The 72,089-nt window shown below is 41.8% G+C and overlaps 2 protein-coding genes across 8 annotated transcripts; one reads left to right on the top strand and one right to left on the bottom strand.

The window, feature by feature from the left end:
• Positions 1–9,740: 9,740 nt before the first annotated feature.
• Positions 9,741–11,642, top strand: LOC142180769 (uncharacterized). The gene is made up of 2 exons (XM_075252838.1): positions 9,741–10,447; positions 11,510–11,642. The coding sequence occupies exons 1-2, from the start codon at positions 9,741–9,743 to the stop codon at positions 11,640–11,642; spliced, it is 840 nt and encodes a 279-aa protein (XP_075108939.1).
• A 7,549-nt stretch (positions 11,643–19,191) lies between these two features.
• On the bottom strand, positions 19,192–33,704 carry LOC107815296 (protein PLANT CADMIUM RESISTANCE 7-like). 7 transcript variants are annotated; one of them, XR_012709212.1, is made up of 8 exons: positions 33,266–33,704; positions 32,916–32,987; positions 32,606–32,815; positions 32,369–32,496; positions 28,550–28,618; positions 27,654–27,716; positions 20,355–20,423; positions 19,192–19,473 (listed from the first exon to the last, which is right to left on the bottom strand). XR_012709212.1 is itself a non-coding variant. In XM_016640853.2 (5 exons), the coding sequence occupies exons 1-4, from the start codon at positions 33,519–33,521 to the stop codon at positions 32,408–32,410; spliced, it is 627 nt and encodes a 208-aa protein (XP_016496339.2). In that variant the 5' UTR covers positions 33,522–33,704; the 3' UTR covers positions 27,430–27,716; positions 32,369–32,407. The 7 variants fall into 7 exon arrangements, 1 of the variants encoding a protein (XP_016496339.2); XR_001654721.2 differs by lacking the exon at positions 28,550–28,618; XR_012709213.1 differs by lacking the exons at positions 19,192–19,473; positions 20,355–20,423 and adding an exon at positions 25,750–27,105.
• Between the last annotated feature and the right edge of the window lie 38,385 nt (positions 33,705–72,089).

Consider the following 72,089-nt stretch of genomic DNA (forward strand, 5'->3'; position numbering starts at 1 on the left):
TAATAAAAATGTTCATGATATGTACCAAACATAAAATCTGAACCTTTTCAAGAGTGAGACCACATAGCCAAGGCATCTCAATATTTGGAACGAAATCAGATGCTGGTTAGAGGGAATGAACACTTTTCTATGAAATAGACATATTTCTACTTACAACAATTCTGAAGATGCAATACCAGACCACTTCACGGGCAACTACGATACTAGGAACAAAGTGAGCTACCTATTGCGAAACGATTTAAGTGAGCATGAAAGTCATACTACAATGGGCAAAGAAAATATCTTCTTGTGGCGAATTTGTGAAAACCTCAAATTTCTAAGAAGCTTATACGGACAACGATTTATTTCAACTGATATGCACACATATGATAGGAGCTGAGATAGGCTCTCACATTACTAGATAGTGAAAATACTTCATGATAATATTGACGAAGGAGCAAACTGATTATTTGAACCATAGAAGCCATCCACACTATGGAGAAAAGAGTGACTCAAGAAGGATCACAACATCGGGCTGCTTTACATTGATTTGGCACCACATAGGCAAATTTTATGACAGTTTATGCATAAGAACAAGTGAGCAGATGTTATCCGTTTGAACAAAAACGACCTGTAAGAAATTTATCTGGTATAGTTCCTTGGTGAGAGTCTAGGAAAGCAAGTGTAAATAATTACCCTCGGATTCTGACTCAATTCAGGAAATCATCATAGAACTCAATCCCTCAAGAGGTTGCAAGTAAGATAATTGTAATAAAGAGGCTTCATGAATAATACATATCGTTCAAAGACTACATACAGAGAATGGATCATAAGGTTGTCCTGACTCTATTCCAAATCCCATGGCACTATAAGGGTTAACATAGCGGAACCGGAGTCAATAAGAGCATACTCACCGCGAGATTGAAAAGTCAAAATACCTGTAACCACACCTGGAAAAACTTCATACCTTTAATGCCCTCTCATAGCATAGAACCTGTTGGGCCCTCCCGAGCTCTAAATACACCCCCTTCTTGGCTGCTCCACGTCCTAAAGGCGCTATAGTGACCCGAGCTGGGGGAGGCATTGTAGAGAAGTAGCTGTAAAACTAGCTGGCTGAACCATACCCCTGCCCATGACTTGGCATGACAAATAACAGTCTCTTTGAAGATGACCTACCATACCACACTTGTAGCATACCTTGGTACCACAATGACATACTCCCTGATGACATCTCCCACACTTTGCACAACGGGGATGAGGTCCACTAAACTGACTTGATCCACTGACCTGATATGCGGGCCTCTTACATATATTACAAATATCCCTTTTATCTTTCATCCAAGCTTCCCATGCGGGAGTAACCATTCCACTACCTCATTGTTGTGCAGGCCTTTGGAATTGCCCACACCTATCACCCCAAACATGTTGCTGAGCATACTCACAACATGACGTCGAATGTGCCTTCCCACGTACCGAATAGGCCGGGATAGGAGTATCCAACCTAGGACATTGATTCTTCTTGTGCCCCATTTTTCCACAACCATAACATATCTCAAGAGTCATCCAGTATCTCCCCAAGTGACGCTTCCCGCAGACTGAACAATCCACCAACAAGGACACTTCCCTTGGCAACCAGCTCTTCCAACCCCTCCACGGCTTGCCGCATTCTCCCTACGAACTCTTGTACAATTTCCCCCAGATTCAATGGCGGGGTTATTCCTTCCTTGCTGCTTTGAACTCATGGATTACTCATCTGGACAATTAGACATAACGAGGAAATTAGTTCCCTATCTTGAGCTCTACCGCGCGATATATAATATCAAAGAAGGGTATTATTCCTAAATGTCCAAGTAGCCTCCAACTTATAGATGTGGTCGACAACACACTGATAAGAAGGAATCTACTAGACACTGCTACGAGATATCCTAGGACACTTTAAAACCTTAGGCTCGGATACCAAGTTATTCATTCCCCAAAATCGGGAGCGCGATCGGCGCTCAACCGAGTAAACCCGACTGTGCAAGCCTGTTAGATTTCATTCTACCCAAATTCATCCCTGAATAAAGAGGAGATGTACTCCATTAATCAAACACTGAATTTTTTTTTGTAACACTCCTCAAACTTATAAAAGTTTCGAGACACGCTAACTATAGAACTAAATTATTACTATCTTTATTATTTTTATCTTGCCTATAGTGAAATATATATATACAATTATAAAAATATTAATAGTTTAAATATTTTTAATTGTTAAAAGTGGGTATCATTAATTATTAATTAAGTCAAAAAAAAATAACCTAAGCCCATAAAGGGCTGTTGAAATAAAAGGCTTAAGTCTTTAAATCCTTGCCTTGACGTCAAAACTCAAAAAGGTCCAAAGAAAAAGCAACAGAATATTATAGAACAAAAAAGCAGAACGTTGCTCTGTTTATGCAGCGAACACATGCAAGGGGAAAAAAGAAGAAGAAAAACCTAGGGTTCTTTACAAATGACTAATTCTTAAACTCAGGTATATGACATTCCCTATTGTCAATTACCCCACAGTAGTAATAGGTAAGAATTGGATAGTTAATTTCTTTCTTTCTTTGCATCAATATCAAATTCCATTTTTAGGTATGAAACTTTAAAATCAATTAAAACGCATTGGTTGTTGTAGAATCAATGTTTGACAGACATAAATTGGATTGGGGTCTATGTATTGGCTCAAGAAGTTTTGAGGTGAGTTGATATAACCCTTTACTAAAGTGGTTTAACTCACAAAAGCATGCCTATAAGGTGTTTGATGAATTGCTTAAAGAGTTTATATTTACTTAACTGGAGTGAGTGAGTACCTATTAACTTATAATTGTTCTAGCAAAGGTTTAGATGATTTATTATGATATATGTGCATAAATTTTCAAATTTTTGTGTTATTCTTATATGCTATTTTCATGTTGAAAATTTATGAAGAAGCAATAATCTTTAGAAATACTTTTAGATGTTTATTTCATTCTTATGTCATGCTTTACATTTAAGGATACCAGCATGAGCATGTACATGATTTTCCAAAAAGAAAAGATTTAGACTTGAAAAGTCACAAGAAGAAGTAGAAAGAAAAGATTTTTGGGAGTATCCTTTATTCTTAGAAGGGGTCATCGTCCAGGATGAGGAATCCTGACCAAGGCATTGACTTCCTGAAACTACTTGTGCTAAAGTAGGGAGCACACGAGCCGAGGGTCTCGTTGCTGAGAAATTACTTAGCCATGCTAAGGTATGATACATGAGCGCTGGGAACCATGAAGCGAGTAGCGCCTCGTGGATTGGGCCTATTCGATCAGGTTGGGATCGAACCCGTGCCGATCATACGACGACTGAGACAGAATTAAGTCAGGATAGTTGGAACTCTCAAAGTATAAAGTGAATTATTTTTTTTATAAGAAAGAAAAAGAAAATAATTTCTTTTAGAATATTCATAAACTGCTATTATGCAATTATTTTAGAATTGTTCTTATAAGCTTTATGTTTTACATGCATTTAGAACATTTGCTCGTAATGTATATGTTATTAAAGTTTCGCCGCCTGTTTTGAGACTCACTGAGTACAATGGAGGGTACTGACATTCTCTTTTGGGAACCTACATTGGTCTGCGGTACAACGTAGGAACCAATTTTGCAGGCCAGCAGGCTACGGGTTAGGACTTCCTTCCCTTCCAGTGCTATTGGTGAGATCCGCTTTTGTTTGTGGAGTATTCCTTAGAGTCATCTTTATTTAGTTATTTCTTTGTTTACATAGAGAATGGTCCAGGAAATCTCATGTCCTGAGCAGTGCATTAGTTTATCAGTAGAGGCTTCATAGACACAATCGGTGGGTTAAGATTCAGAAGTTTTTTTTTTATAATAACTTAGTAGTATTTCATTGGTTACTACAAATAAAGTTTTGAAGTTGATTTATTTAAATATTTAAATTAATCAAAAGTATTTGGTTAGAGTATTTCCTTGTTGCTTATAAAGTTTAAAGTTATAGTAGATTTCATAAGCAGAGTTAATTTGCTCGGTCATGTTTAGTGATCGAGTGCTGGTCCCGGGTTGTTCAGAAAATAGGTCGTGACAATTTTATTAACCACTTTCATTTCATTCCCATTAATAGCATCATTCAACATTTCCAAAATAGTTTTGAGTTTATAAATTTAATGAAAAACATGTTTGCCAAATACCAACATTTCTAGTTCAATTTCCAATATCAAACACTACTCATAACCTATCTACGGAGCCTCTAAATACAACAAAGAGTAATATGGAAATGCCGGAAACAACGCCCCATCTATACTTCAAAACGTGGTAAAAGTATGAACAAAAGATATAGTACATGACATGACCCCGGGATGGAATGGGGCTCACTGATTCTGCTGGGAAGAGGATGCGCCACTAGCTACGATCAACCATGTTTGCTATGGAACCACCTATATCTATTTAAATATGTAACACCCCTGGTAAAAGGGGACGTTAGTACTATCGAATAGTACTAGTATGTAAAGCTAAAGCACCATCTTAATGGAATAAACAATAATACAAAGAGGAAATAATCATCAGTTCAATAAGAGCTTCAAACAATAGTAAAACATCAAATAAGGGTCATGTATGTTTTCAAGTGAATTTCGATATTATTAGGTTGAAGAACGTTTAGTACATTGGAGACATCAACCATATCCACAATTTCGGTTATCATTTCCAGTACAATTGCCACCATGTGTTCGGCATGGCGTCCGGTCATGACCCGATCTGCTAGGCCATCTCACTTGAGACATCAACCACAATCACGATTTTAATTACAGTTTTCTAATAAAGTCACCATCATGTGTATGATATGGTGTCTGATCACGGCCTGATCAGCTAGGTCATCTCATAAGAGACATCAACCACAGTTACAATTTCAATTCCAATTTCCAATAGAGTCACCACCATGTGTACGGTATGGCGTCCGATCACGTCCCGATCGTCTAGGCCATCTCATACGAGACATTAACCACCATTATATTATTTCACTTGGCACGTTGGTCGTGTTTCATGTTCCACACTTTCACCTCTTTTGTTTTCAAGGATCATTATCAAATATCAACATATAAAATATTTCAAAAATCATAATCCTCAAATTCATTAGTAATGAAAAGTTTAAGCACAAAATGCTTCTTCCCAAAGAATGGGCATACCAACCAGCAACAGAAACACATATCAAGATCATAAACAATCAATACACATCTATCTTTACAATTTCTTTCCTAGAATTGACAACATACAATTTCAATACCTAAGTGTAAAATGACCCTAATCAAACTAGATATATTTATAAAGTGATGCATTATTTAAAACAGCCTTTTGTGGGCATAAATTGAGTACAAAAGCTTTTAGGAAATTCTATTTTTGAGTCATTCATGTCCAGTCATGTCGAGGTTCATTTCATAATCTATCCCACATCTACTCATTTCATTGGAAGCACTAGTCACAAATATAACTTAAGTTCTTGGCTCGTTGGCCACACTCCGTTTCCCAATTCACTTATTTAGTATTGAAGCATCCTAGCAGATTATCAACAACAAGACATTTTCAATCAAGGCTTTAGACACACACCTAAGCAATTAAGTGTCTAAAGCATATTGAGTTATTCTTGCACAATTGTAATTAGTTTTCATTTGAAGCACTACTTCACATCAAGGCATTTGGACATGAAACCCATACTTTGATCTCATTCATCCAATAAGAGCACAACATCACAAGAGCATTTAAATTACTTAATGAACATGGATATCTTTTGAAACAAGCTTATTCAGAATATTCAATTCACAATGAGCAACTTGGGACTTATATGGATATTGTGGGGTTCAATTCTAAGAGAAGAGTTTAGCCATAAATACCTTGTTCGAGCTCTCCTTAATAATACTACAATGTCTACTACACTAAAAAACTTCAATCTATAATAATGCAATACATTTGTACCAATATTAGTAAGATTTGTATACTTTAAGTCATTTAGACTTCTTATCAAACATCTAATGTGCATATCTTTCTACACCCACCTTCAATGGAATTTCTTCACTTAAGAAACACCTTCCATACTAATGATTCACCTTACCATCATCTCTAGGCCATCAACAACTTCCGTTAGCACATGTATGCCCAATAATTCACACCCAAACCATCAATCTCCTTAATTAACCCATTTAACAATCTTTACAACACAACCTAGGTTAGGAACTTATGACTTCCAATTACCATCCCATAAGTCCTAACATATGTTTTCATACATAAATAATCACCATAGAGTAGTTAGAGATGGTAGATATACCTCTTGCAGTAAGAATCTTGAGAATCCCCACTTGTAGTGTTGTTGACCAATTTGGGGATTTGAATGGAAATCTATGGATCTTTGATAGTAGGCTATATAGTTGATATTTACACCTTAATATGACCATACTTTGTTGTTATTTTATAGATATACTGCCAACAAAATACTCTAAATAGTGTTCTTTTGTTTAGCAGGGAATATTATATGAGAGGAAGCAACATGGATTGTTTTGGGGGCGATAATGTGAAGAAAAACGCCCACTCGAGAAGTATCCGAACATCAAGAAGCATAAATGGTCCGGGCAAGAAGGCCATCGCGGTGAACCACGGTAGATTAATTCAAGGATGCAGAAAGCTCAGCGTTCACCACGGTCTACCGCGACCGCGGTGAACTGTTCTATCGCTGGAAGTTATGGACCAAAGTGTAATTTCGGGGAAACTTTCGTAAAACCCTTATAAGCTGTAGACATTCGCCCAACTGAAAAAAGAGGCTAATTTTAGACTACTTTTGGAGGAAGAACAAGTGTGAGAAGATCAACCAAACATTAGAGTTCTTCTATCTCATTTTGATTCTTGCAATTTTACAATTATGAACAATTTAGTAGTTCTTCCTTATTTTGTTATGAGTAGCTAAACAATTATCTAGGGTTGATGGAACCAATTGTTGGTTGAAGTTTTGACTCAAGTTGTTATAATCGAGCCGGATTTATGATATGATTGTTCAACTATGTTTTGTATGGTGATTAATTGAATGGGCCCTTGATTAATCTTGTCTAATCACCTTATATTGCTTGAGAAAGAATATTGGGTTAGATAGTTGTTGAACAACACCACTTTTGGGTAATTGAAGAGATTCATTACTTGAATTTAAAAGTGGGTTTAGAGATAACAAAACTTTGGTGGGATAATCTAGAGTTGTATACCTATAGTCAGCTAGGGTAGTTCGAGAGAATGCTCTAGTAAATTATCGTAGTTGATCGAGAGATAATTACAATAGCCCATAACTCTTAATCCTCATAGAGTATTACGGTGAGATTATAGCGGAAGAGTCAAGACCTAAACTAGCAATTGGGGAAATCACTGCCCTAGATCTATTTACCATTGAATTATCCTTGTTTTAGCTTATTGTTGTTTTTTTATAAGTAGTTGAAGTCGTTGAACAAAAGCCCAATCTTTATTGATAAAAAATCTTGCATATAGAGATTGGTTGAGTTGATAATAACATTGCTGAAAAGTGTAATAGATAGGTTAGTTCCCTGAGGATTCGATTCCGGACTTAAAACCGAATTATATTTGCAGCGACCGCTTTGTCTTTTAAAAGGCATAGTTAGGCATTATCAAATTTTGGTGTCGTTGTCAGGGAACTAACGGTGTTATTTATTACAACTTAGAAGTAGTGTTAAATTTTTTAGTTCAAATCAAATTTCAAAGGTGCTAAACAAATCTTCATTGAAATTCTAACGTTTGAACTCTTGTGGAATTCAGGTGTACGCCTAGAAATTCTTTGAGGACTGGAGAACTGCTTGAAGGACTTTCAGACCCCGAGAAAACATTCAGGGCATTAAACCGTGCCAATAGGAGGATCCAACAATCACAACAACCACCTCAGCTTGACCTTGACATGGGTGACGTAGAGAACGTCAACGGAAACATCAGGGACGAGCAAGCTGACCCAAATGTCAGAGTGGTGGAACCTCTTATGCCCTAAGCTGCACTTTATGACTGGGCTCAACCCACAACTGACAACCTGGCAACTGCCATAGCTGTACCTGCAATACAAGCGGAGACATTCCAGATCACCAACAACATGCTACATCTACTGCAGAATAAGGGATTGTTCTCCGGGTCACACATTGAAGACTCTCAGCAACATTTGAAAAATTTTCTGTCAATTTGTGTGACTTAAAGGCAGCCAAATGTGACCCCAGAAGCTATCAAGCTATTACTGTTCCCATTCTCTGTGGCTGGGGAAGCTCAGACTTGGCTGAATTCGGTCCCAATCAATTTCATTGTCACTTGGGAGGAATTAGTAAAGCAGTTTTTGAATAAATTCTACCCACCCAACAAGACTGCAAGGCAGATTAATGAAATATTGTAGTGCAAGCAGCAGTCGACGGAGACACTGCAAGAAACTTGGGAAAGATTTAAAGGGATGCTGGTGAAGTGTCCTCAATATGGCATTCCAGACCAGATGCTTGGCCAGAGATTCTACATGGGATTAGTTGACAATCTAAAGGCCAATGTGGATGTTTCAGCTGGAGGTGCATTTTTGAGTAAGACATTCACTGAGTGCAAGGTCCTTCTGGACAAGATGTCCCAGAACTCAAGGTGGATGACTAGAGGTACAACACTGGCACCCATAGTGCATTCAGTGCCTCTTGACCCAATAATTTGCAGGCAGAGAACATGGCCACACTTCTAACGCAGATGAGTATTTTGACAAAGAAGATAGATGAGATGGGTACCAAACAGGTGCATATTGTTGATACGACAAATGAAGGACTGTGTGCACCCTGTGTTAATCAGTCCTACGTGTGTTCATGGAGCGGAGAAGGCGAAAATCAAGGGGCAAGGGAAGATATGAATTATGTTAACAACTTTGGGGGTCAGAGACAACGAGGACAACAGTGGAGACCTGCACCAAATCAGCAATACAGACCCAACAGTTGGTACCATACCACCAGAGACAACCAAGCTACCATAGCAGAACTAGCAACAGTTGACATATCAGCCACCTCCTCAACAGCAAGATAACAACATGGTAGAGATCAGGGGGATGCTCCAGCAACTCATTGGGACAAACGGTAAGATGCAAGAAAAGTTGGCAGTACATGATTCAGCTATAAAGAACATTGAAACTCAGTTGGGGCAGTTATCTATGGCTTTGAACAATCAGCCCTAGGGAACATTACCAGTGGATACAAACATTAACCCCAAGGAGCAAAACCCAAATTAGCTAATGGTAGTAAGTCTTCGGAATGGGAGAGATTTAGACAAGGAGCAGGAGGTTGCACAAGCCAGCAAGGAGACTACACCAGCCACTCCAACTCCACTAAAGGTAGATGAACCAACAAATCTGACTGAAGTGGTAGTTGAACAGGGTCAAGATGAAAAGGGTAAGGCTAAGGTAAACGAACAAGTTGCAGAACAGGTGGTGCCTCTTGTGCCACAGAACCCCAACAGAGAGAAGCCAGCAAGCAGTGCACAAAGGGTGATACCTGCACCATTCCCTGAAAGATTGGTTAAACAAAAGAAGGAAGATCAATACAAGAAATTCATGGAGATGTTGCGCCAAATTTAGTTGAATATTCCTTTGATGGATACCTTGAGGGAGATGCCAGGTTATGCAAAGATGATGAAAGACCTAATGTCACGGAAGTTTGATTTTCCAGATCTATCCACAGTGACTCTAACGCATACTTGCAGCGCAGTAGTACCAGACCAATGGCTCAAAATATGTCCGACCCAGGTAGCTTCATTATTCCTTGCACAATTGGGAGTTACGCCTTTGCAAAGGCATTATGTGATTTGGAAGCCATCATAAATTTGATGTCATTGGCTGTATACACCAAACTGGGCATTGGTAGAGCTAGACTGACTTCGATGCTACTGCAGTTGGCCGACCGCACGGTAAAAAGACCTACTGGGATTCTTGATGATGTATTGGTGCAAGTGGGGAAGTTTGTGTTCCCCGCAGACTTTGTTATTCTGGATTGTGAGGTAGATGAGGAGATACCTATCACTTTAGGTAGGCCATTTTTGGCCACTGGGAGAGCCCTGATTGATTGTGAGACTGGGGAATTAAAAATGAGACCGAACGATGAAGAAGTCATATTCAATGTTCAGCATTCCATGAGGAGACCGAGTGAGTATGTGAATTGCTCTATAGTGGAGGCAGTGGATGTGATACTGCAAGAAGATGATGTGACCCTGACTGCTAAGGATCCATTGGAGGCATGTCTAATAAATTTAGAAGAAATGGATGGTGAAGGGTTGGTTGAGTGGGTTATGGCACTGGAAGGACAAGGATTTTGGAAAAGAGAACCTCAGTTCGAGTCCCTTGAGTTAGAGAAAAGAGCTACACCCCCAGCAAAGCCATCGGTAGAGGAACCACCCAAGTTGGAGCTGAAGTTACTCCCAACTCACCTCAGGTATGTTTTCTTAGGTCCCGATTCTACATTGCCTGTGATTATATCACCCGGTTTGTTAGATGTGCAGGTAGAACAGCTCTTATAGGTACTACAGGAAAGCAAGACTGCCATTGGCTGGACTATGGCAGATATAAAGGGTATCAACCCAGCCTTCTGTATGCACAAGATTCTCTTGGAAGAAGGGCACAAACCTTCTAGAGAACATCAACGAAGGCTGAACCCCAACATGAAGGAGGTAGTAAAGAAGGAAGTGATCAAATGGTTAGATGCGGGAATCATCTTCCCCATCTCAGATAGTAATTAGGTCAGCCCTGTCCAATGTGTACCGAAAAAGGGGGGAATGAATCTTGTGCAAAACGAGAACAATGAGTTGATCTCAACTCGTACAGTCACGGGATGGTGAATTTGCATGGATTACCGAAAATTGAACACAGCCACCCGGAAGGACCACTTTCCCTTACCTTTCATTGACCAAATGTTGGACAGGCTAGCCGGGCGCTCACACTTCTGTTTCTTGGATGGTTATTCGGGGTACAATTAGATATCCATAGCCCCCGAAGATTGAGAGAAAACATCATTCACTTGTCCATATGGCATCTTCTCCTTTCGGAGAATGCCTTTTGGGCTTTGTAATGCACCGACGACATTTCAGTAGTGCATGTTAGCCATTTTCACAGACATGGTGGAGGATATTATGGAGGTCTTTATGGATGATTTCTTCGTGGTGGGAGATTCATTTGAGGACTGTCTTTACAACTTAAGAAGAGTGCTCAAAAGATGTGTGGAGACAAATTTAGTGTTGAATTGGGAAAAGTGCCATTTTATGGTACAAGAAGGGATAGTCCTGGGACACCGAGTGTCCAGTAAGGGAATTGAGGTCGACCATGCCAAGGTGGACGTGATTGAAAAACTACCACCGCCCACTTCGGTCAAGGCGGTGAGAAGTTTCCTTGGACACGCCGGGTTATACAGGCGATTCATCAAAGATTTCTCCAAAATTGCTAACCCATTGTGCAAACTCCTTGAAAAGGATCACCCTTTTGTGTTTTCTAATGAATGTAGGTTGGCATTTGAGGAGTTGAATAAGAGATTGGTGACTACACCCATCATTGTTGCACCCAACTCGGAGCAACCGTTCGAGCACATGTGCGACGCCAGTGGCTACGCCATAGGAGCAGTTTTGGGGCAGCGATAGGGTAAACTGATGCACCCGATTTATTATGCAAGTAGAACACTGAGCGGTGCACAACTCAATTACACTGTGACGGAAAAGGAGATGCTGGCTGTTGTTTTTGCATTCGACAAATTCTGGCCATACTTGATTGGCTCGAATGTTATTGTTTACACTGACCATGCAGCAATTAGTTACTTGATAGAAAAGAAGGAGTCAAAACCACGCTTGATTCGCTGGGTTCTTCTGTTACAAGAATTTGATCTGGAAATACGTTACCGAAAAGGGATAGAGAACCAAGTAGCTGACCACCTCTCAAGGTTGGAAGGAGATGAAAAGAAGGTAGAGGTTGAGGATATAACAGAGACATTCCCGGATGAACAATTAATGGCAATGACAATGGAGGAGGCACCTTGGTATGTTGATATTGCTAATTATTTAGCTAGTGGTATTGTACCTTATGAACTCTCCTCAATTCAAAGGAAAACGTTCTTCCGTGATTGTCGATATTATTATTGGGATGAACCTCTATTGTTCAAAATATGTGTAGATAACATGATCCGGCGGTGTATCCCCGAGAAATATCAACATTCTGTTTTGCAGGCTTGCCATGCTTCACCATATGGTGGGCACTTTGGAGGAATTCATACAGCAGCGAAGGTGTTGGAGTCAGGCTTATACTGGCCTACTCTATTCAAGGATGCTCATGCCTGGGTCAAAAGCTGCGATGAATGCCAAAGAACTGGCAACATATCTTGTAGACACGAGATGTCAATGACCACAATTCAAGAGGTGGAGATTTTTGACATGTGGGGGATTGACTTCATGGGGCCATTCGTCAGCTCGTATGGTAATAAGTACATATTTGTAGCAGTTGACTATGTCTCCAAGTGGGTCGAAGCGGTGGCTCTCCCGACCAGTGAGGCTAAGGGGGTACTAGGCTTTCTTAAGAAGAACATTTTCACGCATTTTGATACCCCAAGAGCTATACTCAGTGATGGCGGAACCCATTTTTGCAATAGAGCATTCCCACGGCTGCTGGAAAAATATGGAGTTCACCATAAGGTGACCACCCCGTACCACCCACAATCGAGCGGACAAGTTGAAGTATCCAACAGGGATATTAAAAGTGTCCTCACAAAAATAGTGAATGCAACAAGGACTGACTGGGCAAAGAAATTGGATAATGCATTGTAGGCATACCGCACAGCCTTCAAAACCCCTATTGGGATGTCACCGTACAAGTTGGTGTTTGGTAAGGTATGCCACCTCCCAGTTGAGCTAGAGCATAAAGCGCTATGGGCATTGCAACAGTTGAACTTAGACATGGAGAGAGCAGGCACTAACAGAGTCACGGGACTACATGAGCTCGAGGAATTCAGGTTCCAGGCCTTTGAGAGTGCTAGATTATACAAAGAAAGGATGAAGTTAATGCATGATAAGCACATTTTGGATCGAAACTTCAAACCCGGAGATCAAGTGTTGTGATACAACTCAAGATTGAGATTGTTCCCAGGTAAGTTAAAATCCTGATGGTCAGGACCCTTCAGAGTGGTGCAATTGTTCTTAAGTGGAGCTGTAGAGATTGGATCAGAAAATGGGACAAACAAGTTCACGGTAAATGGGCAAAGGTTGAAACATTACTTTGGCATGTCTGATGAAAAAGGGGATAGAGTGGTAATCACTTTGGGAGAGTCCCAGTACACGGATGAGGAGTGATGGACAAATGATGGCATCGTGCCGCGATGTTAAATCAGGCGCTACGTGGGAGGTAACCCACGGGTTTGTTAATTAGGCGATTAAAAAAAAAATTGCACCTAGCACCGCGACCGCGGCAAACCGCGGTGGGTGCAAACATTCTGCCTCGGATTTTCAATCCCACCGCGACCGCGGTGCACCACGGTAAACCACAGTGGGAGGCAAACATTCTGCCTCGGATTTTTAATCCCACCACGACTGCGGTGGATCGCGGTGAGGCGTAAACTTTCTACATCAGATTTTCCAACTCACCGCGGTCGGTCCAGGTAAGTCCTGGAGCACTCGGTTTGTCTTCAGCGCAGCGGAGAAAAGGTACAACCAGAAAGCAGCTAAGAAGTTACAACTAGAGGTACACATTGATCGGATGGATTTGGAGGTGGAATGCCCCAATATGTTGAATGAGCTGCAGAGGTGTCAGCTGGACATTTTCTTTGAAGTACCGGAAGAAGCTAATATTCAATTAGTAAGAGAGTTCTATGCAAACCTGCCAGAACATGAGAATGGGGTTGTGATGGTTCACAATACCCCGGTAAATGCATCCTTTGACGCCATACGCAGGGTATATAGGTTGCTTGTGTTTCGGGGTGACTTTGATCCTTATCGTACTTTTAGCGGAACAAGGGCCTTGTGGGACACTCTTCCGGATACTATCTGTGGGCCGGACGGAGAGCACCTATGGATCAAGCACAGGATTACTCTCAACTCCCACTATCTGAATTGGGAGGCCAAATGTTGGCTCACCATTGTCAACAATCATTTGTTGCCATCCAGCAACACGACATATGTTAATCTACAATGGGCGTGCAATCCACTGTTTCATGTCCCATAATGATTTTGATGTGGCCCGGCTGATTCATGAAGAGATGTTCATTCGATCACCTGTGCTTATCAAGGGTCACTACTTCCCTTCGCTAATCACCCGGATGTGTTGTATTGCTCGAGTCCCTGAAGACCCTCGGGTTGATTGGAAATTGCCACTAAAAGCCCCATTCCGAGTGAGAAAAATTGGAATTGGACGAGAACCGGTGGTGAATGTTGATGACTCTGATGCTGATTTGGCTGAGAATGATGATGATGATACTGAGGTAGTTGAGGTTCCCCCTCCTCCGAGAGTTGATGTGGCAGGCCCGTCCCAGCTACGCCGGAGCACCCGTATGACAGCTTTAGAGCATGATATGGCTGGGTTGCGTACCTCAATCACTGATTTGGGTGCCCGTGTTGATGTGGTGGCCGAGAGGCAAGTGAAATCGGAGAAGAAATTCTTGGGCTAGTTGAGAGTGCTGGGACGTGCATGCAACGTGAACCCAAACACTGTCTCTGATCAGGAGTGAGCTTTCAGGGAATTTCCTTAACCTCACTGTTCTTAAAATTTTGAGCCATGGGGACATGTCTTCATTTTAAGTGTGGGGTGGGGATACTTCATTGTATGTTGTAATTGTAATAATTGACTGTTGATTTTGCTCGTTCTGTCTTGATTTGAGTGTTTTGATGAAGAGTAATATTTCATTAGGAAAGCTTAAATAGTAAATGACTTGTCCTAACGACGGATATCTTTCGGCGGGGTTCTTGAGGGACTAAGTTGAAAGAAAAAAAATTGGAATACGGAGACTCTTCGTGCTGATGGATCTGTTAGACAATTTTGTTGAGGGAAGTAGTCTAGAGAAAAGACCAAAAAGATTTTTTATTTTATTTTTAGGTAGTGTAGTAACTTCCCCTTGGTTTTTCTTTTGGCCACGGTTCTTTTCCAAGGGTTTAGCTTGGACCGGGTATAGGTAGTTTTTATCTTTGATCCTTTTTAGTTTAGGTTAGGATTAATGGACCACGAGCGAAAAACGTTTTTGCTACACCTGAACAAAATAGACACTAGAGTTCAACACCTAGCTTCATTAGTTAAATCCTATTAGAGTGCCTTAAATTTGTAACTTTGCATCTAACTTGAACACTCAAAAGAGAATGTCTTGATAACCCAATCCAGAGTGAGTCATGTGCCATGTGTATGTGAGTTTTACTATGTTCCATGTTTCATATTTGATGCCTAGAACTTGCCCTGTGTATTTCCAAAGCGAAATGGTAGTCTCTTTCAGTTTTAGAAGTGATATAGGCATTTGTTGTTGAGCCAGATATATAAAGTGACCCACCTGAATGCAATACATCACAGTTAACCCCGTTGAGCCTATAAGCCTACTTCTTTGGCAACCACATTGCGAACCTTACCCAATTATTTGAATAGCTGACTATTTGAACCCCTTTACCCCCAATAAGCACTTGAACGGTAATGGAAATATGCAAAAGTAAAAGTGTAGGGTGGTGGTTTGGTTTTTGAATGGAAATATGCTAAAGTAAAAGTGTGGGGTGGTAGTTTGATTTTTGAGTGGAACCATTGAAAGAGAGAAAAGAGGTAGAATTGGATGCATAAAAGAAAAAACACCACGAAAAATAAAATAAAATAATAATAATATTCTGAATGAGGGAGAAGTGGTGGCTTGTAAAAATTGTACTTATTGGAAGGGGATGTGTTAAACAAATGAGGTGGAGTGCTGGTTGGCACAATTATGATCTTTAAGTTAATGTGATTGTATTAAAAAGTGCTTAGGGAGGTTAGTCACTATACCCAAATATATCCCACCCGTCCCTTAGCCTACATTACAACCAAGTCAAGTCCTATTGATCTTATACTGAATGAGTTCAATTAGCAAAGTAGTACACTATGGGCAAGCCTATGGTGCATCTTTGTGGCATGTGAACTTTCTTTCTGAGAGTGAGCGAATTCTGTCTATCTCAGTTCCTACTTGTTTTAATTATATTTATATGTAGAACTACTCTCTTGTGTGATGTGAGGGCATGTGATTCGTAAAGGAGAGGTAAGTCTTGACTCTTGTATAAAGTAGTTTGAGTAAGTGCGGATGTGCATGGTACAAAAGATTTGACTCTTGGAGCAAAGGTTGTTCACTACTAGGTGCAAATGTTTATAAAATGTTCATGGTGTTAGTTGTTAAAGGAGAAGCTTAGGGAAGAAATCTTGATGCAGTGTGGTGGATTGCTCCAGGACTAGCAATTATTTAAGTGTGGGGTGTTGATAGTAGGCTATATAGTTGATATTTACACCTTAATATGACCATACTTTGTTGTTGTTTTATAGATAAATTACCAATAAAATGCTCTAAATAGTGTTCTTTTGTTTAGCAGGGAATATTATATGAGAGGAAGCAACATGGAGTATTTTGGGGGCGATAATGTGAAGAAAAACGCCCACTCGAGAAGTGCCCGAACATCAAGAAGCATAAATGGTCCGGGCAAGAAGGCCACCGCGACCGCGGTGAACCGCCGTAGATTAATTCAAGGAGGTAGAAAGCTCAGCATTCACCACAGTCGACCGCAGTTGGCCGCGACCGCGGTGAGCTGTTCAATCGCTGGAAGTTGTGGACCAAAATGTCATTTTGGGGAAACTTTTGTAAAACCCTTATAAGCTTTAGACATTCGCCCAACTGAAAAAAGAGGCAAATTTTAGACGTCTTTTGGAGGAAGAACAAGTGTGAGAAGATCAACCAAACATTATATTTCTTCTATCTCTTTTTGATTCTTGCAATTTTACAATTATGAACAATTTAGTAGTTCTTCCTTATTTTGTTATGAGTAGCTAAACAATTATCTAGGGTTGATGGAGCCAATTGTTGGTTGAAGTTTTGACTCAAGTTGTTATAATCGAGTTGGATTTATGATATGATTGTTCAACTATGTTTTGTATGGTGATTAATTGAATGGGCCCTTGATTAATCGTGTCGAATCACCTTATATTGCTTGAGAAAGAATATTGGGTTAGATAGCTGTTGAACAACACCACTTTTGGGTAATTGAAGAGATTCATTACTTGATTTTAAAAGTGGGTTTAGAGATAACAAAACTTTGGTGGGATAATCTAGAGTTGTATACCTATAGTCAGCTAGAGTAGTTCGAGAGAATGCTCTAGTAAATTATCGTAGTTGATCGAGAGATAATTACGATAGCCCATAACTCTTAATCCTCATAGAGTATTACGGCGAGATTATAGCGGAAGAGTCAAGACCTAAACTAGCAATTGGGGAAATCACTGCCCTAGACCTTTTTACCATTGAATTATCCTTGTTTTAGCTTATTGTTGTTTTTTTATAAGTAGTTGAAGTCGTTGAACAAAAGCCCAATCTTTATTGATCAAAAATCTTGCATCTAGAGATTGATTGAGTTGATAATAACATTGCTGAAAAGTGTAATAGATAGGTTAGTTCCCTGAGGATTCGATTCCGGACTTAAAATCGGATTATATTTGTAGCGACCGCTTTGTCTTTTAAAAGGCATAGTTGGGCGTTATCAATCTTCAAGATTAATCCTTGTTAATATAAGTGTTTAGGAGTAGAAATCGACTCAAAATACTCCAAAAGCATTACCTTGGTTCATGGGAGGGAAGTATGGAACGGATTCCCCTTGATGGAGCAAGCCCTAGCTCAAAACAATGACTTAGAGACTCTCCATACCCGGTCTTGGAGGTATTTATAGGGCTGCTAGGTGCGCGGCCGCGCTCGGGTCACTAACACAAGGCAGAAACTTTCAAATATGTGCGGCCGCGCACCAGCCGCGTATTTGGCCGCGCATATGATATAGGTCCAGTAAAATGGTCATAACTTTTTGTATACATATCCAAATGAGGAACGGTTTGATGAGTTGGAAAATAGACTCAAATAGCTTTAATTTTATAGGTTGTGCATCATATAAACCTTTATATATATGTATATATGCTCGTCCAAAATTTGGTTTTGTGCGCACTCATTTGGAATTTTAGTTTATCATGTAATTTTCCAACTTGGCTTAGATTTAGGCCTCTCCTTAGACCCCAAATCACTTATAATATGACTTATACACTTATGACCCTATTCAATTGATATCCATCATATTAATAATCTTCGTTTGCACACAAAATAAAATAATTAGCCTACCTTGGCACCACGAAATCTTAAATTATTTAGCGAAATTTTTCGGAGCCTTACATTACTGCTCCAATCCTCGCTTATTATCCTTGTTTTCAAAATTACTTAATTCTGAGTTTTCTATTACTGATCTTGGTGATCTTCATTTTTTTGGTTATTCATGTCACTCGGTTGGTAATTGGTTTGTATCCCCCTCGGAGTAAGTATTCTAGAGATATTCTTGATCGTGTTGGTTTGTTACAGCCTAAGCCTGTCTCCATTCCATCTTCTTCTGATATGGCACTATTGAGGGCTCTACTGTTGTTGATTGTACTTTATACTGTAGTCTAGTGAGTGCTTTACAGTATTTAACTCTGACTCGGCCTGATATTGTTTTTGTAGTAAACACAGCTAGTCAACACTTACATAATCCTACTTCTACTAACTTTGTTGCTTTTAAATACATTTTGTATTATATTGCTGGTACTCTTAATTTTGGATTTTTGTTGACACCAATTACTACTTGTTCTCTTACTACATATTCTAATTCTGATTGGGCTGGTTATTCTGATACTCATCAGTCTAGCACTGGATCCCTGCTTTTCTTGGGTCCAAATCTTATATCTTGATCTTCTAAGAAACAACATATTGTCTCTCGCTCTAGTACCGAGACTGAGTATCGTGCCATGGCTCATACTGTAGCTGAGGTATTAGGGTTCCAACAGTTGCTACGAGATTTGCATACTTATCTCTGTCACGACCCCAGTTCGCCCTCTATGAACTGTCGTGACGGCATCTAGTCTCTACGACTAGGTAAGCCTAACAAATGCGGAACATAAATGAAACTTGCGGAAGAAATAATCAATAGCCAAAATAACTAAATGGAAAAATAATTAGAATATTGCTCGACATATACAACACAACGTTCTCAAAACTAGTACACTATCCCAAAACCCGAAAACTCACAGAAACACAAGCCTTTGCAATATCTAACAGTCTAACCCCAGAATATTTAACAAGAAAGAAAATACAGAAGGGCAATGTTTAACAACTAGAATAGAAAGGGACTTCTCGGTCTACGGACGCGACAGATGTACCTCGAAGTCTCTAGAGCAGTCGCCTCCCTCAAGGATGGTAGGCCAGAGTAGCGGTACCAGGATCTGCACATGAAAAACATGCGAAGAAAGGGCTTGAGTACACCACACGGTACGCAGTAAGTGCCAAGCCTAACCTCGGTCGGGTAGTGACGAGGAATGTCAGGGCCCTACTGAGATTAAACAAAAATATAAAGTTCGACAGTATAGAATAGAACAGTATAATGAAATACGGCAATGAAAGTAACATATGATATACATGACAACAACAACTATACAAAAGCGAGGTAAACACGGAAAGAAAGTACAGCTTAGCACCAATAATACCGATCGGGGATCTCCCAGGATACCGTCCTGTAGTCCCAAATACACATATCCGATAAGTCTCCCGGGATACCGTCCCGTAGTCCAACTCATAGTGAGCGGGGATCTACCAGAATCCCGTTTAGTAGTCCCAAATGTTAATACCTAGTACTGGGGGAATCTACCAGGTACATTTCCGTAGTTCCATATAACTATGCAGGGGGATCAACTTGAATCCCACATCTGTAGTCCCAAAATAAACAGACAAAGGGAGCTACCGAAATCCCACATCCGTAGTCCCAAAATAAATACACAACTACAGCAAGAAAATATTCAGAAATGGAAATTTCATATTAAGGCAACAATTAATTCTAGCCTAGCATGCTGCATAGAGTTCAGGTAAACAGGTTGGACAATTAAAGCAAATAAATCACTTAGACATGCTTTCCTAGCTAACAACAGGCTTTATAGTACAAGTAATGAAAGCTGGAAAAGAAACATACTAATCAATACTTAAAGAAAATCGGATTTCCAACAATTTGCACAAGTACGCACTCGTCACCTCACGTACAAGGCATTTTAATTACCAAATATATAAATCCTAAGGGGAAGGTCCCCCACACAAGGTTAGACAAGCCACTTACCTCGAACCGGCTCAAAAATCAACCCGAGACCACGTTCTTGCCATGAGTACTCGACTCCAAATCCCCAATCTATTAAATTCAATTGCATAATGTAAATAGCACTTCAAGTAACTGATTCTAAAATTAAAGTCTAAGCTAATACGTGAAATTATGTAAAATGACCAAAATACCCCTCGGGCTCACGTCTCGGAATTAGATGAAATTTATATTTTCAGAAACCTCATACTCTCACGAATCTATACATAACAAGAACACTGAAATCGGAGTCCAAATAGCCCCTCAAATCCTTATTTAAAGGTCTCATAAACTCAATCCCAAATTACCCTTTTTCCCCAAAAAGTTTCACCACTAATTAGGCTTTTAATCACATAAAAATGAGTTATGAAGTCAAGGATGTTACCTCCAAGTGATTCCCCTTTGTTTTCCTCAAAAATCTCTCTCAAAAGCTTCAAACCCGGATGAAAATAGTGAAAGAATTTCTCAAATTCGCAATGGCAACTATTTATATGTTCTGGCCCAGGCATTTTCGCATCTGCGGCCTAATTTCCACTTCTGTTGTACAACATTTGCGGTCCTTGAACTGCATCTGCGGTTTATCACTTAAGTCCCAATTTTCGCTTCTGCGATCCCTTTTTTCGCATTTGCGGCATCGTAGATGCGGCCCCTAAGCCTCTTCTACGGTTCCAGCCTTCCCAGGCTCTTTCCGCTTCTGCGCTCCTTTTCCCTGCATCTGCGGCATCGCACCTGAGGTCCCCAATCTGCAGGTGCGGATAAAACAGAAGCAGAAAATCTCAAGCTTTCTCAAAAATTCCAAACTCTCTATTAACTATCCAAAATCACACCGAGACCCCCGGGACCTCAACCAAAAGCCCAAACATCACCTAATACCTTATTCAAACTTGTACCAATCTTCAAAACACTTCAAACAATATCAAATCAACCAAAACACATCAGATTCAAGCCTAAGTTTCTAAAATCTTCCGAATTCCGCTTTTGATAAAAAACCCAACCAACCCATGTCTGAATGACCTGAAATTTTGCACACACATCCCAAATGACACAACGGAACTACTACAACTCTCAAAATTCCATTCTGACCCTCGTATCAACATCTCGCAATTGAACCGGAAACTTCAAAAATTCAACCTTCGGCATTTCAAGCCTAAATTAGCTACGGACCTCCAAAACACAATCCGAATATGCTCCTAACCCCGAAATCATTAAATGGAGCTAAGGGAACCATCAGATTTCCATTTCGAGGCCGTCTTCACACTATTCGGACTACAGCCAACCTTCCAACACTTAAGATCTCATTTAAGGACTAAGTGTCCCAAAACTCTCCGAAACTTAAAACCGAACATCCCGGCAAATCAAAATAGCATAAATAAACTCAGGGAAAGTAGTTAATAAGGGATCGGGGCATTAATTTATAAGACGACCGGCCGGGTTGTCACATCCTCCTACACTTAAACATTCGTTCATCCTCGAACGAGCATAGAGACATACCTAAATTAGTGAAAAGTTGAGGGTAACGGCTGCGCATATCCTGCTCGGTCTCCTATGTTGCCTCCTCGACCAGCTGACCCCGCCACTGAACCTTCACTGATGCAATGTTCTTTGATCTCAGCTTTCTGACCTGCCTGTCCAATATTGCCACTGGCTCCTCAACATAAGATAGATCCTTGTCGAACTCGACTGAACTGAAATCCAACATGTGTGACGGGTTACCATGATACCCCCGGAGTATCGAAACATAAAATACTGGATGAACCCCTGCCAAGCTGGGAGGTAAGGTAAGCTCATAAGCAACCCCCCCCCCCAATACGCCTCAATATCTCAAAAGGGCCAATAAACCTTGGGCGCAACTTCCCTTTCTTCCCAAACCTCATAACGCCCTTCATAGGCGAAACCCAAAGCAGAACCCGCTCTCCAACCATATAGGAAATATCGCGAACCTTCCAGTACGCGTAACTCTTCTGTCTGGACTGGGTTGTACGGAGTCTATCCTAAATCACCTTAACCTTCTCCAAAGCATCCTGAACCAAGCCTATGCCCAATAGTCTAGCCTCACCTGGCTCAAACCACCCCACCGGAGATCTACACCGCCTACCATATAAAGCCTTATACGGTGTATATGAATGCTGGATTGATAGCTGTTGTTGTAAGCAAACTCCGCCAATGGCAAGAACTGATCCCAAGACCCTCCAAACTCAATCACACACGCACGGAGCATATCCTCAAGAATCTAAATAGTGCACTCGGACTGTCCGTCCATCTGAGGGTGAAATGTTGTACTCAACTCCACCCGAATAACCAACTCATGCTGTCTGGCCCTCCAGAATCGTGATGTGAACTGAGTACGTCTATCTAAAATGATGGACACCGGAATACCATGTAGGAGAATAATCTCTCGGATATAAATCTCCGCCAACTGCTCTGAAGAATAAGTAGTACACACAGGAATGAAATGAGCAGACTTGGTCAGCCGATCCACAATCGCCCAAATAGCATCAAACTTCCTCAAAGTCCGTGGGAGTCCAACTATAAAGTCCATGGTGATCTGCTCCCACTTCCACTCCAGAATCTCTATCTGCTGAAGCAACCCACCTGGTCTTTGGTGCTTATACTTCACCTACTGACAGTTGAGACACCGAGTTACGAATCCAACTATATTTTTATTCATCCGCCTCCACTAATAGTGTTGCCTCAAATCCTGATACATCTTTGCGGCACCCGGATGGATGGAATACCGCGAACTATGGGCCTCCTCTAGAACCAACTCTCGCAGCCCATCAACATTGGGTACACAAATCCGACCCTGCATCCCCAATACCCCATCATCACCAATAGTCACATCTTTGGCATCACCGTGTTGAACTTTGTCCTTGAGGATAAGCAAATTAGGGTCATCATATTGCCGCTCCCTGATACGATCAAATAAGAAAGACTGAGAAACCACGTAAGCTAAAACCCGACTGGGCTCCGAAAGATCCAATCTCACAAACTGGCTGGCTAAGGCCTAAACATCCATCGCCATAAGCCTCTCTGATGCTGGTAAATATGCCAAACTCCCCAAACTCTCTGCCCGGCGACTCAAGGCATCAGCCACTACATTGGCCTTGCCCGGGTGATACAAAAAAGTGATATCATAGTCCTTCAGCAACTCTAACCATCTCCTCTGGCACAAATTTAGATCCTTTTGCTTGAACAGGTGATGCAAGCTCTGATGGTCAGTATAAATCTCATAAGGAACCCCATATAAATAATGGCGCTAAATCTTCAGGGCATGAACAATGGAAGCTAACTTAAGGTCGTGAATAGGGTAGTTTTTCTCATGTATCTTCAATTGTCTGGACGCGTAGGTAATCACCCTACCATCCTGCATCAACACCGCTCCGAGGCCAACCCTCGAGGCATCACAATAGACCGTATAAGACCCCGAACTTATGGGCAACATCAAAAGTGGGGCTGTGGTCAAAGCCGTCTTGAGCTTCTAAATGCTCGCCTCACACTCCTCTGTCTACTGGAATGAGCACCCTTCTAGGTCAGCCTGGTCATAGGGGTTGTAATCGATGAAAATCCCTCAAAAAGACGACGGTAGTAACCCGCCAAGCCAAGGAAACTGCGGATCTCTGTAGCTGAGGATGGTCTGGGCCAACTCTGCACGGTCTCTATCTTCTTCGGATCCACCTGAATACCCTCACTTGATACCACGTGGCCTAGACATGCCACTGAATCCAACAAAAACTCACATTTCGAGAACTTAGCATATAACTTTCTCGAACCTACAATATCACCGTTATGAGAGGTACGTTTCAACCAATTAAATTATAAGCCCATACGGATCTCTACACGCAATTCGCTCACTTTGGGAAGAGCGGACGGAAAGAGAAGGCCTTTGTCCTATCTGCTTCTTCCTCTTCCCAGGAATGAAGAGTTTTATAAAAAATGATTTTCTTTATTTTTGTTTTTTATTTTTGTTTATAGATAGATATGTAATATAATATTATCTATCTATTATTATTATATATCTAAATAATATTAAGCAAGTGGCCCTTTCGCGACTCAAACAGCCGGTACGCTTTCCGGCTCAAAGGGGCGGGGGCTTTATATTTGCTTGCAATGCCGGTTGTTTCTCTCTCAAAGTCTGAAGCACAGTCCTTAGGTGCTACTCATGATCTTCCCGACTCCGGGAATACATCAGAATGTCATCAATAAAGACAATGACGAATGAGTCAAGATATGGTCGGAACACACTGTGCATCAAATGCATAAAGGCTGATGGGGCATTGGTCCGCCCAAATGACATGACAAGGAACTCGTAATGACTATACTGAGTCCTGAAAGCAGTCTTCGGGATATCTGGCTCCCGAATCTTCAACTGATGGTAACCTAAGCGCAAATCAATCTTAGAAAACAACTGTGCGCCCTAAAGCTGGTCAAATAGATCATCAATACGAGGCAAAGGATAGCGGTTCTTCATTGTAACCTTGTTCAACTGGCGATAATCGATACACATACACATAGAACCATCCTTCTTCTTCACAAACAAGACAGAAGCACCCCAAGGTGATACACTGGGCCGAATAAAACCCTTATCAAGCAATTCCTGTAATTGATCCTTCACATCCTTCAACTCAGGAGGAGCCATACGATATGTAGGGATAGAAATGGGATGAGTGCCCGGCAATAGATCAATGCCAAAATCAATATCTCTATCAGATGGCATGCCCGGAATGTCAGCTCGAAACACATCCGAAAATCCCGTACTACTGGGACTGAATCAACTGAAGGGGTATCAATACTGACATCTCTTACAGAAGCTAAATACGCGTCACATCCCTTCTCAACCATACGCTGAGCTTTAAGAAAAGAAATAACTCTACTGGGAGTGTGATCTAAAGCACCCCTCCACTCAAACACGGTATACCTGGCATAGCCATCGTCACGGTTTTGGCGTGACAATCAAGAATAGCATAATGGGGCGACAACCAGTCTGTGCCCAAGATAATATCAAATCAACCATGCTGAGTAACAATAAATCGGTTGTGGTCTCAAAACCACTAAGAGCAACCAAACACGACCGATAAACGTGGTCCACAACAAGAGAATCTCCCACCGGGGTAGAAACATAAATAGGGGAACTCAAAAAATCCCGAGGTACACCCAGATGCGGAGCAAAATAAGAAGACGCATAAGAGTAAGTGGATCCTAGATCGAATAGAACTGTTGCATCTCTGTGACAAACCAGTATAATACCTATGATGACAGAATCGGAGGCAACAACCTCGGTACGGGCAGGAAGGGCATAGTATCTGGCCTGGCCTCCCCCTCTAGGGCGACCTCTACCTCCCTGACCTCCACCTCTAGCTGGCTAAGCAGGTGGGGCAGCAACTGGAGCTATAATTATAGCCTGAGAACTCTGCGGGGCACGTTGTGGCTGAGAAGTCTGTGGAGGTGCACCCCTCCCAAGTCTGGGGAAATCCGTCACCATATGGCGTGTGTCACCACAGTCAAAACAAGCTCTGGGAGGACGTGATGGCTGTGACTGGCTAGAGCGGGGTCTGCTGGACTGACCTCGGAAAGCACCCCGCACAGGAGGCACGCTAGAAACCGGAGGTGCATAATAAAGCTCCTAAGGCCTAGGAGGAGATGGAGCACTACTGGCTGCTGGAAGAGCTGAATGAACAGGGCGACTCATATAACCCCTACCATGATGTCCTGCAGCTGGGGCACGGGCACCAGAGAAGTGGCCCGACTCTCGAGACCTCTTGGCCTCCCTGTCCTCTCTATCCCTAGCATGCATACCCTCAATCCTCCTAGCAATGCTCACCACCTGCTGATAAGAAATATCCATCTCCAACTCACGAGCCATGCTAGATCTGATGCTGGGAATAAGGCCCTCAATAAACCGGTGAACCCTCTCGCGGACAGTAGAAACCCAGGCTGGGACATGTCTAGCCAAGCTAGTGTAACAGATAGCATACTCTAAGATAGTCATAGTACCCGGGCGCAAATGCTCAAACTCTGCGCGCCATGCGTCCCTGAGTCTCTGAGGAACATACTCTCTCAGGAACAAATCTGAAAACTGAGCCCAAGTCAGTAAAGCAACCTCATCTGGACTATCTAACTCATAGGTGCGCCACCACTCGTAGGCGGCCCCTCGAAGCTAGAAAGTAGTGAAGGAAACCCCACTCTATCCATATATACCAATGGTACGGAGAATGCGGTAACACTCATCTAGAAATCCCAAAGAATCATCCGATGCTAGACCATTAAATACAGGAAGCTTGTACTTCTTGAACATCTCAAGCCTCAGCTACTCATCCTCGGAAGCCGTTGCCCTGTCCTCGGGCTGAACCGGCACTGCAGGTGGCACAAGAATAATCTCAGGGACTTGCTCAACATGAATTCGCTGCTCAGGAGTACGGGCGGCGGGACTCTATGCTCCTCCCCCAGTCTAGGATATGGCTGCAGCAATGAGGAGTAACCATGCCTGAGCCAAGGTGATGTACATGCTCATGAACTGCGCCAAAGTCTCCTGAAGAGCTGGAGTAGTAGTAGTAGCAGTAGGCATGTCAGGTGCCTGGACTTCAGCTGGAATTGCTGGTGGTACATTGGCGGTAGCTCGCGTAGGGGCTCTGGCTGCACCATATGCGCGTCCTCGGCCTCTACCCAGGCCCTGGCCTCTAATGGCTGCAGTAGGGGGCACGGGTGCCTGATCATCTCGAGTAGCACGTGTCCTCCCCATCTGTGAGAGAATAGAAGACAGAAGTTTAGAATTGTGATGTCAAAATATCGCTCGACAAGGCAATCAAATGAAGTGGAAATTTTCCTAACAGTTGCGTAGCCTCTCGTAGATAAGTACAGACGTTTCTGTACCGATCAACGAGACTCTAATAAACCGGTTTGTGATCTATGACTCCTATGAACCTGAAGCTCTGATACCAACTTGTCACGACCCCCGTTCACCCTCCGTGAACTGCCGTGACGGCACCTAGTCTCTACGACTAGGTAAGCCTAACAAATGCGGAACATAAACGAAACTTGCGGAAGAAATAATCAAAAGCCACAATAACTGAATGGAAAAATAGTTAGAATGTCACTCGGTATATATAACACAACATTCTCAAAAGCAGTACACTATCCCAAAACCCGGAAACTCACGGAAACACAAGCCTTTGGAATATCTAGCAGTCTAACTCCAAAATATCTAACAAGAAAGAAAAATACATAAGGGCAATGTTTAACAGCTAGAATAGAAAGGGACTTCTCGGTCTGTGGACACGGCAGATGTACCTCGAAGTCTCTAGAGCAGTTTCCTCCCTGAACGATGGTAGGCTTGAGTAGCGGTACCTGGATCTGCACATGAAAAACATGCGCAGAAAGGGCATAAGTACACCACAGCGGTACTCAGTAAGTGTCAAGCCTAACCTCGGTCGAGTAGTGACAAGGAAGGTCAGAGCCCTATAGAGATTAAACAAAAACATAAAGTTCGACAGTATAGAATAGAACAGTATAATGAAATACGGCAGTGAAAGTAACATGATATACAGGATAGCAGCAACTATATAGAAGCGAGGTAAACACAGAAAGAAAGTACAGCTCAGCACCAATAATATCGATCCGGGATCTCCCAGGATATCGTCCTGTAGCCCCAAATACACATATCCATTAAGTCTTCCGGGATACCGTCCCATAGTCCAATTCATAGTGCGCGGGGATGTACCGAAATCTCGTTCCGTAGTCCCAAATGAAAATACCCTGTACTGGGGGAATCTATCGGGTGCATTACTGTAGTTCCATATAACTATGCAGGGGGATCTACCGGAATCCCACATCCGTAGTCCCAAAATAAATACACAACAGCAACAAGAAAATTTTCAGAAATGGAAATTTCATATTAAGGAAACAATTAATTCTAGCCTAGCATGCTGCACAGAGTTCTGGTAAACATGTTGGACAATTAAAGCAAATAAATCACTTAAACATGCTTTCCTAAGCTAACAACAGGCTTAATAGTACAAGTAATGAAAGTCGGAAAAGAAACATAATAATCAATACTTAAAGAAAACCGGATTTCCAACAATTTGCACAAGTACGCACTCGTCACCTCACGTACAAGGCATTTTAATTACCAAATATATAAATCCAAAGGGGAAGGTCCCCCACACAAGGTTAGACAAGCCACTTACCTCGAACCGGCTCAAAAATCAACCCGAGACCACGTTCTTGCCACGAGTACTAGACTCCAAATGGCCAATCTATTCAATTCAATTGCATAATATAAATAACACTTCAAGTAACTGATTCTAAAATTAAAGTCTAAGCTAATACGTGAAATTATGTAAAATGACCAAAACACCCCTCGGGCTCGCGTCTCGAAATCAGATGAAATTTACATTTTCAGAATTCTCAAACTCTCACGAAACTTTACATAACAAGAACACTGAAATCGTAGTCTAAATGGCCCCTTAAATCCTCATTTAAAGGTCTCTTAAACACAAGCCCTAATTACCCTTTTTCCCAAAAAATTTTGCCACTAATTAGACCTTTAATCACATAAAAACGAGTTATGAAGTCAAGGATGTTACCTCCAAGTGATTCCCCTTTGTTTTCCTCAAAAATCTCTCTCAAAAGCTTCAAACCCGGATGAAAATGGTGAAAGAATTGCTCAAATTCGCGAAGGCAACTATTTATATGTTCTGGCCTAGGCATTTTCGCATCTGCGGCCCAATTTCCACTTCTACGGTACCGCAATTACGGTCCTTGAACTGCATCTGTGGTTTTTCACTTAAGTCCCAATTTTCGCTTCTGCGTTCCCTTTTTCGCATCTGCGGCATCGCAGATGCAGCCCCTAAGCCGCTTCTGCGGTTCCAGCCTTCCCAGGCTCTTTCCGCTTCTGCGCTCCTTTTCCCCGCATCCGCGGCATCGCAGCTACGGTCCCCAATCCGCAGGTGCGGAAAAAACAGCAGCAGAAAATCTGAAGCTTTCTCAAAAATTCCAAACTCTCTGTTAACTATCCGAAATCACCCCGAGACCCCCGGGACCTCAACCAAAAGTACAACATCACCTAATACCTTATTCAAACTTGTACCAATCTTCAAAACACTTCAAACAACATCAAATCAACCAAAACACAGCGGATTCAAGTCTAAGTTTCTAAAACCTTCCGAATTCCGCTTTTGATCAAAAACATAACCAACCCACGTCCGAATGACCTAAAATTTTGCACACACATCCCAAATGACACAACGGAACTACTGCAACTTTCGGAATTCCATTTCGACCCTCAGATCAAAATCTCGCTATCGAACCGGAAACTTCAAAAATTCAACTTTCGGCATTTCAAGCCTAAATTAGCTACGAACCTCCAAAACACAATACGAACACGCTCCTAACCCCGAAATCACCCAACGGAGCTAACGAAACCATCAGACTTCCATTCCGAGGCCGTCTTCACATTGTTCCGACTACGGCCAACCTTTCAACACTTAAGCTCTCATTTAGGGACTAAGTGTCCCAAAACTCTCCGAAACTCAAAACCGAACATCCCGGCAAATTAAAATAGCAGAAATAAACTCGGGAAAAATAGTTAATAGGGGATCGGGGCATTAATTCTTAAGACGACTGGCCGGGTCGTCACAATCTCTTTGATGCGCCCACTCATCTAATTTTGTGATAGTGTAAGTGCCTATATCTTACGATGAATCCTATATAGCAATCTCGTACAAAGCATCGTGTAGTTGATTATCACTTTATACAAGAATGTGTAGCCTCTGGATCTATTCTTGTTCATTATCTACCAACGGAGCGCCAACTAGCTTACATTCTTATGAAGGGCCTCTCCTATCATCGATTTAAGACTCTCCGAGACAATCTTGGTATGTCCTCATACTCGATTGAGGGGGCGTGTTGATATACATATATATTTTACCATATTTGCCTATGAATTGTTATATGTTACCCTTCTAAATAAGGGTATTCTTGCATTTTATAATTATGTACTGATTTATAAATACAATGACATCCCCAAACATTATTATGGGGAATTATTATATGGTAGTGGAGTGGCTTCATATCCATTTATAAACGGAAATTTGGAAAAAAAAATTAAAATTCAAATATGCTTGCTTGGATGGTTCAAACCACCTAAGCATTGTGACATGATCCTAATTTCGGTAGTAAAGTTAAGTTCGTCACTCTTTCTCATATACATTATGAGAAGAGATTACGATAGCAAGCCCCAGAGATCTTTCTTTGGTTTCTTTTATGAACTCCACTGTTCGTCCATGAATTATATGAGCTTTCCATTATAAAGATATGAACTTTTGTATCCTACTTTGCAAATCATATTTCCCTTAGGCATATAGATATTCAACTCGGTTTATGCATGTCCTTTAACATAAGACCAGTTTATTCGGAGAGAGGGTGTGTATCTTGTGTGTGTAAATTATAATGTATGTGAGTTGGACATCGAAGGAACGCTGAAATCCAAGAACTGAGTTTTACAACCTATATACATACAAAGGCAAAACATGTTGTAGATCTCTTCCTCTTTATGCAAATGCTAGATTGAAATCGATCTCTATCTACTTGGAGTGGGCAATAAATGAAAAATCCAAAATTGTTTTTCCTATTTCAAGAAGTTAATCAAGTGGATAGTTCTGGTGATCACAAGCTATTTGAGAATCCATCTATATTGAGGGAAAAAAATAAAATGATAAAAGTAATTATAAAATAGCTCTTTATTAAAATAGCTTTTTATTAATGACCAACAATGTAAAAATCTCTAAGATATAACAGCAGCAGTAACAATAAGAATAGTCACGCATATGAGTTGGTTTAAACCCAACATTAAATTAAACATTACTCTTGTCCCTTTCTTCATTTGTCTGTCTAATAAAGAATGATGTATTTTTACGTTTGAAATATAATTTAACTTTAAACTTTCCGTCATATCATTAATAATATGATTACATAATATTTGTGGCTTATTTTAAATCATAAATTTCAATAATTGTTCATTCTTTCTTAAATTATGTGTCTAATCAAATTACATCACGTTAAATGAGACGGGGGGGGGGGGTATTAATTTTATGCATTTCATCAAGTTTACATTTCCCTTATGGATCAAAGAATGATATGACTCGGTCTGGTCAAATTTCAAACATTACTTTTAATTTTATAAACAATACTTATCTATTTACAATTAACAGAAAGCAAGAAATTTAGAGCATTAAAAATGTATTATTAAAAAGCTCATTTCCCAAAAAAGGTCATTATATTTGGTAAGTAATATATATAACAAGCTATATATTTTGCATAGAGGGATTACACATTACTGTTTAATACTAGTCAGTATAATAAATTTAGGCATCCAGAACTAGGAAACTACTGGTTTGACTTGTCTATTAAGAAAGTACATTTAATATTATAAGGGATTTAATTAATATTATAAGGGATTTAATTAATATTATAACTGAGCTTCTATTACTGGTTAAGATATCCCCAATGTGTATTTTTAACTTGCTTATTGTAAAAGAATTAAAGAAGAAGAAATTACCATTAACAATGAGAGCTTCAAACATATTAGAGTGTGATTGTGATTGGATCGTCTATCTATTGTTTAATATCTTATTTATTTATGTAATTTTTATTGTCAATTTGATTTAGCCGATAAATAACCGCTCGATATCTGCTTGATTATCGCTAATCCGATACCAATCCGCCTAATATCTTATTGGGTAGCTAGCGGATTAGTACATTTACAAACCGGTAACCGATAAGCCGAACCGTTAAACATAAATATCTACCCAATCCGCCCGATAAAAAACCCTAGTTTAAACATCAAAAAAGTAATTTTTCTTTTTGTTTTTCAGGCATGTAGAATTAGGAAATTACTGGTTTGTCTAGTCTATTAAGAAGATAGATTTAATTATTAAGGGATAAAACACTCCTTACCCAGAAACAAGATAGTCCATATTTTTAGAAGAAAACTTCATAATTCTTACCTTGACAATTAACTGGTCGAAAAATATTCGAGATCTTATCTATCTTTTCATTGCTTCTTGAACTTGAGGTGGCGTGATAGTGAAAACAGCAACAGCATGGCTTTGCCTCTCAATATTTTCTGCCCATCCTGAACATATCAATTTACAAAATATTAGGATAACACTCATTTTTGGTTACGTTTACGCTAATATTTTAATTTTTCCCTGTTACTATAATTGTGAATATGAGAAAATTACCAAGACTAGGGTCAAATCCTTGACGATGAAGCTCACGATACTCTTGACACAATGCACAATAACAGCAAAGTGTATGAGTAATGCAATCAAGAACGCCGTTCCCTTCCAACTTGAACTTTTTTCTCAATTTAACCCTGTTGTAAAATGTGTAAAGGGGTGCAGCCAAACAACAACATAGCAACAAGTTTACTATCACTCCTTCCATGCATGCTGTCCCAAAAAGGAAAAAAAAAATTAGAGAATAAACATAAACGAAAACAAATTTTCAAAAGCTCGACAAATATATCATAGGATTAATTGTTTGTCTTACACGTTCGTCCTTCACTGACAATTTCTGTAACATGCCCGGATGTTATACATGGACAAAAACATGTTGTAAGACCTATACACAAAGGAAAAATATCATTAGGCATATTCATAAAATTATAAGAAAATGATTTATACATCAAGAAGAAAAACAATAATTATGCTTCAATTTATAAAATTATAGGAAACTAAGCCTATCTAAGCTTGCTTATATTGTCGATTCCAACACCGGATAAACAAAGAAGGTTACAATAGGTTGGCCGTACACATAAAATTGGTCAATTTATAATGAATCCCGACCAGAATACAGAACGCAAAATGATGTATGAAGGAAAAAACAACGGCGGGACATACAATTTTTGGGGTCTCTACAACATGCAAAAATGTTGGTTGACCAAGTTGTCTCTTGCATTGGTTTGGTTATTCCAATAGGGGCTCTTTGGACATATACATTAGACCCAGAAGATCTATATGGTGGATGAAGTTGTTGTGTTGGGGGCATACCATACCCATAAGGTAATAAATGAGGGTAAAAATATGGTTGAGAAGATTTTTCTAATGATTTAGAAGCGAATTGGTCATACCCATTCGAGTTTATATGGGGATACATTGTTAATTATTAGCAGAAACAGAGATCAGGACAAAACAGACATGGAAGAGAGGGATAGCAAGAAGAAAAAAGGAAGGAGGAGGGGAGAGAAGTAAGGGCTTTAGTTCTTGATTTTTGATCGAGGGAGTTGAATTATTTTTCCCCAAGAATTTGTTTAAACAATTTTCTTGGTAGCTAGGCAGGGCCACATTGGCTCCTAATTTTTTACCAAAAGAAAAAATGGCTAAATTGATTACACTTTTAGGAGTGGAAGACTAATGGATGGTTATTAAGTATGCAGATTCTTGGAGTTTTGTGACCCGCGCACTTGTCATTTGCTTATTTGATTTATCTTTTAACTCAAGGAGTGTATAAATTCAGTAAGGACAATAAAGGATTAAATCATTAAATGTTGTGAAAATACGCCTCTTAAGAATCGTTTCAGAATTTTAAAAGGGTACAACATTCTCCCCCCCCCCTCCCCCCCCCTCCCAAATAAAAATTTGTTAAGAGTATGTTTGAAAAGCCACCTTGAAATTGGATTTGGATGTAATCACGCAGTTTGGTATGTTTGTATGGCCGATTAATTACTTGGTCAGCATGAAATTAGGTGTAATTATGTAACCACACAAACGATCGTTTTGTGTATTTGAACCCTGTTTCCCTATTTGATGTTTGTTGTATGCTTGCTTGTTTGTTTTGTGACTTGCGGGGATGGTTCGTTTGGTTTCGGAAAGGTTTTGGAATGAATTGGAACACTTAGTTCCTTGGTTGGAAGATTAAGTTATAAGAGTTACCAATGTTTGACCTTTTGGGTAAACAACCCCGGATCACTATTTTGATGGTTCCAATTGGTTCGTATGGTAATTTTGGACTTGGGCGTATATCCATAATTGAATTTGAAGGTTCCTATGAAATTTTAACATTTTTTGGCCGAAAGTTGGAAATTTGGAGGTTTGGAGAGTTCACAAGTTTGATTGGGGTTGACTTTGATGATATCAGATTTGGATTTTAATTTCGGAAGATGGAATCGGTTCGCATTTTCATTTGGGACTTGTGTGCGTTTGGACACAATCCAGATTGGTTAGGCTTGAATCAGACGTTTGATTCAAAGTTTGGAAGTTAGTGAACTTAAGAGAATCTTAACATGTGATTTGGCCGTCGATTATTAGGTTTGATGTTAGTTGTGGTATTTTGAGTACTGGGACAAGTTGGGCTAAGGTATTGGAATTGGTTGGTATGATTGAATGGGTCCCGAAGGGCTCGGGTATATTTTGGATAGGTTTTGGATCATTTTGATGTTTCTAGGCAGGTCTGGTGCTGGTGCATCTGCAAAGTGTGGTACACAGATGCTATGTCGCACCTACGAGTAAGAAGTCTGCACCTGCGATGGAAGGTCTGGGACTAAAAGTCTGGAGTTGCGCAAGGGAGGTTGCTCCTGCAGAGGGCGTGGTTTGGTTGCAATTGTGGAGCTGCAGATGCACGAGCTGCGTGGGCAGGTGCAGAAGGTCGGCATTTTAAGTGAAGCTCGCAGAAGCGAGACTTGGGCCGCAGGTTCGACTTCGTAGAAGCGAAAGTTGGACTGCAGGTGCGAAATCACTGGGTAGAATATTATAATCGAGGAATTGGATTCATTTTGTCATATTTTTTTAGATGGGAGCTTGGATTGGGGCGATTTTTTAGGTAATTTTTACCCACTTGAATTGGGTAAGTGTTATTAACTCGGATTTGATTATTATTCGTGATTCTATTATTGATTTGGCTTTTGGTTGATGAAATCTAGTGGAAAAAATTGGAGTTTTTGTAAAAACAAATTTGATAATGAATATTTAAGATTTGAACTCCGATTTAGAGTCGGACTTGAATAAAACTTGTGCTGAGATGATTAATTATGTCATCAGTGGTTGTATACTTGTAAAGTAGCTAGTTAGTTAATTTGTCAAGAGGCTAGTTTAGCTATTCATTTTTAGTTAGGGAATTTTGTAGATATTGCTAACATAGATATCAAATAAAGTCGGTTGGCTCATTCCATATATTTTCTTTCTCTCTGTTCGTTATGCACTCTCTCTATCTCTCTCTGACCTCAATTGTTGCTCATCTCAAGCTTGAGCTAGGTGAGGGCGTGTGTAATTAACATGGTATCAGAGCCCGACTATTCCATCACGATCATCTCTTCTATTTCGTTATTTCTCTTCCGTTCATCGTTTCTTTGATTTTGCCCTAATTTGTTCGATTCCCAAGGTCAGTTTCATTTGCCCTAAACAAGAGCTTCTTCTTCCAATAGAATAATACTACCAAACTAGTTTTAATTACTCATTGTTGTGGACGATTTCAGCGATTAGATAGTACAGTAGTGAATGTTGGAGTTTAAGGAAATTCCGGAATCGATCCAAGTGATCCTTTATATTTGCACCCGTCAGATAATCCTGGTGATATGCTTGTGTCAACTTCTTTCAGTGGAGTTGGTTATCGATCATAGAGGTGCAGTGTATTGCGAGGACTATCAGTCAAAAATAAACTAGGGTTTATAAATTGTGAGTTCAAGCGCCCAGACCCTCACTCGCCCACATTCTGTCAATGGGAGTAATGTGATGATATGGTGACCTCCTGGATCCTCAATTCTCTCTCGAAGGACATTGCTGAAAGTGTTGAATATGCAAATGATGTTGTGAAGTTATGGATTGAGTTAGAAGATCGATATGAGCAAACAAATGAAGCTAGATTGTATCAAATTCAAAAGAAAATAAATTATACATCTCAGGGAACCCTTGATATCACTAGCTACTACACTAAATTAAAAAAAACTTTGGGAAGAATTGAGCACTCTGAGTAAAAGGTCCCAATGCAGCTGTAATTGTACTTGTGGTGCCAAGGAAAACTTCTACAAAGCTGATCAGGATAGGCGGCTAATACAATTCCTCATGGGTTTGAATGAGACATATACTGTAATTCGAGGAAGCATTCTCATGATGAATCCATTGCCAACATTGGCTCAAGCCTTTTCCTTGCTAATACAAGACCAGAAATAGAGGAAAATCAAACCAAACACTCAATTGTTCATTGAATCCACATCATTGAATGCCACCAACTCTAGGTCTAATACCTACATGACCAATTACTCACCCAACAATGGCAAGCACAGTGGTTATGGAAGAGGAAGGCCTATGTGTGACTACTGCAAGAAGCCAGAGCATACTAAAGACAAGTGCTACAAACTACACGGCGATCCTGATAATTCTGAATATTCACGCAATCAAAATCATAATCATAATCAAAGCTTCCATCAAAATAAAAATTTTAATCGAAATCAGAGTTTTAACAAAGGAAAAAGGGTGGTGGCTAATGTTCACCCCGACACATCTTGCAACAAGGTAGAGGAAGCTAATGACTTGAATAAAGATCAAAACATCAACTTATCAAAAGAGCATTATGGACAAATCATGAGTCTGGTGCAACACTTTCAAGCTAGGAATGGAGGAGTACATATAAATGTTGGTAATTCAAGCAATAGAGCTGTGAACATTGTAGGCATAGTAGTTTGCACTTCCTCTATAGATTTTGGTAAATTGTCATGTAAGTGTTTCAAAAACAACACTGATTCTTAGATATTAGACTCAGGGGCTTCAAATCACATGACCTTTAATAAATCCCAACTTACCAATATTGTGACATTACCTTATCCACTCCTAGTTGTCCTCCCAAATGGCTATAAAGTAAAAGTAACAGAAATTGGTAGTGCAATATTTGTGCCTGACATCACCTTACATAAAGTAATGTTTATACCCTCATTCAAATACAATCTAATTTCCATTAATTGTCTAGCCAGTTTTAACCCCAAGAATATAGTAGCTTTCATTGATCATCTTTAAATTCTGCAGACCCCTTTAATGAAGAGGCCTCTGGAGATTGGTAAGGCCTGTGATGGTCTGTACTTTCTTTGCCCAAAGTGTCTGAGGAATAGGTACTCAGGTTCTGTAGTCAGCAATTCAGTTTCTTGCCCTAATGATAGGTCTCACTACACACAGTTTACCATGTCATGATCATTCATTTGTACATAGCTCAATTTCCACAAATAAGTGTGTATTTTTCCCCTTTGTAAATATTTCAAGTTCAAGTAATAAAAATCAGAGTTCCAATCTGAATCCTTGTGCATCTAGTGGTTATGATATGAATATTTTGTGGCATAATAGGCTAGGGCATGTACTCTTTATCAAAATAAGAGGGATTTCCTCTATCTCTGTCCCTTTCCCATCCAAACAACCTTTCCTATGTTCCATCTTCCCAATGGCCAGACAAGGGAGACTGCCATTTCCCCAGAAAACCACCTTCACAACTGAAAATTTTCAATTACTCCACATAGACATATGGGGACCTTATCATGTGACAACACATGATAATTACAAATATTTTATTATAATGGTAGATGAATACAGTAGGTGCACTTGGACCAACCTTCTAACTTGCAAAAGCAATACCCTACAAGTTATAAAAACCTTTGTTTCCATGGTTGAAACCCAATTCAACACCAAAATCAAGACTATCAGATCTGACAATGGTTCAGAATTTACTAGTATAGAAGCAAACTTATTTTTCCAATCCAAAGGCATCATCCATCAAAGGAGTTTCCCCTACACACCACAACAAATGGCATAGTATAAAGAAAACATAAATATCTCCTAGAAACTGCTAGAGCACTATTGTTTGAATCAAAATTGCCTTTAAAGTACTGGGGTGAATTCCTTCTGTGTGCATACATCATAAATAGACAACCTTCTTCCCACAGTCACCCCAAATCCCCATTTGAATTACTTTACAAAAGAAAACCAACATACTCTCACATGAAGAGCTTTGGATGCCTGTATTATCCCTCTGTACCAAAGGTGCATAGGGAAAATTTTGAATGTAGAATATGACCACACATATTCATTGGTCATCCCTATGGAGTCAAGGGGTACAAGGTGCTAAGTCTTGCCACTAAAAAGATATATGTCTCCACGGATATTGTTTTTATTGAAAATATGTTTCCATTCACTCTATCATCTGAAACCACATCCTTTTATTCTGTTTTTAATCATGCCCCTTTCATTGATCACACTCCTAAGATTGATAAACATATTTGTAATAGTGATGATGGCACAAGTGTTACACATAATCAACATTTAGAGCATGATACTCCTTTAATACCTGTGAGATCCTCCGGATTAACTTAATCTTCCACCTCATCACCACAATCTAACACACCATAGTCTTCAAGCCAAAGCACATCACCTGTTAGGGATCAACCAGTCCCCACATCTATTACCTTAAGAAAATCACAAAGACCTCTCAGAATGCTGCTATACTTACAAGACTATCTACACTCACTTCCAAAATTGAAATCATCATCACATGTTGCTCACAGTAACTTAATTATACTATTTTCTCTCAATGCTTCATTTTTAAAAGTCATCATATCTCCCTTAATGCTCTAAATCCTGAGAGCCAAAGTCTTGTAAGAGACATTTGTATTGACAATGAGTCTTCATCATATGAGGAGGTAGCTATGAATCCTACCTAGCAAACAGCTATCAAGAGTTTGAAGCATTACATGCAAACCACATCTGGGACCTAGTCCCCTTACCTATTGGGAAGAAAACTATAGAGTGTAAATGGCCGTATAAGATAAAACATAAAGCAGATGGGAGTGTAGAAAGACACAAAGCTAGGCTGCGGTGAAAGGATATACCTAACAAGCAGGCATTGACTATACAGAGACATTTTCCCCTGTAGCCAAGATGACAATTGTGAGGTCTCTGATAGTTGTTGTTTTGAAGAAGGGGCGGCATATGTCCCAATTGGATCTAAATAATGTATTCCTACATGGAGACCTGAATGAGGAAGTCTACATGGAGATTCCTCAGGGCCTGGCTGTAGATAGCTCAGAGTTGGTTTGCAAGCTCAACAGATCCCTTTATGGGCTGAAATAAGCCAATAGACAATTGTATGCTAAGCTCACTGAAGACTTATGTTCAAGGGGTTATGCACGCTCTATGTATGAGTACTCTTTCTTTTACAAGAGAACTGAAAACTCAATTGTTTATATAACAGTGTATGTAGATGATATTGTGGTGATAGGCACTGACATAATAGAGATTGAAGACTTGAAGGTTTTTCTGAATAACAACTTCAAGATAAAAGATATTGGCAGACTCCACTACTTTCTGGGTTTAGAGGTTCTTTATAAAGATGATGATGTGATAATATCTTAGAGTAAGTTCACCGTTGACTTGCTCAAAGAATATCAGTGCATGGATCACAGTAGCTTTACTTCACCACTAGATCTAACTATCAAACTCAAGGCAACAGAAGGAAAGGCTCTGACTAATCCTACTTACTATAGGAAATTAGTAGGGAAGCTCAACTTCCTCACAAATACCAGACTAGACATAGCCTACAGTGTACAAAATCTGAGTCAATTCATGGATGACCCCAGACAACCTCACTTGAAAGCAGCCTTTCATCTACTTAGATATTTGAAAGGAGATCCAACCCCGGGGATATTCATATCTAGAGATACAGATTATACTATCAGGGCCTACTATGATTTTGACTAGGCAGCATAACCAGATTCCCGAAAATCTTTAAGTGGCTACCTTGTACTATTAGGGAGCAGTCATGTTAGCTGGAAATACAAGAAGCAGGAAACCATTTCATTGTCTTCTGCAGAAGCTGAGTATAGAGCTCTAAGAAAAGGTAGTGGGGAAATTTGTGTGGCTTAGTAGACTGTTTGAAGAACTTACAGTTTCTTTCCCCAAGCCCATTACAATGTTTTGTGATAGCCAGTCTGCCATGCACATAGAAAGGCACCCAGTGTTCTATGAAATAACCAAACACATAGAGATGGATTGTCACTTTGTGAGAAGCAAGCTACAGGAGGGGCTAATTTTACTGCATCATGTAGGAACTACAGATCATCTTGCAGATGTTCTGACTAAGGCACTAACATGAATTAAACATTCAGTAGTTTTACACAAGTTGGCAGTGTTTTCCACACCACCAACTTGAGGGAGGTGTTGAGATGGTTAATTATGTAATCAGTAGCTATATACTTGTAGAGTGGCTAGTTAGTTAATTTGTCAAGAGTCTATTTTAAGTTCAAGTAATGAATCTCTTCAATTACCCAAAAGTGGTGTTGTTCAACAGTTATCTAACCTAATATTCTCTCTCAAGCAATATAAGGTAATTAGACACGATTAATCAAGGGCTCATTCAATTAATCACCATACAAAACATAGTTGAACAATCATATCATAAATCCGGCTCGATTATAATAACTTGAGTCAAAACTTCAACCAACAATTGGTTCCATCAACCCTAGATAAGTATTTAGCTACTCATAACAAAATAAGAGAAAACTACTAAATTGTTCATAATGTAAAATTGCAAGAATTAAAAGGAGATAGAAAAACTTTGATGTTTAGTTGATCTTCTCACGCTTGTTCTTGCCTCCAAAAGTAGTCTAAAATTAGCTTAGCACAATCTTGGGCGAGTTTCTAAAGCATATAAGGGTTTTACAAAAGTTTCCCCGATTTTATACTTTGGTCCTCAAACTTTCCAGTAGCGTGAACAGTGCACTGCGGTTGACCGCGATGAATGCTGACCTTTCTGCCTTACATTGTTAATCTACCGCGGTTCACCGCGGTCGCGGTGGACTTCTTGCCCAGGTCATTTATGCTTCTTTGTGTTCGGGTACTTCTCGAGTGGGCATTTTTCTTCACATTATCGCCTCCAAAACACTCCATGTTGCTTCCTCTCATATAATATTCCCTGCTAAACAAAAGAACACTATTTAGAGAATTTTGTTGGCAATTTATCTATAAAACAATAACAAAGTATGGTCATATTAAGGTGTAAATATCAACTATATAGCCTACTATCAACACCCCACACTTAAATCATTGCTAGTCCTCGAGCAATCCACCACACTCCGTCAAAATTCTTTTCGTAAGCTTTTCCCTTATGACTCACACCATGAACATTTTACAAAAGTTGTACCTAGTAGTGAACAACCTTTACCTCAAGAGTCAAACCTTTTATGCCATACAACATCAGCACTTACTCAAACCACTCTATACAAGAGTCAAGACTTACCTTTCCTTCGTGAATCACATGCCCTCACATCACACAAGAGAGTAGTTCCACATATGGTGATAATTAGAACAAGTAGGAACTAAGATAGACAAAATTCGCTCACTCTCAGAAAGAACGTTCACATGCCACAAAGATGCACCATAGGCTTGCCCGTAGTGTAATACTTTACTAATTGAGCCCATTCAGTCTAAGATCAATAGGACTTTACTTGGTTGTAATGTAGGCTAAGGGACGGGTAGGATATATTTAGATATAGTGACTAACCTCCCTAAGCACTTTTAATACAATTACATTAAACTTAAAGATCATAGTTGTGCCAACCAAACACTCCACCTCATTTGTTTAAAACATCCTCATCCATTAGGTGCAATTTGTATAAGCCACCACTTATCAACCATTATAATTATTTATAAACCATATTTTTTTTTCGTGGTGCTTTTTCTTTTATGCTTCAAAATTCCACACCTTTTCTCTATCTCAATGGTTCCACTCAAAAACCAAACCACCACCCCACACTTTTGCTTTTGCATATTTCCACTACCATTCAAGTGCTTATTGGGAGGTAAAAAGGTTCAAACGGCAAGCTATTTATACAATTGGGTAAGGTTCGCAATGTGATTGCCAAAGAAATAGGCTTATAGGCTCAACGAGGTTAACTAAGATGTATTGCATTCAGGTGGATTTACTTTATATGTCTGGCTCAACAAAGAAATGCCTATATCACTTCTAAAACTGAAAGAAACTACTATTTCGCTTTGCAAACACACAGGGCAAGTTCTAGGCATCAAATATGAAACATGGAACACAATAAAACTCACACACACATGGCACATGACTCACTCCGGATTGGTTTATCAAGACATTCTCTTTTGAGTGTTCAAGTTAGATACAAACGTACAATTTTAAGTCACTCTAATAGGATTCAACCAATGAAGCTAGGCGTTATACTCTAGTGTCTATTGTGCTTAGGTATATCAATGCTAAGGGTTTTCATTCGAATTTAGCTCATAGCCCATTAGTCCTACTCTAAAAACTAAAAAGAACAAAAATAAATAAAAACTACCTATACCCGGTTCAAGCTAAACCCTTGGAAAAGAACCGTGGCCCAAAGAAAACCAAGGGGGAGTTACTACACTACCTAAAAATAAAATAAAAAAATCTTTTTGGTCTTTTCTCTAGGCTAACTTCCCTCAAGAAAATTGTCTAAAGGATCCGTCATCAGGAAGAGTCTCCATATTCCAAAATTTTTTTCTCGACTTAGTCCCTCAAGAACCCCGCCGAAAGATATCCGTCGTCGGGACAAGTCACTTACTATTTTAACTTTCCTAATGAACTATTACTCTAACATCAAAACAATCAATTGTTACAATTACAAACATACAATGAAGTATCCGCCACCTCCATACTTAAAATGAAGACATGTCCCCATGGCTTAAAAATTTAAAGAACAGTGAGGTTAAGGAACTTCCCTGAAGGCTCACTCCTGATCGGAGACAGTGTCTGGGTTCACGTTGCACGCACGTCCCAGCGCTCTCAACCAGCCCAAGAATTTCTTCTCCGACTTCACTTGCCTCTCAGCCACTGCATCAACACTGGCACCCAAATCAATCTGAGGTACGCAACCCAGCCATATCCTGCTCCAAAACTGTCATACGGGTGCTCCGGCGTGGCTGTGATGGGCCTGCCACATCAACTCTCAGAGGAGGAGGAACCGCAACTACCTCAACATCATCATCATCATCATCAGCTAAATCATCAATAGAGTCATCAACATTCACCATAGGCTCTCATCCAATTCCAATTTTTTTTCGCCCGAAATTGGGCTTTTAGTGACCATCTCCCATCAACCCGAGGGTCTTCAGGGACTCTAATAATACGGCACAGCCGGGTGATCAGCGAAGGGAAGTAGTGGACCTTGGTTAGCTCAGGTGATCTAATAAACATCTCTTCATGGATGAGCGGGGCCACATCAAAATCACTGTGGGACATGAAACAGTGGATTGCGGACGCCCGTGGTAGATTAACATCTGTCGTGTTGCAAGATGGAAACAATCGACTGTTGACAATGGTGAGCCAACACTTATCCTCCCAATTCAGATAGTGGGAATTGAGAGTAATCATGTGCTTGATCATAGGTGTTCTCCATTCGGCACACAGATAGTATCAAGAAGAGTTCCCCACAAGGCCCGTGTACCGCTAAAAGTGCGATAAGGATCAAATTCACCCCGAAACACTAGCAGCCTGTATACCCTGCGGATGGTGTCGAGGGATGCGTTTACCGGGGTATTGCGCACCGTCACAATCCCATTCTCATGTTCTGGCAAGTTCGCATAGAACTCCCTTACTAGTTGAACATTAGCCTCCTCCGGTATCTCGAAGAAGATGTCCAGCTGACACCGCCTCAGCTCATTAAACATATTGGGGCATTCCACCTCCAAAGCCATGCGATCAATGTGCACCTCATGTTGTAACTTCTTAGCTGCTTTCTGGTTGTACCTATCCTCCGCTGCTCTAGATACAAACCGAGTGCTATCGAACTGAGGTGGACTGGCTTGGCTCCTAGCTCGTGAGGAGCCTCCCGGTCCACTAGTGGAGGGCCCTGGTGTTGCATCTCTTTCTAGCTGAACTCATTGCACCTGTCAAATAACGAAACGCCTATTAGTGAGTGCGCAAAATATATGACTATGGATAGTTACTCAGACTTCACCATAACCATGTCACAATAGCTCTTTATATCTCCATTGGGGCAATTATCCCAAACATCTTGTGGGCGGGGCATTATCCAAACAAATTTAGCCCTCATGAGTCTATCAAAACTCCTCCCAAATCAAGTATACAACTACACCAACACACTCCGCACTTGTGTCATTCAATCACCCACCAACAAACACTATTCCAAACATTAATTACATAGCCCATTCACCAAACATTCTCATAAACGAAATTAAAATAGAAAAAACAAGGAGAAGAAACTACAAAACAAATCTACTACAATTACAACACCATATCAACATAAAACTTCATAAGTTACAACACAATACAACACAAAACCAGAAAAAAAAAAAAGAGGAGAGGTAAGTACATACCTTAGTTGAAGAATGGGTGAGAGGAATGGGGTAGGGGATGTTGATATGAGTGAAGAAGAAGGATTTGGGGCTTATGGTTGTGAAGAGAGGGAGATGAAGAATTAGAATGAGGAGGGGGTGTCGGTTGTTTTGATATTTGAGGGAGGTGGGTTTTGTTATAATAGGGGGTTATTAAATTAAAAGAAGAGGAAAAGAACAAGTAAAACAGAAAAAAAATGAAAAATACCTGGTACCCCCGCGGTCGACCGCGGCCGCGGTGGGTTTAAAATCGTGAGGCCGAAAATTTACGCCTCACCGCGGTTTACCGCGGTCCACCGTGGTCGCGGTGTGATGTAAAATTTGAGGTAGAGAGTTTTCCTTCCACCGCGGTTTACCGCGATCGCGGTGCTAGTGTTGTTTTTTTTATGAACACACTAACAACAACACTCGTGGTTTTCCTCCCACGCAGTGCCTGATTTAACGTCGCGGCACGATGCAAGCATTTGATCATCACTCCTCATTCACGTACTGGGGCTCTTCCAAAATGATTACTACTCTATCCCCTTTTTCTTCAGCCATTCCAAGGTAATGTTTCAACCTTTGCCCATTTACTGTGAACTTATTTGTCCAATCTTCTGATTCAATCTCGACAGCTCCACTTAAGAATACTTGCACCACTCTGAAGGGTCCTGACCATTGGGACTTTAACTTACCCGAAAACAATCTCAATCTCGAGTTGTATAATAACACTAAATCTCCGGGTTTGAAGTTTCTATCCAAGATGTGCTTATCATGCATTAATTTCATCCTTTCATTGTATAATCTAGCACTCTCAAAGGCCTGCAACCTGAATTCCTCGAGCTCATGTAACCCAGTGATTCTGTTAGTACTTGTTTTCTCCATGTCTAAGTTTAACTGCCGTAATGCCCAAAGTGCTTTATGCTCTAGCTCAACTGGGAGGTGGCATGCCTTGCCAAACACCAACGTGTACCGTGACATACCAATTGGCGTTTTAAAGGCTATGTGGTATGCCCACAATGCATCATCTAATTTCTTTGCCCAGTCAGTCCTTGTTGCATTCACTGTTTTTGTGAGGACACTTTTAATCTCCTTGTTGGACACTTCAACTTGCCCACTTGATTGTGGATGGTATGGGGTGGTCACTTTATGACGAACTCCATATTTTTCTAATAGTTGTGCGAATGCTCTATTGCAGAAATGGGTTCCGCCATCACTGAGTATAGCACTTGGGGTACCAAAACGTGTGAAAATGTTCTTCTTTAGAAAGCCTAGTACCCCTTTAGCATCATTGGTCGGAAGAGCCACTGCTTCGACCCACTTGGAGACATAGTCAACTGCTACAAGATGCCAATGGCCCCCTGAAGTCAATCCCCCACATGTCAAAAATCTCCACCTCTTGAATTGTGGTCATTGGCATCTTGTGTCTACGAGATATGTTGCCAGTTCTTTGACATTCATCGCAGCTTTTAACCCAAGCATGGGTATCCTTGAACAGAGTAGGCCAGTACAAGCCTGACTCCAACACCTTAGCTGCTGTCCGAATTCCTCCAAAGTGTCCACCATATGGTGAAGCATAGCAAGCCTACAAAACAGAATGTTGATCTTTCTCGGGATACACCGCCGGATCATGTTATCTACACATATTTTAAACAACAGAGGTTCATCCCAATAATAATACCGACAATCACAAAAGAACTTTTTCTTTTGTATTGAGGAGAGTTCATAAGGTACAATACCACTTGCTAAATAATTAGCAATATCAGCATACCATGGTGACTCCTCCATTGTCATTGCCATTAATTGTTCATTCGGGAATGTCTCTGTTATATCCTCAACCTCTACCTTCTTTTCAGCTCCTTCCAACCGTGAGAGATGGTCAGCTACTTGGTTCTCTATCCCTTTTCTGTCACATATCTCTAGATCGAATTCTTGCAACAGAAGAACCCAACGAATCAAGCGTGGCTTTGACTCCTTTTCTACCAGGTACCTAATTGTTGCATGGTTAGTGTAAACATAACCTTCGAGCCAATCAAGTATGCCCTGAATTTGTCGAATGCAAAAACGACAGCCAACATTTCCTTTTCCATCACGGTGTAATTGAGTTGTGCACCGCTTAGCGTTCTGCTTGCATAGTAAATCGGGTGCTTCCGTTTATTCTTTCGCTACCCCAAAACTGCTCTTATGGCATAGTCACTTGCGTCGCACATGAGCTCAAATGGCTGCTCCCAGTTGGGTGCAACAATTATGGGTGCAGTCACCAATCGCTTCTTCAGCTCCTCAAATGCCAACCTGCAATCATTAGAAAACACAAAGGGGTGATCCTTTTCAAGGAGTTTGCATAATGGGTTAGCAATTTTGGAGAAATCTTCTATGAATCACCTGTAGAACCTGGTGTGCCCAAGGAAACATCTCACCTCCTTGACTGAAGTGGGCGGTGGTAGTTTTTCAATCATGTCAACCTTAGCATGGTCGACCTTAATTCCTTTACTGGACACTCGATGCCCTAGGACTATCCTATCCTGTACCAGAAAATGGCACTTCTCCTAGTTCAACACTAAATTTGTCTCCACACATCCTTTGAGCACTCTTCTTAAGTTGTGAAGACAGTCCTCGAATGAATCTCCCACCATGGAGAAATCATCCATAAAGACCTCCATAATATCCTCCACCATGTCTGTGAAAATGGCTAACAAGCACCATTGAAATATCGCCGGTGCATTGCAAAGCCCAAAGTACATTCTCCAAAAGGCGAAGATGCCATATGGACAAGTGAAGGATGTTTTCTCTCTATCTTCGGGGGCTATTGATATCTGATTGTACCCCGAATATCCATTCAAGAAACAGAAGTGCGATCACCCGGCCAGCCTGTCCAATATTTGGTCGATGAAAGGCAAGGGGAAGTGGTCATTTCGGGTGGCTGTGTTCAAGTTTTGGTAATCCATGCAAATCCGCCATCCCGTGACTGTACGAGTTGAGATCAACTTATTGTTCTCATTTTGCACAACAGTCATTTCCCCCTTTTTCGGTACACATTGGACAGGGCTGACCCAATTGCTATCAAAGATGGGGAAGATGATTCTCGCATCTAACCATTTGATCACTTCCTTCTTTACTACCTCTTTCATGTTCGGGTTCAGCCTTCGTTGATGTTCTCTGGAAGGTTTGTGCCCTTCTTCCAAAAGAATCTTATGCATACAGAAGGTTGGGCTGATACCCTTTATGTTTGCCATGGTCCAGCCAATGACAGTTTTACTTTCCTGCAGTACCTGTAAGAGCTGTTCTACCTGCATATATAGCAAATCAGATGATATAATAACAGGCAAAGTAGAATCAGGGCCTAAGAAAACGTACCTGAGGTAAGCTGGGAGCGGCTTTAGCTCCAGCTTGGGTGGTTCCTCTACTGATGGCTTTGCTGGAGGTGTAGCCCTTTTTTCCAACTCAAGGGACTCCAATTGAGGTTCCCTTTTCCAGAATACTTGGCCTTCAAGTGCCATGACCCACTCAGCTAACCCTTCACCATCCATCTCTTCTAAATTTGTCAGACATGCCTCCAATGGATCTTTAGCAATCAAGGTCACATCATCTTCTTGCAGGATCACATCCACTGCCTCCACTAGAGAGCAATTAGCATATTCATTGGGTCTCCTCATAAATTGCTGAACATTGAATATGACTTCTTCATCGTTCAGTCTCATTTTTAATTCCCCAATCTCACAATCGATCAGTGCTCTCCCAGTGCCAAAAATGGCCTACCTAAAATGATAGGTATCTCCCCATCTACCTGACAGTCTAGCATAACAAAGTCTATAGGGAACACGAACTTCCCCACTTGCACCAACACATCATCAAGAATATTAGTTGGCCTTTTTACCGTACGGTCTGCCAGCTGCAGCATCATCGAAGTCGGTCTAGCTCTGCCAAGGCCCAGTTTGGTGTATACAGCCATAGGCATCAAATTTATACTGGCTCCCAAATCACATAATGCCTTTGCAAAGGCATAACTTCCAATCGTGCATGGAATAGTGAAGCTACCTGAGTCAGACATCTTTTGAGTCATCGGTCTAGTCACTACTGCGCTGGAGGACTGCGTTATAGTCACTGTGGATAGGTCCTGAAAATCAAACTTCCGTGACATTAGGTCTTTCATCATCTTCGCATAACCTGGCATCTCCCTCAAGGCATCCATCAAAGGAATATTCAACTGAATTTGATGCATCATCTCCATGAATTTCTTGTATTGATCTTCCTTCCTTTGTTTTACCAGTCTCTGAGGGAATGGTGTAGGTATCACCCTTTTTGCACTGCTTGCTGGCTTCTCTCTGTTGGGGTTCTGTGGCACAAGAGGCACCACCTGTTCTGTAGCTTGTTTATTTACCTTAGCCTTACCCTTTTCATCTTGACCCTGTTCAACCACCACTTCAGTCAGATTTGATGGTTCATCTACCTCTAGTGGAGTTGGAGTGACTGGCATAGTCTCTTTGCTGGCTTGTTCAACCTCCTGCTCTTTGTCTAAATCTCTCCCATTCCAGAGACTTACTGCCATCAGTTGATTCGGGTTTTGCTCCTTAGGGTTAATATTTTTGTCCACTGGCAATGTTCCCTGGGGGCGGTTGTTTAAAACCATAGACAACTGCCCCAACTGAGTTTCAATGTTCTTTATAGCTGAATCATGTACTGCCAACTTTTCTTGCATCTTACCATTTGTCCCAATGAGTTGCTGGAGCATCCCCCTGATCTCTACCATGTTGTTATCTTGCTGCTGAGGAGGTGGCTGATATGTTAACTATTGCTGGTTCTGTTATGGGTAGCCCTATTGTCTCTGGTGGTATGGCACCATTTGGCCTTGAACTTGCATGCCCCCAGGCTGAGGCATGTTGGGTTTGTATTGCTTATTTGGTGCCGGTCTCCACTGTTGTCCTCCTTGTCTCTAACCCCCAAAGTTGTTAACATAATTCATATCTTCCCTTGCCCCTTGATTTTCACCTTCTCCGCTCCATGAACACAGATAAGACTGATTAACACAGGGTGTACACAGTCCTTCATTTCTCGTGTCAACAATATGCACCTGTTTGGTACCAATATCATCTATCTTCTTTGTCAAAATACTCATCTGAGTCATGAGTATGGCCATGTTCTCTGCATGAGAATTATTTGGGTCAAGAGGAGCTGAATGCACTATGGGTGCTAATGTTGTATCTCTAGTCATCCACCCCGAATTCTGGGACATCTTGTCAAGAAGGACTTTGCACTCGGTGAATGTCTTACTCAAAAATGCACCTCTAGCTGAAGTATCCACATTGGCCTTTAGATTGTCAGCTAACCCCATGTAGAATCTCTGGCCAAGCATCTGGTCTGGAATGCCATGGTGAGGACACTTCACCTGTATCCCTTTAGTCGACTGCTTCTTGTACTGCAATATTTCATCAATCTGCCTTGCAGTCTTGTTGGGTGAGTAGAACTTATTCAGGAACTGCTTTACTAATTCCTCCCAGGAGACAATGGAATTGATTGGGAGCGAATTCAGCCAAGTCTGAGCTTCCCCAGACACAGAGAACGGGAACAGTAATAGCTTGACAGCTTCTGGGGTCACATTTGGCTGCCTTTGAGTCACACAAATTGACAGAAAGTTTTTCAAATGTTGCTGAGAGTCTTCAATGTGTGACCCAGAGAACAATACTTTATTCTATAGCAGATGCAGCATGTTGTTGGTGATCTGGAATGTCTCCGCTTGAATTGCGGGCACAGCTATGGCAATTGCTAGGTTGTCAACTGTGGATTGAGCCCAATCATAAAGTGTAGCTTCTGGCACAAGAGGTGCCACCACTCTGACGTTTGGGTCAGCTGGCTCATCCCTGATGTTTCCGTTGACGTTCTCTACGCCACCCATGTCAATTTCAAGCTGGTGTGGTTGTTGTGATTGTTGGATCCTCTTGTTGGCACGGTTCAATGCCCTGAATGTTTTCTCGGGGTCTAAAAGTCCTTCAAGCAGTTCTCCAGTCCTCGAAGAATTTCTAGGCATACACCTGAATTTCACAAGAGTTCAAACGTTAGAATTTCAATGAAAATTGTTTAACACCTTTGGAAATTGATTTGAACTAATAATTTTAACACTACTTCTAAGTTGTAATAAATAACACCGTTAGTTCTCCTACAACGGCGCCAAAATTTGATAACTCCAAATTATGCCTTTTAAAGGAAAAAGCGGTCGCTGCAAATATAATTCGATTTAAGTCCGGAATCGAATCCTTAGGGAACTAACCTATCTATTACACTCTACGGCAATATTATTATCAACTCAATCAATCTCTAGATGCAAGATTTTTGATCAACAAATATTGGGTTTTTTGCTTAACTACTTCAACTACTATTAAAAATAACAGTAAGCTAAAACAAAGATAATTCAATGGTAAAAAGGTCTAGGGCACTGATTTCCCCAATTGCTAGTTTAGGTCTTGACTCTTCCGCTATAATCTCGTCGTAATACTCTATAAGGATTAAAAGTTATGGGTTATTGTAATTATCTCTCGGTCAAGTATAATAATTTACTAGAGCATTCTCTCGAACTACTCTAGCTGACAATAGTTATGCAACTCTAAATTATCCCACCAAAGTTTTGTTATCTCTAAACCCACTTTTAAGTTCAAGTAATGAATCTCTTCAATTACCCAAAAGTGGTGTTGTTCAACAGCTATCTAACCTAATATTCTCTCTCGAGCAATATAAGGTAATTAGACACGATTAATCTAGGGTCCATTCAATTAATCACCATACAAAACGTAGTTGAACAATCATATCATAAATCTGGCTCGATTATAACAACTTGAGTCAAAACTTCAACCAACAATTGGTTGCATCAACCCTAGATAAGTATTTAGCTACTCATAACAAAATAAGAGAAAACTACTAAATTGTTCATAATGTAAAATTGCAAGAACTAAAAGGAGATAGAAAAACTTTGATGTTTGGTTGATCTTCTCACTCTTGTTCTTGCCTCCAAAAGTAGTCTAAAATCAGCTTAGCACAATCTTGGGCAAATTTCTAAAGCATATAAGGGTTTTACAAAAGTTTCCCCGATTTTACACTTTGGTCCTCAAACTTTCCAGCAGCGTGAACAGTGCACTGCGGTCGACCGCGGTGAATGCTAACCTTTCTGCCTTACGTTGTTAATCTACCGCGGTGCCACAGCGGTCGCGGTGGCCTTCTTGCCCAGGCCGTTTATGCTTCTTTGTGTTTGGGTACTTCTCGAGTGGACGTTTTTCTTCACATTATCGCCTCCAAAACACTCCATATTGCTTCCTCTCATATAATATTCCTTGCTAAGCAAAAGAACACTATTTAGAGCATTTTATTGGTAATTTATCTATAAAACAACAACAATGTATGATCTTATTATGATGTAAATATCAACTATATAGCCTACTATCAACCATATAACAATGTGAGCAGTAAGAGGGAGTCGAATCATATTTCACTTTTTCAGTGAACATCTCCATATTCTCGGTATAGCATTTCTGATTTGAACATTGACTACATTGAGATGTGGTCTTGTAAGATCAATTTTCACACGAACTATAGCAGTAGTGGGTCTTAATTTAGATGTGGTGGCTTTATCCATGGTGAGAGAAATACCAATAGACTCAACAGTATGACATATGGCATCCCATTCATAATAGTTCCAAGGAAGGTCGGGTAAGGTGATCCTACCAGGTGTATGTGAAGATTCACCATCGGGTTTGAATTTAGTTGTCCATTTATCTAGACTCATCACTGTTTCTGAACCAATTATTATTAAATTTCTCGAAATGACATTCAAATGATCATCCAAATTGTCGAAGTCGATAAATACATGTTTCAAGTCATAAGCTCCAATCTTAATGGTTCCTTTTCTTGGGAAACATTTCGCAAATTCACCACGAAAAATATCAATAGAAGGCCGATTTCTGAGGAACTTACCAATAATTTTCCATTTACATGTTTGGGCAAGGATATCGTTCTCCTCTTTGGTGAAAATGACAAAGGGTTTATCATTGACAACCCCATACGACCTGTGATGAAGCTTGACGTGATTTCTATCAGAGATTGAAGGTCGATTTTCCAAAGCCCCTTTGTATGAAGTTTGCACAGAATCTTCAGGCAGTACATTTTTGTGCATGCCCCTATTTAAAGTTGGAGCACTCAAAGGGGGGAAATCAGTAAGAGGTTTTGAGGAAGTTATTGAATTGTAATTAATATCTCCTCTTCAGATTGGAGACTTGGTTGCTGGAGTGAAGTTAAATGTTGTTGAGGGAGTAATAACTGGTGAAGGAAGGTAATTGAATAATCTATTTGGAAGATTTGGTGATGGTGGCGGGTCGGGGAGGCCGGTGATTCCACCAGTTGGGACTGTATATGGTGAAATCGGGAAGTCTAATTTTTCGATATCGAGGCACCTCAGAAAACCATCTCGAAGTCTCGAGGCCACAAGGTTATGGTTGAATCTCCTCCCTCGGGGTTCGTCGAGACCTGATCTTGGGACAACGTTGACCTCGACCACGATAGAAATGGGGAATTCCCAAGGCACGTGGCTAGGACTAACAGTACTACCCTAGCCCTTAGTCAAGATGTCTTCTAGCTGTCCCATCTCCGTTTCTTTATCATTAATCTATTTTGTACTATGTTGGGATTCCCCTCCTATATAAAGGAGATCCTTATCATTTTATAAGGCTGTGATTCTCCCATTGCTCTACACGAAATATACAAGAACTTTCTATTTGCTCTCTAACATATTCTCTCGATATTATTGCTTTCATTTATTATCTTCATATTTATTCATCATTTATTGCTTATCATTGGCCATAAAGAGTCTCCGTTGATTTATCTTTAACTGTTAGTCATATTTCGACCTCTTTCGATAGCTCACAGTTGAGCTCGGGAATCGACCTCTAGGCCCCAAATCAGCAAGCTCGAGGCCTCGATAATTGACTCATCGGTTTGGTTATCGCTTCGCTCCTTGCTCTTATCTCGTTTCTAAACTTCACATGTAGCATCAACTTCTTAACAAACAAGCATAAAAATAGATCACGTATTTTTAGAATCCCATTAACAAATTTAATTGTTATTAGCATTTTCACGGTAAACAGTTTGGTGCCCACCGTGGGGCTAAAAATAATAGTGATTATTTTCTTGTTGTTTTCGTCCTATAATGCAAGTCATCTTTCACGCTTTTTCTTGTCCAAGATCTTCGACTTCAGGTCAAAATGTCTAACTCAGTAAATAAAGGCGAAAAAAACAATCTTGAGGACTACGGAGAAAATGGTGTGGATGTTCCAGTTGTTGGTGTGCCACCACAAAATACTGGGAATGCGCCAGAACCAATCCCCGTAGACGCGGTCTCACGCGACGCCCAACGGGTCGATATAAGCTCGCATATCGATAGGAGCGTGCCTCAGGGAGATCCACAAGAATCTCAGAAAACCCTGACCAGGGAAGAGCGCGAGGTTAACCTTCATGTTATTTTTAAAATGTTGCATGCACAAACAGCTAGCTATTGCTCAGCTGCAAAGTCACCAGAAAACTCCCAGCACGATAGCACTGGGGACAGCTTCCTCAGCCGAACAAGTACCAGAGAGATCAAGCAATAACGGGTTGGTGATCGATCCCGCCATTGTAAAAATTCTCGAGACCTTACCAAAAGGATCGAATCGGGCGAGAAAATGATAAAACCCAACGACAAGAAGGTCGAGACCTACAACCCCAGGGTCGACCAAATTCCGGGCGCACCCCCGGTCCTGAAAGGTGTGGATTCTAAAAAAATTCATATAAAGGCCGTTCCCAGAGGAAGCGACTCCGAAACCCATTCTGAAGAAGTTCAGAATGCCAGAACTCCCAAAATACAACGGGACCTCAGACCCCAATGAGCACGTTACTGCTTACACCTGCGCAGTGAAGGGCAACGACATAAAAGACGACGAGATCGAGTCCGTCTTACTGAAGAAGTTCGGGGAAACACTCTCGAAGGGGGCCATGATGTGGTATCACAACCTAACTCCTAACTCCATAGACTCGTTTGCCATACTGGCAAACTCCTTCATAAAAGAACATGTTGGTGCCATCAAAGTAGCAATGAGAAAATCCGACGTCTTCAAGATCAAGCAAAGGGAGAACGAGATGCAGCGAGAATTCGTATCTCGCTTTCAAACGAAATGAATGGAACTACCACCGGTCTCGACGACTGGGCGGTGCAGGTCTTTATTATGGGTCTGGTCGAATATCCCGCCGTGACTTGATCGGACGTCCACAACCGATACCAGTCAAAAATCAGGGTCGAGGACAACCATCTAGGAGCCTCCTCGGGCTCAGTATACCCAAGAAAGCTCTTGGCGAAGGAGCCAAAGCCAAACAAAGAAAGATATCAACCATACACCGAAGACAGACCGAACGCCCCGAGGCACAACCTACCTCACAACGATCATAGGATAGACCGAGGACAAAATCCTTGGGGACTCATCAACAGAGTCGGGTTTGATAGGAACGCATATCCAACGGAGGCGCCTCGCTTATTAGATACAACTTCAACGTCGATGTGTCAGACATCGTGTTTGCCATCAGCAAAATTAGAGATGCTAGATGGCCCAGACCTGTACAATCGGATCCTTCACAAAGGAACTATAATCTAGTATGCGAGTTTCATAACACGTATGGACACAGGACCGAAGATTGCTGGCAACTCCGGGAGGAAGTGGCCCGGTTACTCAACAATGTCCATCTTCGAGAATTCCTCAGCGACCGAGCCAAAAACTAGTTTCGAGAAAGGGAAACAACCAAAAAGAACAAGGCAAACGAGCCGCAAAATGTCATCCACATGTTCTTTTGAGACGGCCGCCACTAGCCGAAACACCAAAGTCCCCTCCAGTAGAGGGACTAAGAGATAAATCAACAAAATATAGCAGCCGCGAAACCATCTCCAATGTTCGAAAGCGCCATCACCACTAAGGTATAACCATCTCATTTTTATTTTATATTATATTTCATGCTGACCCTTGTGCAGGCGCCCGACCGAAGTAGTCAAAGTGCTAACCCAGCTCGAAGACCTTAAGGTTTTGAAGCATCTATTGCACTTCTTTCCTTCGACCGGGTTCTTATCCCGAAAAGGGTTTTAAAGGCAAGGTTTTTAACGAGGCAACATCCGCATGCTACTTAAGGGAGATTCAACAAGTATTCGAGGCTTGTTTTGCAATCGAACCTGAACACTGAGGGACACCCCCCGGAAGGTCATACACTCAAAAAAGATAAGAAATGCCAAATTGGGTCCCAATAAGAAAATGATGTACTGGGCCAAATGGTCAAACGAGCCTTGTCTGTATAGCCGGACCCCCGACGGCAAAAACATATACACTTATAATTGAAGAATATCTTTTTTCAAAGAATCTCGCACTCCAAAAGAAGCTCGGCACCTCCACAAAAATGACTTCTCCGCCAAAAACGTCCCGAATAATCGGGGACTGGCGTCAACAATTCAACATCTAAATGACCTCCAGGTCGAGACTCCAAAATCATAAGCCCTCAGATGAGGCAACATGAAAATCGCGAAACATCTCCAATGCCGAAAGTACCCTGAATACTCGGGGACTGGCGTCAAAATCTTAAAAAACGTACGACCTCAGGGTCGGAAACTCCAAAATCGTAAGCCCTCGATGAGGCAATAAAAAGTTTGCAAATAATGGCTCCCAAGTCAAGAAACCCTCGATGACTCGGGGACTGCCGTCAAGCACCACCTCCATCAACTTGTCAAAACCCGAGGCCATAAGAACCCTGAGCGGACAGACTCGGTCTCATAAGACCTACATAAGGCAGCAACTATATCTGTAAGACCTCAAGCAAGGCATGAACCACAGTTGTACCAAGTGATAATATCTGTAAGACCTCAAGCAAGGCATTAACAATACTTGTACCAAGTATCCAAACTATAAGACCTCAAAGGAATGAAAAACATATAAGACCATACTAAAGGCATAAATCCGATCTCAAAGTTTCGACTATATATTGAACTTGTAAGACCCCTAAAAAGGCATAACCTCGATATAGATGCCGAAACTATCTCACTCGGGACTCAAAGGCTCTGGCCGAACACAAGTGACTCCGGTCACACAGTTGTACCAGCCGAACTAATGCGACTCGGCGACGCCTGACTGTCGCTACAAAATCACAGGCCTTGAATTACTCTGAATCTACTTCGGAAAGAACCAGTTAAATAGGATACCCTCGATACAGGCAAAAGAGCTTCGACCACGTCATCTCATAAACATCGTCTTTGAGATACTCAGCTTACGAGCCAAACCTCCCGAGGTGCTCGATCATCGCCATATAACGACTCACAATCGAGGTTTTTTATTAAGCCGTCGAAGAGTCAGTCAAACACTATCTATCCTTATTGAGGGAAAAATAAAACCCACATAAAAGGTCGCATCGACCAAGCACGTAAAAGCCATTGTCGCCAACCAAATGAGCCTCAGGGCTACCCACATAAAAGGTCGTATCGACCAAGCGCGTAAGAGCCATTGTCGCCTGCCTAATGAGCCTCAGGGCCACACACATAAAAGGTCGCTTCGACCCAAGGCGTAAGAGCTACTGTCGCCAGCCCACACAAATACAAAACTTTAGTGTCGGATGAGCTCGAGTCATAACCTAATTCGGAGACTGAACCTAAAATAGTTGACTAAATATGCCTAAGAGAAAGGTGTAAGAGCCATTGTTGCCAATCCACACTAAAAAGGCCGCATCGGCCCAAGGCGTAAGAGTTGTCGTCGCCATCCCACATAAAAGGTCACCTCGACCAAGCGCATAAGAGAATACGGGCCAGCCTAACGAGCCTCAGTGCCATATCACGAATCTAAGGATTCCTACCAACTCAAAGGTCGATTGATCTAGCCTAAATCTCGTCAAAGAGGAACCCGGAAGGTACAAAAACCGCGAGGTTTCCCCCTTATACATACATTTAATAAAATACAAGCTCCATTTATAGTGTACTGTGAAAACACTATATACAAAGACAAAGAAAGAAAATAGACACCCCCTTGGGACTACGGCCCGACGGCCCCATCCTCGTCATCTTCGGCATCGGACAGAAGGAACTTGGAATCATACTCCTCCACCTTGGCTTGATCGATCTCCTCCGAAAGATCGAAACCCCTGGCATGAACTTCCTCAAGAGTTTCCCTCCGAGATTTGCACGTCGCGTACTCTTTACTGCTGCTCGCACGACCAAGAGTTCTCCTTAGCTCAGCCCTAGCAGTGGTAGCACTCTTTAAATAGGTTGTCACCCTCTGATCCCCCCTAGTGCAGCTCATCACACCCTTGGCCCGGACATTTACCACCTCGGCCTTCTCCTTCGAAAGCTCAGACTCGAGCCTTGTGATCATGTTCGCCTGCACAGAATCATTCGCAGGAGCATCCAAATTTGCATCTCCAGGCTAGAAACTTTAGCCAAAGCACTCTCCTTTGCCGTAATTTGGGAATCTACATGGGCTTGCATCTCGTCGAACTCACGTTTGACCCTGCCAACTTCGCCCCAGAGATGCTCTAGCTCCTCCATTTTGCTCCCCAACTAAAATATCGATATGTTAACCTCCGGAGATGAAAGAAGGAGCATAAGTCAACATGAAACACAAGATACTTGTCTCTCGAGGCAGCTCTCGCGGCTCCGACTTCGATCCGCCTCACACCGCAGGGATACCAGCTCGCTTTCTTATTTCACACAAAGAATCTTAAGGGATTTCTCCCTTCCAAAGTTCTCCGCAACCGAGCCTCATAGAGAAGTAGCTCAGATTTGAGCCTGTCAAAGGCCTACGAAAGAAAATTCAATGAGAAAGGAAGAATGTGAAACCGGAATAGTCCTATGCCTGCTACCAAACTTACCATAAAACCGAGCTGTTGATCCTCACAAAAAGCCGATCCAATGTCTGATGGCTTAGTATCCCCCAAAGCGCCTTTGTCAGGAGAAGAAGAAGGCATCACGTGCTCCTCACTCTTTGAAGCGCCATCAGCAGAAACGGGGAATGTTCTTTCGAGAACGGAAGCCTCTGAAACCGAATGATCAGTCGAATCACCTCTCTTGATCCACTGAAAAGGACTCGCCACACTGCGAGCCTCCTCACACCCCGGAGATTGTTTTCGTTTATCATCGACCCTCAATCCCAAGGTCGGCAGTCTCTCCTCCTCCCTCAGAGGACATGGCCTCATCTAGGAAAAATCTCCAATACTTGCGGCAGCTAAGTTAATACACTAAAAATAAAAGTACCATTCTAGGGAAATAAGCTACCATGCGCTTACCATGATGTTTTTCCTCCCATCTCCCCTTGGATAGGTCTCGCCACCTGCGCTTATTATAGGTCGAACAAACGGCCAGCTTACGAGATCACTCGGCCAAATCCACGACATCGTTCGGCAACCAAGGAGTCGCTGCAAAAAATATATATGCAGAAAAATGTCGTAATGGAGCCCCCCTCCAGACAATGTGATAAAAATAGAGGTATAACACTTATATGTGAAATTCCATTTCTCAGCAAAGGGTAGAAACTCTCCAAGAATGATATCAATCATCCGAGCTCAAATGAATCGGCTCATCCATCCTCGGTCTTCGTTCTCTTCATTGTCAACGGCAGGAGATCAGGTAGATCGACACTGTAGAGTAATCAAACCTCGATAAAGCAGTGGCCAATACAACCTCACAAGATGATTGAGGGTAAAATCGAGTCCGGCCTTCTCTGCAAAGTATCTTATCATCTGCACTATCTTCCAAAGAGATGGTGAGCTTGCGCGAAGGTAACCTGATATCTCCGACAGAACTCAAGCAAGACCAGGTCGGGGGAACCCGATGTAAAATTGTGCATATACACGCTCAAAAACTCCTCGACATAGGTCATGATGCTCTCCTCAGAGGAAGGTACTTGTAGCACCATCCCTTCTCCCCATCCGCGGTCTTTTTTGATCATTTCGAGGTGCTCCTCCCCTACTGATGAGATGAACCTCGACGCGTGCTCCCAATGTCCTTGGATGTTGGGAGGTCTCTCCAATGTAAAGTCTTTCCTCGAAACAAAGCACCTCAAGGCCCACTCACCGGGCACCGGTAGTGTACCACCGACCGGACGCGGAACAGAGGCAAAACTCCCTTCTCCTTGATGGGCAGATATCGACGTAGCAGTCATGACTATGATAGAATAAGAGGAGGAGGATATAGATCTCGACAAAAAATTTGAGTTAAAACAATGAGAGAACTAGCGCAAAACACCAAGTTCTATGGGAGAAATGGTTACTCGAAGTAGCAGAATCTCCACTGAGGAAGTAAGTGAATGAATATATAGGGGCAAAGCAGCGACTGCTCGCCTACCCAGAGGGCCAATTAATCCTGACCATGGTAACATCACTTTTTCCTTAGGAAATGTACTTGCAGGATCACCCCAGGGCCCCCTTTATCAAATCGCATGAATGCTACTACCCCAAGAGAGTCGAGAGGTATCGAGACCTCGGGGACTTCTTGCCATCACAAGAATCGGCCCCAAAAAACGTTATCAACTTAACTTCGATATAAGACCCAATTACTCCAACAATGGGCTCTAAGGGATTAGTATCACAGTTCAAAGATTAGCTCTACTAGAGCAGAAAGATACAAAGAATGGAAAGACTTGGGGCAGAAAATGCCTTTTTTCATTGCCAAAAATATATTTACAAGAGACGTCTTTACTAGACTCACTCCCCCGGGAGTACATGCACAAAAAGAAAAAAGGAAAAAGCGACCTACTCTTCATCACCGCTACCCTCCGAACCATCTCCAGGATCCTCGTCTAGTATTATCAAAAGCGTCAACTTTGTCTCCAGCTCCCGGGCCTCCTCAATTCCGACTGACAGATCGACGCCTTCGACCTCGATCTCCTGCAAGGTTTTCCTCCTCGCCTCCGCCCTTGCATGTTCGATGGCCCGAGCCAGTTTCTGCTCCGCCTTTATCGATACGTCATGAGCTATTTGATTCATCATCGCAGCATCCTTCAGGTAAGTAGCAACATTTCCTTTGATCTCAGACTTGGCCACAACCAGCGCACCAATCTCTTTTCGAGCATCCTTGAGAAGATCATGGGTCAACGCTAACTCCGAGGTCACTACCTCACTTTGTTTCCTCAGCCCGAGGATCTCCACATTCAGTCGCCTAATCTCGGAGTCATTTTGCTCGACCTACAAAAAGAAAAGTAAACCATTCAGTATAGAATTATGGGAGCGAAGGAAAGACTCATGCATAACAAAATACCTACTCGACAAGGGCAGCTTTTTCTCGGAGTGCTCCCTCCAAAGTAGCTCGGAGCTCGCTTGACTCTTTCTCCTTCTGGGTAGAACGAGTGTCCGACTCTCGCAGCCTCATGGACAACTTCTCAAGCTCCTTCTCACGGCATGAAAGCTCCTCGTTAATCCTAGAGAGGGCATGGTCGTACATCTCCTTAAACTACAGCAAAACAGAAGAGTTAGAATAATGAAGAAAGGTGCTCAAGACTAAAGGAAATAAAATTAAAGCAGCAATCACCTGCTGCATAAATCTTTCTGCCACCTTGACAGATCCGAATTTCAAGATCGACGTTCTCGCTAACATCGTTAAGAATATTTCCAAACGTGCCTCCCTCTTTAAAAGAACCCCAGTTTTGGCAGCGTTCGCATCTTGAGCATCCCATAGCTTCCCTGACAAGAACTGAGAGCCAGAAATGAAATCATTTATGTCACCGATTTCCTCGATGGGCAACTCCTACTCCTGAAAAGCTCCGGGTCTCAGCCCTTCAAGGTCAGAAACAATGGTCCCCCCAGCAGAAATTGCACCAAACCCGGTCATGGGATCCGAGGCCACTTTGATACCCTCCTCAAGGGTTTTTGACCTACGGGACCAACCTGAGTCGGCCATTCCCGATTCAGCGGCCTCCGGTCGAGGCACCTGCGAGGCTCCCGCACTCGACCTTGTCCTTCATGACAACCAACACTCGTCATCATCGTCATTTTCATCATCATCCTCATCCTCAGCATCGGGACTTGCTCTGGAAGATGAAGTCGAGGTCCTATTAACAGCACGAGTTTCGCGTGACTTAGGTCTCTTTGCCACAGAAGGATCGGCAGTCGCCTTACCTTTCCTTTTCTTGCCCTTGACGGGCTCCGACATGTCCATTTCGCTACCAGGGGGCGGCCTCATCAGCATATTCTCACCAAGTCCTGCACGAGCGCAGTAACCATAATTTATCGGCACAAAAAATATGGGGAGAAACATAAATCTAAGGCATAGGTGGTGAGGAAACTTTACCATGATTCTTGGTCACCCATAGCTTCTTATCAAGGTCGGTCCAAGATCGAACAAGATATGGGAATGTAGTGTCCAACCGTTCGATCAACCCTGGCAAATCTAAGATCGCTTTGGGGTACCAAGCACTGGCTGCAGGAAATACAAAGAGGTAATTATTCTGGAAGAAAGGAAAGAATATCATAAAACATAACTAAGGAAAAAATGCTTACGTTGTGTGTTCCACTTCTCCAAGAAGGGCATCCTCTCGGCCGGAATTATGTCCGAGGTTCTCACCCGGATGAACCTATTCATCCACCCTCGTTCATTCCCCTTGTCGATGCTCGAGAAAAATAATTTTTTGGGTCGGTGGTGAAGCCTGATCAAAACTCGATAAAATCGAGTGCTGTATAACCTAATCAAATGTTTGAGGGTAAAGGTCTCGCCCACAACCCCTTCGGTGAAATGGCGGAGCATCAAGACTATCCTTCAGAAAGAAGGATAGATTTGGCCGAGCGTCACTCGATATTTGTCACAAAAATTGAGGATAACCGGATTTATCTCCAGGGGAGAGGATTCAGAGGAATTGACAGGACCCAAAGTAAAGGGGTAAGTATACATATAAAAGAAGCCAGCCTTGTGGTACGTTATATTTTCATCAAGGCTAGGAATATCCACCTCCCCTGCCTCGTCCCATCGATAGTCTTTCTTCATCGTCTCTATGTTGGTCACGACACTAATGTATCGGGACACGTGTTCACATCAGCCCGGTGTAGATGAAGTGGTATCGATGGTAAAGTTTTTCAATATATCAAGTTTGGAGGGAGTACACTGTTCCAAGGTAGGTATCACTTTGGGTTTCCCTTTAGATTTCCGTGATGAAGAGGCAGCCTCGTCCTTCCGAGGAATCGTCTTGGAGGTTCTAGCCATGATTATGGTGAAATTTCTCTAATAAAGCAAGAAGAAAGGATGCAAGTAGGGATGGGTATGGCTTTGCAAATCTGAAATAGTTGGGAAAGTGAAAGTTATCCAACAATTGGTGCCTTTATAGGAGCTGTGTGGGAAGCGAAAGGGACGAACTGGTAGCGGTTTGTGGGCTTCTCGATAGTCGCGTCTGATGGCGATCCTTGTGTGGTTTTTTGGGCATGGCATTTAATGCTCTAATAGGCTGACGTCACAATGATGATACCCTCAGGTCAAAATCTCACAATTGTTTCTCATCGCTCCTCTCTAAGAAACGCAGGGACTATCTATATACGGTGAAATTGGAAAGTCCAATTTCTCGACATCGAGGCACCTCAGAAAACCATCTTGAAGTCTCGAGGCCACAAGGTTATGGTCGAATCTCCTCCCTCGGGGTTCGTCGAGGCCCAATCTTGGGACAACGTTGACCTCAGCTACGGTAGAAATGGGGAGTTCCCAAGGCACGTGGCTAGGACTGATATGACTACCCTAGCCCTTAGTGAGGATGTCTTCTAGCTCCCATCTCTGTTTCTTAATCATTAATGTATTTTGTACTATGTTGGGATTCCCTCCTATATAAAGGGGATCCTTATCATTTTATAAGGATCTATTGCTCCCATTGCTCTACACAAAATATACAAGAACTTTCTATTTTTGCTCTCTAACATATTCTCTCGATATTATTGCTTTCATTTATTATTCATATTTGTTCATCATTTATTGCTTATCATTGTCCATAAAGAGCCTCCGTTGATTTATCTTTAACTGTTAGTCATATTTTGATCCCCCTCGATAGCTCACAGTTGAGCTCCGGAATTGACCTCGAGGCCCCAAATCAGCAAGCTCGAGGCCCCAATAGTTGACTCATCGATTTGGTTATCGCTTCGCTCCTTGCTCTTATCTCGTTTCTAAACTTCAAACATAGCATCAACTACTTAACAAACTAGCGTAAAAAAAGATCACGTATTTTTAGAATCTCATCAACAAATTTAATTGTTATTACCATTTTCACAGTAAATAGGGACATTCGAGGGGTCAGAATTGTATGGGTCGAAATCTGACCGCACTTGGATCGGCATTAAAAGGAATGGTGAGGGGTCAACTTAGCTGTGGTCATATTCACGAGACATCATAACAACGAGTATCTCGGTCGCTGCTGGGATTCAACTATCAGAAAGCTTGTACGGCAAAGAATATGTCGTGAGATTTAAGGGGAATGACCCAACGTTTAATCAATAGATTAAGGTATTCTGGCTAAGAACCGTTGGATAAAAGGAAATACTTACTATATATATAGAGGGAAGATAACAACAAAAGGGGGCTTCTCTCTTCAGAAAAAAGAGGCAGAAGAACCGGAAACTGCTACATGAGAAAAACAAGAGAAGTTTCGGATCTAGGCGGCTAATCTTCGTATTCATCTTTCTTGAACCAACAAAGATAGATCACGCAGCTGTTAATGGCATTCCTTCTTTTCCTTCTTTATTCTTACATTATTGAACAGTACATCAAGAATGTAAGCATGTCATTTATATTCGATATCTTTTATAAGCCTTAAAGTTCATGAGCTTGATTATATTTTATTCTTCTATTCAATGCGCTTTGATCTAGAGTTAATTATCCTTGGTTAGGATTTATCCTCTATCTTTCTTACTTTTTGTTCAAACAGAAATAGTAGAATTTGGAAGGTAACGGTAATATTTTATACTTAGAGAGAAGGAAGACACTTTATATCTACGTTTTTGCTAACTTTTTGAGAAGGAGATTTGAAGGGGCACATAAGACCTTAGTAGTATGCAACTACGCATTAAAGCTTGTGGTAAGTGTGCATTTAATCCTAAGGATGGCAACAACGTGAGGCGGGTTTGCCACTATATGGGTACGGGACAGGCAGATTGAACAAATTATTTGGAAAAGGCAAAATACATAAGTAGCCACCTGAACTTTACACCAAATCCCTGTTGCACACTTTCTGAGGACGAATATTATATTACACACGAAACCTTTCAAAATTGTGTATAGTACACACTACTTTTTTCTTGACCAATTTCTCAGAATATGTGTAGTGTCACGCACCAATAACATCATGCCACGTATTAATAATTTTTTTAAATAAAAAATGCTTAAATTTCTGTTGACCAATTTCTCTTTCATAGTCTATTTCTCTTCCAGAAAGAACCAGAGGCACCACACCATACTTCAATTCTTCTCTTTATATGAAGACCCACTTTCTTCATCATCTTTGTTCTTATTTACCACTATTTCTCCTTACTCTAAAAATTTATTACCGTTTTTGGGTTTCTAGGTTTTGTTTGCTATAGAAATACCATTTTTACCAATGGGTATTTCCACTGTAACAATGACCGGAAAATAGAGGTCGCCATCGTTTGCAATTTTAACAAAACGAGACCAGATCTGAACGAAGAACCACCAATTTGTCGGAAAGATCTGAGAGCTTTACCCCGTCGGAGAAAATCTGACCTCGTCGGCCATGAACTGACAGTGAAAGTAACAACCTGGCAACAGAGGTCTCGGCGTTGCTTGAGGTCGCCGCCAGCATTATGAGTTATGATCGAGATCTACTTAAAAGAGATGAAAAGGAGAGGAGATGGGAGGCGTGGGAGAGAAAATGGTGTTGTGGTTGTCGCCGAATGCCCAAGACGGTAGGGGGGCTCCAAATGGGGAAGAAGACCTGGACATCTTTATCTTTTCTTTTAACTAATAATTTAAGAAAAATAAGGAGAACAAATAAGATTTGGACACGTGTGCATATATAAGGATTTGGACAGATAATGCATAGGTTTTACGCGCTCAGTGTCTTTTGTTAAACACACACGTGCCATCTGGCAAAAGTAGTGTGTAGTCGACACAATTTTGAAAGGTTGCGTGTGTAAATTGATATTCGTCCTGAGAAAGTGTGTAACAGGGATTTGGTGTATAGTTCAGGTGGCTACTTATGTATTTTGCCTTTGGAAAATTTAATGTGGGGGGAGGCGGTTGTGGGTTTTGCAAATTAAGCTACTGGGTTGCGGGTTTTGTGCCTTCTCCAATTTTCATCTTTGCATGTAAATGAATCGATTATGAGTTGTATGCGGTGAATCTGGGGGCCCAAATTCCCCATCGCAAGGCCATCTCGTGGTCATATCCCTCGAAGCTCGGAGCCAAGGTCGAGACTCATCCCCAAGGTTCGTCTAGAGCTGATCCGAAGGGTATAGCATTCTGACTAATGCAGCGGGCCGCAGCGAAAAAGGGGTAAGTTCCCAAGTCACACGACTTGACCTGACAAGGCCGGCCTATCTAAGGCCTATTTTTGAGGCGTCATATCGAGCCATCCTATCTCTGTACTTTCACAGCTAACATGTTTTGTATTACAAGAAATTTCCCTCCTATATAAAGGGGATCCCCAACTCTTTGTGGGGGCACGGCAAGAGCTCCATTCATCCTACTCAAGTGCAATAATATCTTCTCTCTCTCTTCTCTAATTTGCTTATTTCCCTTGGTTCAAAGTCATTTATCTTCGGTCATTCTCCTTACCACTTGGTACTGGCCCGAGGCCGCCCCCATATTCATTGCTTCTTAACTTGTTCTTCATTCTATAGCTTAATGTTGGTAGAAAGAGCCCTATTTAATTATACCTTTAATTGTTATCCCATCCCCGATTATCCCCGGTAGTTCGAGATCGATATCAACGCTGACCCCGAGGTCCTATCGACCATCACTGCACTCGAATAACAGGCCTCTTTGGTTTGATTACTGCTTCATCTTAGCTCGCATTTTATCATTATACTTCATGTTCTTAGCATTAACTTCTTTAATAACTAGCTCGGGAATAGATCACGTATTTTTAGAATCCCATTTACAAATTTAATTATTGTTACCATTTTCACGGTAAACAGTTTGGCACCCACCGTGGGGCTAAAAATAATAGTGATTATTTTCTTGCTGGTTTCTTTACAAAAATGCAAGTTATCTTTCACACTTCTTCTTGCCCAAGATCTTCGCTTTTAGGGCAGGACGCCCGGCTCAGCTAGTGAGATGGGAAACCGAGATCTCAAAAGCGACAAGGAAGTGGACACGACCAACCCAGAGTCCGGTGCGCCCTCGGGTTTAAACCGAGCGAAATGGAGGGGCCCCTAGCATAGTGTCCACATGATTATCGGAGGAACTAATGATCGATAAGGACCCATATCCAAATGAACAAAAACATCCGCTACAGAAAAGGGACCAGCCTAAAAACGCTTATCCAAAAAAACCCTCATATTCGCCGAAGAAGACCTTGAGGCCATTGGGGAACCGCACAACGATGCGCCGGTGATCTCGTTTCTCTTAAACAACACAAGGATAAAGCGCATGCTTGTGAACCCGGGCAGTTCGGCTAACATAATCAGGTCAGAAGTAGTAGAACAGCTGGGGTTGCACAATCAAGTTGTCCCCATCCCTCTAGTCCTCCATGTTTTCAACATGGTCGGAGAAGAGATGAAAGAAGAAATCACCCTCCCGATCAACACGTCTAGAACAACCCAGAGCACTGAGTTTCAGGTCATCGACGGCAACATGAGGTATAACGCCTTACTTAGCAGGCCTTGGATACACAATATAAGGGCAGTGCCCTCGACCTTGCACCAGGTAATAAGGTTCCCCACAAGGAATGGAATCACAATAATACATGGAGAACAGCGGGCAGCAAGGGAAATGTTTGCGGTCCACCAGGAGACGTCAACCCCCATACACTCGGCCTCAAATGAGGAGAGAAGCATGCAGGCTCTGGGAGACGACGAGGAATATTTCTTCACCCCCTCCCCCCCCCCCCGAACTTTCGTCGCCCCCGAAGAATCGAATGCGACCAAGTCGACGGTAGAAGAGCTAGAACAGACTGTTCTGATCGAGAACCTCTCGGATCGCAAGGTATACCTGGGAACGGGGCTGACCCCCGAATTCCGGACAGGGTTTATTCAATTTCTTAGTAACAATATCGATTGTTTTGCCTGGTCCCACCTAGATATGACATGTATCCCACCGGAAATAACCTCCCATCGGCTGAGCGTCAATCCCAAATTAAAACCCGTAAATCAGAAGAGGAGACCGCAGTCCGAGGTAAAGCACGCCTTCATCAAAGAGGAGGTAGTGAAACTTCTTAAAATCGGATCTATTAGGGAGGTAAAGTATCCCAAATAACGTAGTGGTAGTACCAAAAAAGGGGAATAAGCTAAGAATGTGCGTAGATTATAAAGACTTAAATAAAGCATGCCCCAACGATTCCTTCCCGCTGCCTAATATCGATCGTCTGATCGATGCCACGACTGGCCACAAGACCCTAACATTCCTCGATACCTACTCGGGGTATAATCAGATCCAGATGAACCCCGAGGATAGGGAAAAGACCTCGTTCATCATGAAATATGGTACATATTGCTATAACGTGATGCCCTTTGGGCTAAAAAACGCAGGAGTGACATACCAACGCTTAGTTAATAAAATGTTCGAGCATCAAATAGGTAAATCGATGGAGGTATACATTGATGATATGCTAGTTAAATCCCTACGCTCAGAGGACCATCTGACCCATTTACAGGAAACTTTCAACATCCTCAGAAGCTACAACATGAAGCTCAATCCCGAAAAGTGTGCCTTCGGAGTAGGCTCGGGCAAATTCCTGGGCTTCATGGTCTCAAACAGGGGGATCGAGATCAACCGCGACAAAATAAGGGCCATCGAAGAAATCACAGTGGTGAACAACGTGAAAGCCATCCAACGGCTGACTGGAGGATTGCGGCCCTGGGCAGATTCATATTAAGGTTGTCAGACAAAAGCCACCACATATTCGCCCTACTTAAAAGAAAGAGCAACTTCGAATGAACTTCGAAATGCCAACATGCCTTGGAAGAACTGAAACGGTACCTGTCTAGCCCGCCTTTGCTGCACACACACAAGGAGGATGGAACGATATACTTGTACCTGGTCGTGTCCAAAATAGCGGTGAGCAGTGAATTAGCCCTAGAAGAGCAAGGTATGCAATTTCCTATATATTACGTAAATCAAACCTTGGGGGATGCTGAAACCCGATACCCCCACCTAAAAAAATTGGCACTCGCACTATAGTACATCACGCAAGCTGAAGCCTTACTTTCAATTCCACCGCATTTGCATCCTATCGACTTGTCCTCTCCGGAGCGTACTGCACAAACCTGAGTTGTCGGGTCAACTAGCTAAATGGGCCATTGAACTTGGAGGCTATGATATCGAGTATCAACCTCGGACGGCCATTAAATCCCAAATCCTGGCGAACTTCGTGGCCAATTTTTCGCCATCCCTCCACCCCGAGGTAGAGAAGGAACTTTTACTAAAATCAGGCACGTCCTTCGGGGTATGGACCCTGTTCACGGATGGTGCCACAAACGTTAGAGGATCCGGACTCGGTATAGTCGTAAAGCCGCCCATCAGCGGCATAATCCGACAGTCCATAAAAACTGCAAACCTAAGTAACAACGAAGCCGAGTATGAGTCTATGATTGCAGGTTTGGAGTTGGCCAAGGGCTTGGGGGCCCAGGTCATCGAGGCGAAATGTGATTCGCTCCTCATGGTAAGTGAGGTAAATGGGAGCTACGAAGCCCGGGAAGACAGGATGCAGAGGTATTTGGATAAGATCCAAGTCACATTCCACCGCTTCAAGTAATGGACCTTAGTCCATGTACCCCGAGAGTAGAACAGTGAGGCCGATGCCCTGGCAAACCTGGGATCGTCTGCTGAGGAGGAAGACCTGCTCCCCGGGGCTATTTTCCAATTAATCAGGTCCGTGGTCGAGGAAGGTCACTCGGAAATCAACTCCACCAGCCTGACATGGGGTTGGAGAAATAAATACATTGTTTATCTGAAGGACGGGAAACCTCCCGCCGATTCGAAAGAATCAAGGGCCTTGCGAACCAGAGCGGCCCGGTTCTCTCTTGACGAAAACGGGCCCCTGTATAGGAGAACGTTTGATGGCCCCCTAGCAGTATGCCTAGGACCAGGCAACACAGATTATGTGCTCCGAGAGATCCACAAGGGCACCTGCGGATCTGGGGCAGACGCCCTAGTCCGAAAGGAAATCAGAGCAGGCTACTACTGGAATAGCATGGAAAGTGACGCCAAGGAGTTCATCCGAAGATGACAAGTGTCAAAGATTCTCCCCCAAGATTTACCAACCCGGCGAACAGCTACATTCCTTTTTATCACCATGGCCATTTATGAAATGAGGAATGGACATCGTTGGCCCTTTGCCAACGGCACTAGGTAAAGCTAGATTCATTCTATTTATGACTGATTACTTTTCGAAATGGGTGGAAACTCATGCCTTCAAAAAAATAAGAGAAAAGGAAGTCATCAACTTTATATGGGAACATGTCATGTGCCGGTTCGGGATCCCATCCGAAATAACATGCGACAACGGGAGGCAATTCATTGGGAGCAAGGTAACACAGTTCCTTAAGGACAACAAAATCAAAAGGATCCTTCCAACGCCATACCATCCGTGTGAGAATGGCCAGGCCGAATACACAAATAAAACCATCATTCAAAACCTGAAGAAGAAATTAGAAAGTGCCAAGGGAAAATGGCGAGAAACGCTGCCTGAGGTACTGTGGGCATATTGGACGACTCCAAAATCAAGCACAGAGAAGACACCTTTCTTTCTAGTATATGGTGCTGAAGCACTAATACCAGTAGAGGTCGGGGAACCAAGCTCCAGATTCTGGCACGCCAGTGAAGAGTCAAATCACGAGGCCATGGCAATGGCCCTTGAGCTGCTCGATGAAAGACTGGAGGCCTCACTGGTTCGGATGGCCGCCCAAAAGCAGAAAATCGAAAGATACTACAACATGAGAACGAACCTCCGATATTTTGAAATCGGAGATTTGGTCCTAAGAAAGGTTACTCTCAACACCCGAAACCTCAATGAAGGGAAACTAGGCCAGAATTGGGAAGGGTCGTACGATGTCCTCGGGATAGTTAGCAAAGGCTCCTATAAGCTTGGCACCATGGAAGGCGAGCAGCTCCCGAGCAACTGGAATGTGTCGATGCTCAAGCGGTATTACTATTAGGGCATCCGATCATGAAACCCCACGGGAGCCCTCGAGCAAGCATTGCACTCTTTTTCCCGCAATCGGGCTTTTATCCTGAAACAGGTTCCTTGCCGATAGGATTTTTTAACAAGGCAACACCCGCACACTCCTTAAAAAATAATTCAAAGGGGGCCTACATGATTTCCTTTGCAACCATCCCAGCTTTGGAAAAATGACGAACGAGACTCCCAGGAGGCAACACACCGGGCCAAGCAACCCGAGGGGGTGTACCCATGCGGGCCGAGCTCGCAGCAACAAGACAATATGTATTCACGGCCTATATCTACGCCAAGCAATAAAGAATATCTTTTCGGCATTTCATACTTCGAAAAAAACTATTTCGGCATATTCACGGTGAAGGCCTCTCTGCCAAATACGTCCCGAGATACTCGGAGACTTAAACGATTCAGCGCCCATATGATCCCAGGGTCGGAACTCCGGGCTCACAAAGCCCTCACAATGCAACTCCAAGTTCACGAGAAGTGGTATTCAAGCTTAAACAAACTCGATGACTCGCAAACTGTCGCCAATCGCCATACACTGGAAAATCTGAAACTGTAAGACCCTAGTGGGCAGACTAGTCATAACCAGATCTATTCTACGAGTTGTAAGACCTCAATAGGCATGACAAACTATAAGACCTCAATAGGTATGACAAACTGTAAGACCTCAACATGCATGAAAAATTCCGAAGTTTAGGTTATACATCGCATTTCTAAGAATCCCTAAAGGGCATACCCTCGATGTAGACGCCTAAACTATCACTAGGGATCAAAAATGGCTACGGCCAAACGCATATGACTACGGTCAAAATGGCTGATACAGCCAAAAATAACACGACTCGGGGATGACCGACTGTCGCTAAAATCACTGGCCACTACTCTGAATATACTTTGGAAGGAACCGGTTAAAACAGGTTTCCCTCAACAGGCAAAAACGAGCTCCGACCATGTCGGCTCCAAATCGTAAGAGCTTCAATCTACTTGACCTACGAGCTACGAACCTTACGAGGTGCTCAATACATCGCCGACAACAA

The sequence above is a fragment of the Nicotiana tabacum genome, chromosome 5 (genome assembly GCF_000715075.1).
Source record: "Nicotiana tabacum cultivar K326 chromosome 5, ASM71507v2, whole genome shotgun sequence".
Lineage (NCBI taxonomy): Eukaryota > Viridiplantae > Streptophyta > Magnoliopsida > Solanales > Solanaceae > Nicotiana > Nicotiana tabacum.

Bases quoted from the DNA above. Each gene is read 5' to 3' on its own strand.
- LOC107815296 (XM_016640853.2), bottom strand. From the start codon at position 33,521: ATGTATCCCCATATAAACTCGAATGGGTATGACCAATTCGCTTCTAAA. The intron at 32,816-32,915 runs GTAAGACAAACA...TTTTTGGGACAG, and splicing joins TGTCAGTGAAGGACGAACGT to CATGCATGGAAGGAGTGATA. The intron at 32,497-32,605 runs GTAATTTTCTCA...TGATATGTTCAG, and splicing joins AGGATTTGACCCTAGTCTTG to GATGGGCAGAAAATATTGAG.
- LOC142180769 (XM_075252838.1), top strand. From the start codon at position 9,741: ATGGCTCAAAATATGTCCGACCCAGGTAGCTTCATTATTCCTTGCACA. The intron at 10,448-11,509 runs GTATGTTTTCTT...TAATGAATGTAG, and splicing joins TTACTCCCAACTCACCTCAG to GTTGGCATTTGAGGAGTTGA.